At 41.0% G+C, this 72,089-nt stretch overlaps 1 protein-coding gene across 1 annotated transcript; it reads left to right on the top strand.

The window, feature by feature from the left end:
* The first annotated feature begins 31,405 nt into the window (after positions 1–31,405).
* On the top strand, positions 31,406–58,178 carry PCSK1 (proprotein convertase subtilisin/kexin type 1). The gene is made up of 13 exons (XM_083882816.1): positions 31,406–31,580; positions 34,965–35,075; positions 37,326–37,472; positions 37,935–38,011; positions 39,600–39,688; positions 43,867–44,039; positions 46,216–46,428; positions 47,601–47,701; positions 48,640–48,873; positions 50,047–50,204; positions 51,634–51,767; positions 53,604–53,765; positions 55,242–58,178. Exons 2-13 carry the CDS (start codon positions 35,052–35,054, stop codon positions 55,602–55,604), a joined length of 1,875 nt encoding a protein of 624 aa, XP_083738942.1. The 5' UTR covers positions 31,406–31,580; positions 34,965–35,051; the 3' UTR covers positions 55,605–58,178.
* The last annotated feature ends 13,911 nt before the right edge of the window (positions 58,179–72,089 follow it).

The raw sequence follows: 72,089 nt of genomic DNA, 5'->3' as shown, positions 1-72,089 counted from the left end.
AGGATCAGTCCATTCGTCAGAACAAGGAATGTGGGAGTGCATTAGTCATTCCATGCCCTTGACACGGGGTCAGGGATGATCTCAGGCACCAGCAACTTTCATTACTTTCAAAATCCTGACAGCCAGTCCAAGGCATGATTCCTTGTTTGCAGAGATAATGTCAATGGCTGGAATAATCCATCGACCTGATCCAAACGGAAAAGTAAACACTTCATTTCCATTCAGAGCTCTGTTTGCTAGGCTGTAGTGCTTGTGACACACTGGAGGATGAGCTCACACTCGTGAAATATTTCAGTTCCCACTTCTATTGTCCTATGCAATGGAAGTTCTCACCTCTGTTTTAACTACAAAACCCTTGTAGGAGACAGTTAATCTGCAGTTCTGACTCAGACCATTAAGGGCATGTTGAGAAATAACTTTCATTTCCCAGAAGACTAATTTACATCAGCAAGCAAGAAGATAATCAGAGTCATAAATCTTTTTCCATGTCCATATCTCCTGATTGCTTTAAAAATATTGGGACAATACTTTGTACACCTTAACCAAATGCAGAAATTTGGCTTGGTTTTCCTAAGATCTGCAGAGCATGGTAGTTAGGCTGGTTTATATCTCCCTCATTTCCAGCAGGCTGGAATTAAGCATGGCCTGTAAATTATGACTTTTTAACTTTCATGAATCACATAATTTTACTTCATTGATCAGTTCTTTACCATAATTGGTGACAACCCATGAGGAAATGGGTGTTCTACATCAGGCAAATGGGAATTTTATTGATGTAGTATTGGGAAAACAGTAGGCATGATTAGCAAGCTAAAATGTTCCTATCCCTGATGATTGTTTGAGAGCAGTGTTGGTGTCCTCCTGCCTGCATTTTACCTGGGGTCTTCATGGGAGTTAGAAAACCTGCTCTATTTAATATTTATAGGGAAGCTATTTTATCCATCTAGCCCTCTATTAATATTACTGAAGGTAATCATGTATATTCCCTCTATTAATGACAGTGAACACAAGTGTCAGTTCTGAAGATTTTCCTTAGGACTAGCAGCCAATTTTTCCTTTTTCCTCTCCCTCCGTCTTCATTCCACACACTAACTGAATAGGTACGCACGACCAGCTGCAACACCAGCCTATTCTACTGATCTCCAAGCTGGAGGAACAGCAGTTCTTTTCACTTTAGGAGAAACAAACCCACTGTGAATAATCTGGTTAATAAAGGCTGTGCACTGAAATACAGCCTTTGCCCTTGCTTCAGTTGTAAATCACAGAGGCACAGAATCATCCAAGTTGGAAAGAGCTTTAAGATCATTGAGCCCAGCCCCAGCACTACCAAGGCCACCACTAAACCAAGTCTTCAAGTGCCACTTCTACACATCTTTTAAATACTTCCCTGGGATGGTGACTGCACCACTTCCCTGTCCCAACACCTAGCAACCCTTTTCGTGCAGATTTTTTTTCTTAATATCCAATTTAAACCTCCTCTGGTACCATTTGAGGCCATTTTCTTATCCTGTTGCTCACCTACCTAATTTTTTCCCCCATTTTCCTCTTGCTATACCCTTTTTTCAGAGGGTAGTAAGATCCCCATTGAGCCTCATTTTCTCCAGGCTAAACAAGCTCATCTCCCTTGGCCACTCCTCACCAGACTAGTCCAAGCCTTCTACAGCCCTGTTGCCCTTCTTTACATATGCACAAGATTTAATACACACCAACAGCCGAAAAATCAATGTCCAGAAAGGAGTCACAGCCATATCTCTGCTGTCCTTATTTTCTGATCATAGGAAAGGAGAAATTAATCCCTTTATTCTAAGGGTAAACACAGCCTTTAATTAGATAAAATAGATTTCTTGTAAAAATGGTTCCTGGTTGAACAGGGTGACATCAACTCTTTTATTGCTTTTGAAAGTGAGCACAGAGTCTTCCTGGTGGGCCACGTAGCAGAGAATTTTAGATGATCCCCTAGAGCTCCCAGAGAGCAATCATGATAACAAAGCATTGATGGTGACCTTTCATGACTCCAACTGTACATCTGTGGAGGTAAAGATTCATAGTGTGAGGGCAGTTAAAGAAAATTTAATTCTCTATATGCGCCTCCTAAATAATTTTAATGTGCCATTTGCACTCCTGGCATTCTGCTTTGGGAAGACACCTGATTATGTTGATAAAAGTGATTAGGGCAAGAGAGTCAATCCTATGTCACTTATTGGGTGTCCATAATGAGATCAATTTTCTCATTTTATTTCCTGCTCATCAATCAACCTTATACTTGTTGGGTGTAACTGAATTTGTGTCCAACAGCAAAATGAAGATATTTAGATTTACTGTAATAAAATCTTGTACCAAGGTTATATTAAACTGCAGAGAAAAATGGAACTGCTCTAAAGCATCTTAAGTTGAAGTCTGTATAGAGCAAAAATGCTCCTTGTTTAAGAGTAACTTGCCTTTAACTCTTCATTTTTCTACAGAGAGCACAGTAACAGAAATAGAAAAATGGAATGACCTCAGGTGCTTTTTTTTTTTTTTTTTTTTTTTTTTTTTTCTTTAGGAGGAAGGAAGGGAGGGAGAGAGCTTCGAAATACTTGATACAACCTCCATAATTGTGCTCTCAGAAGATCTTGGATGGGTTCACAACTCATACAAAGTACAAGCTTCTGTAGTTTGTGCTAAAATTAAGAAAGTATTATGAGGAAGAGAGAAAGCTATTGCACACAAATAATCCTAAGAGTGAAGTACAGGGTGCATTTAGTATCCATTCTGCCAGGGAAAGCTGGTGTAATGTATCAGGCAGATAAAGGATTTCTGCAAAGATACTGGAACCCAAGAGCAGATTATAATAAAGAAAAATGGCAAAACAAAATATAGTCTTCACGTGGTCCATAAATTTTTCAACTCTTTAGCAAATAAAGACTACAAAGCAGAATTCTTCCTGCACAAAGAAACCCCAACCAAACCCAAAAAACAAAACAAAACAACCCAAAACAAACAAACAAACCAACCCCCAAAACAAATCCAAAAAACCCAGCACCAAAACAGAGAAGCGGGGGAAAAAGGAAACAAAACGCCCTAAAACAGAACATGAGCAGTCCTGGGCCAAGGGGATTTGTTGTGAAAGCATCCTTATGAAAGTATCATCAGCCTTCTTTGGAGAGCAGCATTCACAGACAGCTTTTTTGGGAATAAAATCAAACATAACTCCCTGATATTTAGCTATTGGCCATTAATAAATGGTTTATGAGAAAACTATTCTTTATTACACATCATGTGAGAAATATATATCTTGATTTTTGAGTTTTTGGGAAAGCGGGACTGCAGTGACCATCTGATTGGATTACTGATCATTTTCTTGGACATGAGGTATTAATACACTTTGCTTTTTTATAAATAACACTTTTACAATAGGACTGCCTGATATTACACAACCAAAGCATCAGAGTGCACTCACCACACTTTTTCCAATGTGTTTGATCTTCACAGTAACTTTGTGACTATGCAGAACTCTTCATAAATATTTAATTCATATTATTCTGCAGGCGTAAGTGCCAGGGAAGAGTTAGAAAGTGACTCATTGTTTCTTAGTAAGAGATGAGAGACAAAGGAGCTCTGGCGTCACAGTGGAATAGGGTTCTTGGTGCTAATAAAATCACCCATGGATTTTAGAAAATTCTGTGGAATGAAAACAGTATCTCTTATACCATCAACAAGGCTATTTGTGAGAAGACAAGCTCAACTGGTCTCCATTCTACAATAACAAAAAAAAAAATGTTAGCAGCAAAATAATGGTAAAAACAATAGGAGTAATTTCTTTCATCTTTCAAGAGCTTTAGCCATGATATAATGGACAGAAATAAGAAATAAATACATGTAAATAAATGGTTAATTTCAGGATGGCTCTGAGATAATACCAAGAATTAGCTCAATCTTTTGAGTTTAGCTGGTTAAATAAGAGCAGATGCACTGACAACTATGAAGATCCTGAATGAAAAATTGGTGAAAAGACATTTTCCTGAAGTAAACTGTGCATGAGGTTTCCAATCTCATCCCATCCTCTGGGTGAGAAGGTTACAACCCACGTTCACTTGAGCCACATACAGACATGGCTGAGCTGTCTATGATACTGAGTGGGAAAACTATTTACTATTCATTTTAAAGTCAGTAAGGACTCTTTTAGAAAACAAGCAAAACCAACTGACCAAAACCCAAAACAAAACAAAAGCAAAAACACCACAACAAAAAGACCAAACATGTCTCCAAATGGCAGCTGGTCAGTGGCTTCTGCAGGACATCAGCCACCAGAGCAGGAACAGCAAGCTCTGCCTCCTCAGCACTGCCTCTTGTGAATTCTTTAAACATCCTTGAAGATGACTTTGAGATGATTTTAGCGGTTTTTTTTTTTTCCCCAGGATTTGTGGAAGTTTCCACTCCATAAACCAATAGGAATTTTATTGAAAAATGGCTATGCAAAGGATATATGAAAAATGGCTAATCATCACTGCATCAGTCTCCTTGACTTATCCTCATTACCTGACGCTTACTCCCTGTGCATATGAAGGTTTTTTTCTACTTTACGTACCCTGATATTAAATTCTCCCTTCAAGCAGAAGTTTGAGCAACAGCTGAGGAGATAAATGATCAGGTGTACCTTGCTAGAGTAACCATATATTTCTGGTTTTGGCTGGGCTACATTTTGAGTTGCAGTACCACCCCGAAAGTGATGTCTGATGCATGACAGTTATTGTTATGAATTGCTTTTGCAGATCTTTCAACCCTGCAGGATGCTATCAATCCTCAGGGAAAGCACTGAAGAGTAAATTCCACATCAGTTCCCATTTTAATTTTAAATTAACAGTGTCTTGATTACGTGGAACTGCACACTAAATGAGCATTCACAATATCATGAAAAATACCCTGTTGTTTCCGGTTTTTGTTGGTCCTGCTATCATTTTTTCTGCACCAAGAGGTGTTGGAGAGTTTAACTTATCTCCTGGGGATCTGCCAAGCGCTGCTCAGCATGAGGGGAGGGTTGAACATGGGGATGTTCCTGCCTTCACGTGGAAGGAGCAGGCATTTTCTTTACAGCCCCACTGAGCCACTGAGAAGGTTATCAGTCAACCAAGAAAAATGTGATTGTCATCAGAAGCAGATTCTTCCCTATTGTCCCCTGCAAAACAGGTCAAAAACTGTGGTGCTACAGCTAATGCATGTAACTAGTATTTCATAAACCTGGCATATCACAAATAGCGGGTCTTCACGTCTATAAGAGGTGCTGCATAAAGAGAAGTGCAAATCCTTTAGGATGGATTAATCCTTCATGTTCAAATCAAACCTTCATTTGTTTTTATATCTGCTAAAATCCTGATTCAGTTTTATGCTGTAATATCACCAAGACTCACCGGGTACTGCTGCTGCATGACTTTGTTTTGGACTTCTGTGTAATCTTGGAATGGCCACAAAAATCAGAAGAAAGATGTCCTTTTTGGGTGCATTAAAAATACAAAAACATTTGTAATATTTCAGGGGCAGAGAGATCACAACCAAAACAAAAGCAACAACAGCAAGCTAAATTGCCTGAGCTGTTTTACCAGCTAAGAGGGTGGCAGCTTTGAGGGCAGATCAGTAAAACCTGAGAGGCTGTGCCAGCACAATGTATGAGTGCTGACAGCAGAGCCAGCCAGCCAGACAGCTTGCAGCCTATTAGTAATACTCCTCTTTGGCTCAGAGAAGCTAAAACTCCAAGGAGAAAGGTGGGTTTTGAGTGGTGGCTTTGGTCCTGCATGGCCTGAAGCTGGTAAGGGAAGCATCCCCAAAAGGATCCTGGTGATATCTCTGCCCTCTCTGCTGCCTGTGACTTTGCTGTTGTCTGAGAGATGGGAATTGCCTGTATTGCCTGTGGATAAAGGGCACTGCCTTTTTCTCTATCTCACAGGCATTCAGGCTTCCAAACTTCTGCAAGAAGAAGAAGAAGAAGTAAAATAAGATATAAAGTCAAGATATTGCTGTTTGTTCCCTGAGCAATCCCAAAAGGGCTAAAAAAGACATCGTAAATATCTGCCAGCAAATGAGAAGGCTGTTAATGTCAGTTTTATGATGGTGAGGTGAAGCTGCATTAAGTCACTCCTACAACAGGGGCATGGCACAGAGTTTTGATGTCCACTATTTTTTCACTCCACCAAAAGTCAGAACTCTGGAAGTGTGGATCCACTTTCTTTTCCTATCTTTTGTTGGAAAGAAGCATAATATGTAAGAGTTCTCAAAAATAGGGTGCAAGAAAAATCTGGGCTTATTTCACCTGTGAAATTTGCTAACTTTACTAAGCCAAGTTTTGTGTCTTAAGACTAGCACTGCCTAACATGTAAATAATGTTCCCATAAATATATATGAAAAAACATTTCCCCCATTTGAAATATGTGTTTACTTTGTAGGAGAGGTGTTTACTTAGTGCCAAAGAGATGAAGATTTGAGCTTTGTGAGTTCAGAATGAACTTCCCACTACTGCTGTGGTGGCAGAAGAGGGTCCTGACCCAGCTGGAGCACTCAGCTGCTACTTTCTTTCACAAGAAAATAGTAGAAAAGGGACAACTGAAGGGTATAGATTTATTTATTATATAAATAAATATAATAAGTCTGGAAATACAGAATATTTCACTTATCTTGACAGCTTTGAAGACTAATATTTCCAACATGAAATTATCACTGGTCATGAGGCAGTGTGATTACCAGCAAATTGCATTGAGGTAGCCCATGCTATAAAACAATAAAAGTTTCATTTTATGCATATATGTGTATATATATAGGCTCTTAGCACACAGAATAGCATCAGGTAGTGCTCTTTCAGTGAAGGCAAATACAACATTAATAAGTGATAAAGAAGCAAATTTCTGTCGTGGTGGACAGAACTTGCAAGGTGGACATCCTGTGGGATGGGCTTTGGAAAATCAGTTTAATTTTCCCAGCCCCTTTGAGTGATGGATTAAGAAATAAAGTTATTTCATAAAACGCCTTGCAATATTGATTACTAGTCCTCCTGTAAAATGCACCATGATAAAGATGGTGTGCTGTTTTCTATGGGATTATTTTGTGTTATTTTATTTGCTTGGTGTTTTTGTTTGTTTGTTTGTTTTTGTGTTTGGTTTTGGTTTTTGGTTTTTTGTATAGCACAACCATAGTAATTTTGATTCCAAATAATTCTGCCCATTTTAGAGGGTATTTAAAAGCTTCTTTCTCTCCTTCTCTATGAAACCATAATTTTAAAATTCCTCTCCCCTTACAACAGGCTATCAGAGTGCTTTGCACAATGAAGGATACTATTGACATATTCAGTGGGATATTTTTAGCATAGTGGGAAAAATAAAATCTTGGTAAAGGTCAGCTCTTTCAGTGCGCTAATTAAATTTCTGTGGAAGGAGATTATATCACGATGGTGACACGCAGGCTCGTGGGGACGTCATGCAGCAGCCTGCAGCAAGCAGCCTGGGTGAGAAGGGCTGGCAGGGGTGGACTTGCATGCCTGACAGATTGCCCCTGAGTCATGCAGCACCAGATTTTCTTCCCTGATGTTTTCATTGTGGCAGAGCAAGCAGAGGGATCTTGCAAAAAAGGTTTCCCATTAGTTAACGGCAGCCCTGTGCATCCTCTCTGGGAGCAGGGTGTGCTAAGGGAGGGATGGGTGCAAGGTAGGGCCATCAGTTGAACTCTTTTGTCCTAGCTGCTCTTCTAGCACAGCCTGGGATAAAAACCCCCGAGGATTCAGACTGGAGAAAAGCAATAAGTTTTCTACAATGAAAGTGGTGATGCACTGGCACAGGTTTCCAGAGGAGCTGTGCATATCCCATCTCTGGAAATGCTGCAGGGCAGGTTGAAAAGGGCTTTGACCAACCTGGTCTAAGGGAAGATGTCACTGCCAGTGGCAGGCAGAGTTGAACTGGATGATCTTTTAAAAGTCCCTTCCAGCCCAAACTATTCTATGATTTTATCTTTCTGTGAATCTACTTGTCTATGACTTGATGCTTCAATAGAATCACGATTCTGTGATTCTGTGTTTTGGAGGAGGAATTAAAACTTAAGGTCACTTTTAAATCAAAATAATACCAGCACGATCACAGGCAGAGGTGGGGCTTGACACACCTTGGTATCAGCAAAGTGCTCTGTAGAGCTTGGAATTTCAAAGCTCTGAACAGTGGTGATTATTGCTTGTCCGTAAACAGCCACCTTCTCCTCTCTTCAGGGGGCAAAAGCAACTTGCTCCCGTGGAAAAATCAAGAACATGCTAAGTAAGATATTTCAAATAATTAAGCTGCTTTGAAAACTGACTTCCAGTGGATATGAAGGACTGCTTTGTATGAAAATTGCCTTGTGTTTTCTGTGGTAACTCACTGTCTGGACAAGGCAAGGCACAGAATATCTGCATAAAGAGGTGATTTGTGTTATGCGGGAGAGTGAGAGGAGCAGCTGGGCAGCAAAGCCAGTGGCTTCACAGTCACCTGCAGCCTGACAGGTCCTCCCAGGACTTCTGCATCTCTGTCTGTACCTGCCAGGATATAAGGAATGCCATCAATTTTTCTCAAAGGAGGAGGAGGACATTCCCACGAGATGAGCTGCCACAACAGGCACAGATGGCAAGCAGGAAGGCATCATGTCAGCCCTATACAGAGGTGAAAGTCTTGGAATTAGCACATTGGACAAGATTCCACTAAGCAGCCTATGGGAAAAGCAGGAAGGGAACAAGAGGAAAATGCCAAGCCTGGTGAGGCAGATCTGGGTAACTCAGCCAGACAAAAATTCCCATCAAGGCAAACTGTGAGCAAGGAAGCAACTGTTTACACATATTCCATCCCAAGCTGGGAGAGCAGGTCATATGGCTTGTGGATACTTTGGACTTAGACCGTATAGAGGTCCAGAAGAACACTCAGGGACTCCCTCCACTGAGCAGAGGAAGAGGAAGAGGGAGCAGCAGAACACTACAGGAACCTGTGCAGTGGTGACAATCTGCTTAATCTCTCTCTCTCTTTTTCTCTCCCCCTCTATCCCTTTCTCTACCTCACATTTACTGTTAAATAAAATCCATACTATTGGCTTTAGCATATGGTCTTGTTTACACCTTAGTTCTGGCAGAGGCGTCTTTTGATAAGCAGATCCTAACACTGTTTCAGAAGTGAGATCCTAATATTATTCCAGGGGGTGATAATAGCATAACAACACTGTCATGTACTATCTTGTGGGAACTGACTGGTCAGAATGTGGATTCTTAGGCTCCAGGCAATGGCTTGAAGCCTGTGGGAAAGCCAAGTACAGAACTGTCTCAGTCTGTCCTGGGAAATCATAAGGAGGAACCCAAAACAATCCCTGTAGATACTGTCCTCCTGACACCTGGTGTTTTTCTAACTTCTTTACTTGTAAGAAGATGGTCGAGAGGTGTTGCTCTGAATGAACAATCATATTGATTGTACTGAAGCACCGTATAAAAGAGTCTGTCTCTCAATAAATTGGTGCTATCAGCCCTCCAAAAAACCAGAGTTCTACATATCGTTATCCGAGCTGTCCCAAATTGTAACAATACTCTCTCTTCCCCAGCCTCCACCCAGAGACCTTGCCACCCGTGCACCCACTACTGACTGCTGCCTCATTCATCCTCTGGTTCTGCTGTGCCAGCATAGCTCCCTCCATCATTCCTGGCCTGGGATGAGCAGACACTTATTTTTCCAAACACGTTCACTGATCTCCTGCAGAGTCCTGTGGTAATTTAGCAAAATCTTTGTGGCTGGAGACAATTGTAATTGGTTACTAGTTGATGGCACAAGGGCTGTTCACCCTCCCAGTTGAGTCACTGTCACTTCCTAACAAGTGTGAACCTGTCTTCACGCTTCCACAAGCAGACAGGGCAAGTTGCCTGCGTCGTGTCTGTTCAGTGGGGGATCCATCCTCCAGGGTGGAACTGTCACCCTCTTTCAAGACTCAGATTTTAATAAAATTTCTGCACAAAGCATCTTAACTCTGAGCTGAATGACTGCTTTGAATACAGCAATTAGGATGAAAGGGGGGAGGGTATCCCTGTGTATCATCTTGTCAAGTGCTTCAGGAGAGTTCCTGGGGCTGGTATGATGAATCTGTACAAGAGGATCAACAGAGTTAAACCTGGGTGCTGCTGTCCTGGACCCAGCAAAGGGAGGTTGTGGCTGAGGATCCTGGAGGAATTTTGCTGTGACTTCATTTGGGAAGATTAGATTTAGGATCATTAATTACCCATGAAATCCTTGAACACATTGTATTTAAATTTGGATTAATTTCTCCAATCTGCAGTTAATTTCAGAGCTGCTGTCAGTTTGCTCTCACTAACACAGACGTGAAGGAGGTTTCTGAATAAAATGTCTATGGCTGAGCTTTTGCCCCACAAATGAGTGAGCAATGCTCCCAGCATCACGTCATTGGCCTCTGCCCCCTTTTCCGCAGTCTTTTTGTGTTAGATGTGCAGAGGAATAGCAGCCCAGCATTTCTGAGAATGCTTCATGGAAGAGATAATTACATGGTGAAATGAAAACTAACAAGCTGCATCTACTTAGTATTAAGGATTAATGATCTCAGCTTTAGTCTTTGCTTTCCCGAAGGGTGGCACATCTCATGAAAATCATGCTCTAATAAATACAAAACTTGTGGTGTGCAGTATATGCAGAGTGCATGCATAGAAATAAGATTCTTACACTTCTCACCCGTCATCTGGGCCTAATGTCCTCAATTGCCTGAGGCAAAACAAAGATGTAGAATAAAGAATCATGGCATCACAATATGGTTTGGGTTGGAAAGGACTTTAAAGACCATCTAGTCTGCCGTAGGCAAGGGGCACCTTCCACTAGACCAGGTTGCTCCAAGCCTCATCCAGCCTGGCTTTGAACATTTCCAGGAATGAGGCAGCCACAGCTTTTCTCTGGGAAATCTGTTCCAGTGTTTCATCACTTCCACAGTTAAGATTTTCTAGCTCTGTCTTCTGTCACTTTAAAGCCATTCTTCCTTGTCCTTTCTCTCCAGTACCTTGTCCAAAGTCCCACTCCAGCTCTCTTGGAGCTCTTTTAGGTGCTGGAAGGGGCTCTAAGATCTCCTCAAAATCTTTTCTTCTCCAGGCTGAACAACCCTAGCTTTCTCAGCCATCACCAGTCTTGCCATCTGCTGTGACACAAACCCCGCTCTGCTCTCCACTCTCCAGGATTATTTATCCCCATTTCCAAGCTGCCTTCACCTCTCCTTTCTCACTATTCTTTCTGCATATTTCATATGGTGAGATGATGAGCACTGTGGGCCACACCACACCCAATACTTTCCTCTTAAGTCCTCCTCACATTGCATAACCAAGATGTGGTGTTTCACCCACCCTTGGCTGTGACCTTCCTTCTGACCCAGAAAGTACTGAATAGCCTGTCTGCTTGCTCTTTTGATCTCATTGGGATTGATTTCCCAGCCCTCTGCTGATGGTGGGCTGCTCTGGAGCACCCTGGAACATGCTGGATAGGTGGCAGGAGACAGCAAACTTGAATGGCAGAGGCTGGTCAACCTGCTTCAGTCTATCTCAGTTTGTCTTCACATCCAGCTTTTCAGTTTTCTCCAAAGCTACACTACAGGGGTAATGTTACAGAAGGGAAAATGTGGTTTAATAGAGCATGTGCAACACGGGTTATGAAAACATCTGCCATCCCTGTGGAGTTTCTGTTGTATCTACCTCTCCTATATTTCCTCTGACAGGCAATGTGTGTGTAAAGGCTGCTTCAGGTTATCATCTTCCACGATCAGAGAATGGAGATCCTGTCCCTCATTCAGTTTGATTTCAGTTTAAAGAGGTTTGACACTTCAAAGTGAGCCTCAGTCTCTGTTTGGGGTGGCTCATGTTGGGCACTTACCAGAGACAGCACATCCATCAGTGTTCCCACATGGCAGTGAGCTGGAAAAAACCCTTCAGAGAGTGAGCAAGAATCAGTAATAAAACCAAACCCTCCAGGTAGGGTTTTTCCATCTGATTTTTGTAGAAGCTACTTGAAAACTGTGTTCTTTCTTACCTCCCTTTAGTAGCTACTGCATGGTGTATTTTATTTCCCTGAATGTGGCCCTGAAGTGCCTTCATGGAAGGTTGTGCATGCATCCCAACTGGCAGAGCTTCCTTCCTCCACCTCTGTGGAAAATGCTCTCAGATCTACTGACACATCCAGCTTAATCATCTTGAGCCTGTTCAAGCAGGAAAGAACCCCAGATGGGATAAAGGAAAAAGTGATATTTTTGTATGCAGAGAGAGAACATATATGCCTGAGAGAGACTCCTATAGGCCTGGGTTATATAGGAATGAAACACCAGATCTGCCTGGGATGCCAGATTTTGGATTCCCTAAATGAGTACCTACAGCAGAAGTGGATCCCTCCTCTCCTGGGGCACAAACCACCTTGTCAGGCTGGCTCTTCAGCCAGGATATCTGTATTCTGGAAATATGCTGAAGGTTTCTTATTATGTCGTTTCTGTGGCTGGTTGTGTGAATAAATCTTGTAGTCAGGCGAAGCGTGAATAGTTTGGCACATATAATTTACTCAATGTATTCAGATGCAGTGTTCTGAATACTAAGCACTGCTCTCCCATCAGTGAAAAAGAGGGATTTTAAATGTTGGGGGCTTTCTTTCTCTTTCTTGGCAGTCAGTGGGGGTTATATGTAAATCCTGCACTTGTGTGTATGTTTCAAATTGATAGATCTCAGTTGTTTGGGGTTTTTTTTAGGAAAAGAAATTATCCAGACTTGCAGTGAGGCAACTGGCCTGTTGAGTCAGACCCCCAGGGGATTATGGGAGGAAAAAAACCCCAAAAACACAGATCTGGACTGAAATGGAAGGGTAGTCTCTTGAAGAAGGCTCAAGGAAGTATGCCCTGTCCTTCCAGCCCTTGGAGGCAGGACATCCAAGCTTTTTCCAGCCCCTGAAAAGTAGTCTCTAGAGATATCTTTATCTCACTCAATCTCTATCACCCCTGCCCAACACTGTTAGCCATCATCAGTGATTTCAGAAAGCTTCTGCTCCCATGGCCACATCTGGCAACACTTTTGCTCCCTGTCTCTGATGAACAACTGGAAACATGTCTGTGCATCCGTGCTGAGGAGTAGAGGGTGTTTAGTATGCAGAAAGCTTCCCTCCTATTTTCTTTTTTTCCTTTTTTATTCTTGCCTTTTCCTTTTTTTTCTTAATTAGAGAGCACTGTAACAGTGAGTAGCTATTATGGCACAGCCTGTCAGCTGTAGTGCTGGCAGGTGGGTATCTGCGGGTTGTGTCTTGGGTTTGCTGATAGGAATCTTACACAAATAATATCTCCTGCCTTTCTCAGTCCCTCTGAACCAGCCTGTCAGCTCTGGAGACAGGGAACAAGGCTCAAGCTTGATTGCAAGCCTCCAGCTCCCTGCTGGGGAGCTGAGAGGACAGGAATCAAACCCCGGGGCTTATTTCTAATTGGTAAGATAAGGAGACGTTTTAAATGAGATAGCTGCAATTAGGATGAGAGGCACTACAGAGATCAAGAGAAATGCTTCTTCATAAGAACAGGCTGTTGCTTCTTTCAAGGGGAGCAAGCAGGAGAAAGGTAGCCTGCCTGAAAGGGGTTAGCTGCAGCAATTAGGCAGGAAACTCAGTGTACAAAAAGAAATCTCTTCCTTCAAGCTTGTGACTGATTTCAAAGGAATCAGAGCTCATTGAAAAATAAATTAATGTTATTAATCTGACAGCTTGCTTAGCTTGACTATTTTGCTCTTACCTTCACGTTTGGAACATTATTTTAAATTACTTCTATAATTTTCAAGCACGCATGGAGGAGCACGGGGCTGCTGAAATGTTTGAGAAGAATGGGACAATATTTATGAATCCAGCAGGGAAAGTTAATGGTCTGCCAAACCCACGGGGCAGTGTTGGTGTTGGCAGTGACCCCATGTCCCATGGATGGTGGCCACCACTGGCTGATTCCTTCATCCACACCTTTCCTCTCAAAAAGTCATCAACCAGCTCAGAAACCAGAAGGGTTCAGACCTTTACCCCTAGAAACAGGGATAGGAGGACAATTGCAAACTGTTTAGCAGTGGCAGATGACAACTGAGATCAGAGCTAACACCAAAACTGATAAACACACCTCCCAAAAGCAGTGACAGAAGGTATCCTCCACTATCACAATGCTCTGACAACAAATCTCACTTCACCTTCTCTATTTTTTTCAATGCTAATTTTAGTCCATATTTAACACAGTCTGCAGGTTTCTGATATCTATAATTTTCTGGTGCCACTTCAGTTATGACACAGTTTAGATGTGACCTGTTCATCCACAGGAAGCTGGAGATGAAATTTCAAGAATTTGAAGAACACTGCTTAAGCATACGCTGAATGCAGAGCAGCTGACTTTTCCCTAAAAGTTACTTACAAGCAGCACTAATTATCTTATTTTTCTGAAATTTTTGCAAGTGGCATCAGTGATTAAAAAAAAAAAAAAAAATAAAAAATCAAGACAGTCTGGAGAATAAGGGTTTGCTGGAAATGTTGAGCAGAGCTCAGAGCTGTAGATGATAAGGTCACAGCAAAAGGGAGCACAGAAACTGAATTTCTTCTGACAGCCCTCCCAGTGCAGCAATGCTGAGTATCAGAAGCAGAGGTTTCCATAACTAAAAATAAATTGAAACAAGAGCATCTTGTGGTCTGCTCAGTAGCACAGAGCAGCAGCAGCTGTGGCACTTCCCTTGGTCTCCCCAAGGCTCCAACTGGGAGGATTCAGGCCACTGCTTTTCGTATATTGTTTAAATCAAAGCACTCCTAACAAGCAGCCAACAAGTGTTTTGACAAGAAAACCTTGCCTTTAGGGCTCTGCTTTTTCTCATGCCATTTTTTTCTATTTTTCATCCTTCCTGCTTGTGCTTTGTTCTGCAGCCCCCTTATTAGCATAGCAGACAAGGAGCTAGAGAGCAGTCTTGATTCTCATCTATTTCAGATCAAAGGGAAGAGAAAACAGGGCAGAACCAGCATTGCCCTAACAGAGCACAACAGATTCTTAAAAATAAATTTTAAAAAAGGCCAGGATCAAGCATTTCTGTATGTCACAGGAGTGTGGCAGGTAAAAATGGGTTTACAATGACCCAAATGCCTTGAGCAGAGACCTTTGTCCTAGTAGTGCCCTGGCCCTTTGCTGCAGACCTGGGGCCTTCATGGGATTACCACGGGCAGGTGAGGGGCCACACATTCCCAAAAACCTGCTGGCACCCTTGCTGCTGTATTCTGAAGGTCTCTGTGTTCTTCTCACGGCATGAAACCACACACGTGGGCAGCCCCTGGAGCCACACAAGGAATAAATTAGGCAGGGTTGCTGTCAAAGCAACACAGAAAGGGATTTTCCTGGTTTTAGATAAAAACTTGTTTAAGAGAGATACACATTTGAAGAAATTCTTCCCTGTGAGTGTGGTGAGGCACTGGCACAGGTTTCCAGAAGAGCTGTGGAAAAAACTCCCATCTCTAGAAATGCTGAAGGTCTGGTTTTACAGGACTCTGGCCAACCTGGTCTAGTGGAAGATGTCCCTGCCAGCGGCAGGCAGACTGGAACTATATGGTCTTTAAAGTCCATTGCAACCCAAACCATCCTATGATTCTATGATTTTATGGCTCTATGATTCAGTGTTTCAATGCTTTTTTAATTCTATGGTTTTATGATTTTGGAGGGAGAATTCAAATCTAAGGCCACATTTTAACCAAAATGATGTCAACATGATCAGAGATGGGACTTGACATATCTTCATTATTTTATCTCTGCCCTCAGTATAGTTTGAAGAAGATTTTGAAGGGAATCCTAGGAATTAGGTTTCAGTAGATACAAATGTTTGCTGTTTGCTGGGGTGTTTCCCTCAAAATTGAAGGTATTACTGCTGTTTGGTGGACATCTCTTGACTTTTGCTTGGTATCAGCAAAGTGCTGAGTGGAGTAGAGCCTGGGATTTTAAAGCTCAGCACAATGGTGACTATTCCTTGTCAGCAAATAGCTACCTTCTCCTCCCTTCATGGGGGCAAAACCACCTAGCTCCAGTGGAAAAATTACAGACTAACTAAGCTATTTCAATGCTTTAAAACTGGCTTCCAATGGATATGAGGAATAAAACTGATTTTTGAAGTTAACTCATTGTCTGGATAAAGCACTGGCTTGTCCCCAGAGTTCTGAGATTCATCTGCCCAGCTGCTTGGTCCTTGCAAAGTCATGGCACCTTCCTGTTCTTAGAGTTTCCCTTTGAATAAAAGAGAAATAATAATTCTGCTCCTTGTAAAGAGTAAGTTGATGAATCATGCTGTCTTAGTGTTTTATGTCTTAACTTGTCATTCTCCCAAAAGGAATTATGGGACACTGTCAGAGTACATATATTAAAAAAGGGATTTCTCCTTAAGATATTCTTAGCATTTGTAAAACCAGAACAGATGTCATTGTTTATTCAGTTGAAGCAGATCCATGATTTTTGGCTTTCTTTCCAAACTAAGAGCTGGCATACCGGTCCTAGAAATGTGCTGGTGGAACTTCATGCTTGAATAGATTTGGGAATTTTGTTACCTTGCACACCAGTGAGAAAATTCTGCTTTGCAGCTCTGTTTGGTTGAGTTTAGTCCTCTTCCATTGTTTGCACAAGCCAAAAGAAGAGGTAGAAAGGAGTAATGACAGCCTCTACCATCTTTCCAAGGACCATCACCTGCCCTGGATCTGCAGCCAGTGAGGCATCCAGAGAGATGGACACCATATTGTGGGTACACGAGCACATGATGAACATGGAACAGGTAAATGAGATACCAGGCTGCCTGTCTGGAAACATCCATTGCTCTGGGAACCTGGATGAGTTTTTGCTCAAGGAAGCAACCTGAAAAACCACCAAGATGCTGGCACAACATCTCTTAAATTTCATCAGTTTAAGGAGGCAAGGCAAAGCAAGGCAAGGCAAAGCAAGGCAAGGTGTAGCACATGGACAGAGGAGCAGATACAAAAGTGCCCCAAAATCCGAAAGGGGAGCTGGATGCCAGGATGCCAGTGAGGCCAGAGAATTGCATCAGGGATCATTTCCATCCTACTAAAGCCCACAGAAGTAATTAGAAAACTATCAGGTGAATGACACCATGTTCAACATTTTTTTTCTCCGTCTTCCCCTACACTCCCCTCCAACTTTTTTTTATATCTCCAAGAAAGTCGTCAGCAAAGAAATCTCTGCTCAGGAAACAGGGTGAGAATTTTCTTCTTTCTTTCTCTCTCTCTCTCTCTCTCTCACATTGGCATTTTGTTCTGAAATTTTCTTCAAGAACTGTTTATTTCGAGAAGTACAATGGTAAAGTGAATGCTGAGGTCACTTTGAATACTACGGAGCTATTTAACCACCCCTCTGATCTCTGAAATCAGATGTGTAGGTGATAGATGACACTGTGATAGTGCAAACAAACATCTGCTTCTGTGGGCATGGGCTTGCTCACTCCAACATGCTCTTGAATCTAATTGGGAATTTCCAGGCATATATTGCTCATGCTCTTTCCAAAATAACTTGTAAGTATAAAGTGTATGAATTAATCATCCTTTTAATCTCTGCTATATCTGCTGTGCTATATCTGCTCAATCACGAAACATTTATTTCTGTTCTGGGTATTCAGGATGGAATATTTTTGGTTTGGTTGTTGGGTTTGTTTTGGTTTTTTTTCACAAGTGCTGAGAGGAATTTTCAGCTTAAAGAAGTAAAGTGGTTGTTTTTTTGCAACAGAACAGAGATTTAGTAGCATGGTTGTCAATCCTACTATCTGAAGGGAGGTCAGCTGAGGCTACTTGTTTGGTTGGGTTTGTCCAGAGCTTCACACCATACTGAAATGCATGTACACTGGGGTATCATGAGTGTCCTCATAGCTCAGAGTCTGGATGCACACACAAGAGTCAGAAACATTTCTCTGTCCTGACTCCTTCTTGTTGTGGCTGAGGATGAGTGCTGTGGCCACTCAGGCACCTGCCCAGGTGTTGGGATGTCACTGACCATTCCAGTCGTGCTGTTGCTCATGTTGGACCGTGCAGTTGGCTGTGCTGGTATCAATTTTGGCAGGTCATTTCAGACACGTCCACAAACTCACAGGTCAGTGCAGAGAGCATTGGATAGAGATGAGCCATGCAGGTCCATGTGGCACAGACAGTGCTGTCAAAGTGCCCTGGTTCTTGGCCATGAAGAGATGGTGCACACCCTCCCAACAGTGTTTCTGAGCACTGGTGAAGTTATCCTAGAGCAGAAAATGAAGTCTGGACAGCAATTTTGGGAAGAGAATCTGCACATCACAGAGACTGATGACGCAGTTCAAGAGGAGCTCAGCACAACCAGAGCTCAGAATACCTTTCCCTCTTAGTTGGCAGGAGTAGTCTCCAGAGTCTGAGGTCTCATGTCATTTTTCCAATGGCTTTGCCAATGCCTGTTTCCTCAGGCAAGGATCAAGAAAATATCTCTACTACATGACTCATGAAGTATGAAGGTGATTGCAGTACTGAACACATAGACAAAGTGAGTTTCACAACCAGCAACACTGCCATATTGTAAGGCAATACTACATAGTGCACCAAAACAATAATCTTAGTCCAGACCCCATGGAGGATAAACATCTGGAAGCAATAGGACAAGAGGAAATGGCCTCAGATTGTGCCAGGGAGGGTTTAATTTGGAACTGGCAGACATTTCCTTACCAAAGGAGTTGGCAAATGTTGGAACAGACTTCCCAGGGCAGTGGTTGGATCACCATTCCTGGAGGGATTTAAAGATTAGTAGATGTGTGACTAAGGGAAATGGTTCTGTTGTAGGCTTGGCAGTGCTGGGTGGAGGTTGAACTTGATGGTCTTAGAGGGCTTTTCCAATCCAAATGATTCTATGTTTCTAAAGGAAACATGGCTAAAATTACTGGGACTGTAACATACATCAGATGTGCTGGCCTGAACAGGACACTCTTGCCAGATTCTTGAGAAGAAGAAAGGGTGCGTTAAAAAGGAAGAGCTTTACTCACCTCCATGACCCTTCCTGGCAGCTATGACACATGAGATTGATTGTTCAATAATTATATTGTGTTAGAAAAATAAAATAAACTTTTTATTTACTTGACACAAGAGGAAGCTTTTAAGTTGTTTTTGTGATTGAAAAAGAGGGATTTTCTGCAATATAAAATGTTAGCAAAGATTGCTGTTATTTTGCTGGAGGAGAAAGAAACATACAAATATTGGCAGAGAAGCTGAAGGAGTCTAATTAAAATTTATCCCATTTCACTCATTAGTTAGAGAAGGTCATTTAATAAGGTAGACTGTCTTAGCAGTTTCATCAAAGTGGTACATTTAAGCCAAATAGAACAATGTCTTATGTAATATATTCTAGAATATGCTGAAATATAAAATACTAGTCACAAAGTCAAGTCAGATTTTTATGGGAGAAAACCATTAAAAGAGAAGCAGTTACAAGAAAGTGAAATGTCTACAGCAATTCAAAGATGAGCTGGTATGGCTTGCCTTCTATATTGATTTTGCTCTCTGCTTAGCAACAGGATCTCATGTGGGTTATATAAAAACACAAAAACACCCAACAATATGATTCAGGATAACCTTTTCTGGAAATATTGTGGGTATTAATCTTGGATGGAACTGTTTTACCTTGGAAGATTTGAACAATAAAATACAAACCTGAAGTATTTGATCTGTGGGGAAGTAACTGGGAGTGCTTGCTTGCATCTGAAAAAAGGCTTTGATTTTTATGTGATTAAATACATCTTTATGTGACATCTGTTCAAACATATCAGGGGCAACTGAAGACAAAGGAAATGAGTTGATGGAAAGCAGCTTAGAAAAGCAGGCTGTCCATAATGTCTTATTTCAGAGAATAGGGTTTGTTAAATATTCTGTAAAATTCCAAGAAACTCCAAGCATTTCTATTTATGTAGTTCCATTCAGCTCCCCAGAAGTGTTATCACAGGATACTTTGTGTTCTGAACCCAATATTGTGGCTTTTGCAAGACTACTGAAATATTTGTGTGAGATAACTGAAGTTTCAAATGCATGTGCTTTGATTTCACTAACCTTTTACATCTCTTCTCTGATGATACTCAAGTGACTCTATTCCCCAGAAGGGACATTTTTGCCTGTGGCTAGACACCATCATCTTGGAAGATGCTTAATGTTTTCAGCAGTCACTGGAATTAATTTTAGCTTGTTGGGAGCTGAATTTTCTTTGCTTACGTGGTTGGCTTGCTTTGTCCTGCAAGGTCCTCACCAATCTGTGGCTCTGTTGCTCTGCCTGAATTATCTTTTCCTAGAGGAAAAGATGGCATATTGCTCTTCCCTGGACCCAACAGTTGCAGCTGTGGAAATCCCAGCATGTCTTTTTCTGTTCAGGAAGAATACACTTCTGTGATTGTTTGGCATAAGAAATATGATTTGGGAATGCTTTTTAAGATCTACATGCTTCTTCTTCTTCTTCTTCTTTTGTGGCTTCTCTCAGATACAGGGTGAGATTAAAACATCCCGTGTCATGTGAAGCTGCTACTTTTGTAGATGACAAAGGAAATATTTCTTCAGATAACTGGCAGACACTGAGACACTGTGTGGAATGTAACATTAAAAACAAAACAAAACAAAACAAACAAACCCCCCCCCTCCCCAAAAAAAAAAAAAAAAAAAAAAAAAAAAAAAACAACAAAAAACCAAAACCAAAACCAAAAAAAAAAAAACCACCCACAACCTGCAAACCTGAAGAGATGGGTTCAGGTTACGCAGTAAATTCAGAAATGTCAACACACCTGCCTAGGGGTAGTTTTCCTGCTTGGTTAAAGCATGCAGCACCTCCTTTTGTACCCCACCAGCACTGTTCACTGCTTCAGCACTGTTCACTGCTTCTTGGATAGCTCCTGCTGCATTGCATCCCTGTGGGGGCTTTCAGCCCTCTGGTATGTCAGCACAGGATGCTGAGACAGTACAGGTGGGGAAAGGGTCTCATGTCTCCTCTTGGCTTCCCTGCCTTTCATTGCAAATGTTATAAATCTTAAATTTCAACAGGTACATTTACCTTCATGATAATTTATAGATGTTGATGACACACTGTAGTGGGCTGACCCCAGCCAGCATCCAAGCAGACACACTGCCTTTCACTCATTCCCTTTTGCCAGGGCATGGGGAGGAAAAAATTCAAAGGGAGGCAAAAAGACTCGTGGGTTGAGATAATGGAGTTTATTAGGCAACACAAAAGCTGCCCATGTAGGCAAACAAAATAAAGGATTCACTCAGTACATCCCACTGGCAGACAGATGGCCAGCTGCTTCCTGAAAAGCAGAGCCTCAGCTTGGTTAATGGCCACTTGCAAAGACAAATGCCATAATCACTAACATCCCATCTTCCTCCTCCTTTCCCTGAGTTTTATTGCTGAGCCTGACATCATACAGCATGGGATAGCAGCTAGGTCAGCTTGAATATCTCCATGTCCCTTCCTAACTTCCATTCCACTCCTTGCTTTGGGACGGGGCAGAGAAAAGAGAGAGAAAATCTCAAAGTGGTGTGAGCAGCACAGCTCACAGCAATGCAACACACAGGGTGCTATGAGGAAAGTGACCTCCATCCCAGATAGACTGGCATCAAAATGGACTGGGGTGGATTGACCATGGTTGGCAGACAGACAGACAGACACACACCCAGCTGCTCTCTCATTCCCCTTCCTCAGTGCAGCAGGGAAAAAAATGAGACAGAAAAGCTCATGGATCAGTATAAAGATAAGAGTATCACAAACTGATTACCATCATGGGCAAAATGGACATGGTTTGCTGAAAATGAATTTATTAGTGACAAGTAGAAATTAAGAATGGTTAGAAACAAAGTAGAAGCTATAAAAGCCTTCCCTTTTACCCCTTCAACCCTTCATTTCTGGCTCTACCTCCTCCCACTGAAACAGTGTGAAGTAATGAGGAAGACAGACAGTCATCAGCTCATAACATTCCCTTTGACACTTATTTCTCCTCACACTTCTTCCTGCTCCAGCACAGGCCTTTTCTCTGGGCTGCAGTCCCTCAGATAAGCCCATGCCAGTGTGGGTCCTCTCCATGAGCCACAGCTCCTGACTGAGAATGAGCTCCTGCACCGACACCTCTCCCCACACCAAAATATTCCTCATACCAAAATATTCCCCACACCAAAGCGAAAGTAATGCCATCACAACACCAACCAAAGTGGCCAATTTACAAACATAATAAAACACCAGTGCTTGGCCCCTCACAACATTGCAACAATAAAATATTCCTCACAATTGTTCCACTCTTCTGAGTGTTTCCAGTCCCTGTTTTGTCCATCACCTTTCCCAACTGCTATCTTTATCTTAAATCTCTGGCCAGATCCTTCCTATTCCTAACTGGAGGAAAAAAGCTGATCCAGGTGGCATCCTCTTGTTCTTCCTACCGCACAGGAGGAGGACACGAGAAAATGAGATGGTGAAACGACATCTAAGCTGAAAGGCCTCATGCAAAAATTGAAGGAGAAGACAGCTGCTCAGAAGGGGTCCCTTCTTCTGTGCTTATTGATGGCATGGATCCCTGTCTCAACCATGCCCCTCTGATGGTGCTGAATGCTGGGACAGACCAGCCAAGCCCCAGTAGAGTGGTGATGAGACCTCTCAGAAAACCTACTAGTTTTAGAAGTCTCCCTGAGATCAGCAGGGCTGCAGCAGCTTCATTTGCTGTGGCACAAGACACTTAATCACAGGACCATGTATTTCAGCCCATGAAGTGGGAAGCACAGGTTTTCCTTCTTATCTTTGTTTCTCACTATCCTACCCTTATTTTCAAGCAGTAATAAATTATTGTCAATTATATTGGTTAAATGAAATTAATTTTCCCTAAGTCATATCTGTTTAGCCTGCAACAGTAATTGGCAAGTAGTAATTTCCCTGTCCTTATCTCAACCCATGAGCTGCTGTAGCTGCTTATTTCTTTCCCACCACCCTTTGGAGAAGGATGAGGGAGAGAGCAGCAGGGTGGAGGCCTGGCAGGCAGTCCTGGTCATCCCGCCACACATAGGAAGGTATTAAAAAAACTTTGTACCCTTAGCACTCTTTTTATTTAGGGTGACACCTTGGAGGTTTTTGTTATTTTGGACTTATATTTCCTGTGGTGCGGAAAGTTTTTGAAAACCCCTCTAGGAAATCCCCTGGGGAAAGAACTGAGCAGTAGAACAGATGGAGAGCCCAGCACAGCAAGATCCAGATATTTTTAATGGGATGAGTGTGTACATGATATAAGAGAAATATACTTGGCATTCCTTTCCAGGTTCAGGAAAAGTCCCTGATGAGGAGACAGTGGAGACCCAGGGAACCTAGAGGTCCTGGATGGACCTTCTATGGGATAGTGTGAGATGGAGAGGTACATGACCGTGCACTGAGGAAAAGCTCTGAAGGTGCTGCTGAATTTTTAAAGCATTTTCTAAAATGCATACCCTACCCTTAAAATTGTGTTGGTATGGCTGCGACAGCACTGGTAAAAAGGCTTCCAACCACATGCATGACACACAAACAGAAGGACTGGTTTTGTGTGTTTATCAGCTTTGGACAGGACTGAGTGATTTACTTGGAATTACCATTGCTCTATCACAGCTGGACCACCTGGACTCAAAGAATATTTAAAGACATCTTTTCCAGCTGTCACTGGTACTTCAGTAGCCCAAACTCTTGCACTTTTGAAGCTAGATTGTAATATAGTTTGATATAAAGCAGCACTTGAGTTATTAGATAAAAGTAGTCGGGCAGCTCTTGGAAGCATCCAAAAGCATCAAAAAGCACCCAAAAATATGATGTGCACCCAAGTTCACCCAGCAGGGCAGGCTGTGTGCTGCAGACATTTGACATAGTGCCCCAAGGAGCAGCAAAACCCAAGCACAGGCCTGGCTCATCTGCAGCCTGATGCTGTATTGGTCAAACCAATATGGGAGTGTTTTAATTTCAGTTTAAGGATGGTGAGACTTATTCCTCAGTGGCATAATACAAGCAGAAGTGTTTTAAGCAGTGAAATGATGAGGAGAAGAATCTTATGCTCTGGGAGGAAATTGGACCAATTTTAAGCAAGTTTAGGGATGTGACTGAGTGGTGGGCTTCGCAGTGCTGGGCTGGACTTAAAGGTCTTTTCTAACCTTGGTCATCCTGGTCCGTTCTGTGATTCTTTTCTCTTATCTGTGAATATTATAGACCCAGTATTGGCTTTGGTAAGGAGCACTGACAGTTTAGATTCTCCCAATTATCTTCAGCAAGGCTACCCTTTCCTCAACAAGAAAGCTTTCCTGATATTTTAACCTAAAATCATCATTTGTTGTCATGTTTTGTTACCCACTCATTACTTTAAAAAGAAATAAAAAAGCGAGAGAAAGACATGATATTTTTTAAATACAGCTTTTTATATAGCTCTGAATGGGGTTTAATCTATTTTTTCGTGTATGTTTTCTCTTCTCTCATGCATACATGCTCTTTGTTCTTTCCGGTCTTTTCTCTGTTTCATCCTACTTGAAATGGAACATGAAGAGGAAGAACACAGCATAAGAGCCATTTAAAATAATTAATCAATGTACTTAGTCTTCTAAAAATACTCATACAAAACCACCCCCCTTTAAAATAAATGTGTAACTAAAACAGTAATTTTGAATTCTCAGAAATGTTTTCGTCTAGGCTAAATGTTAATTATGGTATTATTAAAATAAATAAACAACAGATTTATGAATTCATTCATCCTCCTATAGGAATTTACTAGAGAACTTGCACACAAGGACAATAAAATCATTACCATAAATATATTATTATTTAAAATGTAACACAAGTATGAAGAAATTTAAAATGTCAGGTTTGTAGATAAAGGTGATAAAATGTTTCCCTACAATATTTCCTTTTTTTGATCACTTCTTCTATCAGAATCACAAAAAAAATCCCCTGGAATATGAACCCAAATAACACCTCTTTCTATTGCCATCAGTAAAATACTTCAGTTGAACTTTGCCCTTACCAAACAGAGAGATCATTGCCATTTCTCTGCAGGTATCTACCTCTCCTACAGTCCCACCCTATGCATTTTCCCAGGGCTTTTTTTCTTGGATTGGCTTCAGCTGTAGAGCAAACAGAATCATCCAGGTGGCTACAAACGGGTGGTTGTTCTCCAACTGCTTTCTGCTGGCCCCAGGCAGCTCCTGATGTCATTAGGGCCCGTTTAACCACGTGTATGGCCGGGAGGGCATGTTTGTGTTTCATTTGTACAGACATGATTAGCTCCTTCTCAGGGTTTGTCTGCTGTAAAACTGGAAATGTGTCATGCACTATTACCCAAGCAAATGTAATGCCCCCAGAATAAATATGCCTTGCAAGCTCACAGGCTGTAATTGATGGAAAAACAGGTGTTCCCCCTTATCCACTGTGATTGCCTGCACATATGGCCTCTTTTATGCCATCCTCCAATTGCTTTGTAATGCTGGCTCCTGCAGAAAAAGAAATAGTGTTACTATAAAAGAGTGGGTTTCAAGAGTGTTCTTCGGTCCACAGCCAAATTAAATACAAGCAGTACAGCCCTTTTTAGTATTTAACTAATTAAACTGCAGCAGCCACCACAAGCACTTCAAGCATCAAACTGCATTCCCAGCTACTCTCATTTTAAAACGTGGTGCTCTGACTTAGCACATTAAAGCTACATATAACACAAATTCCCATTTGAATGGTGTTAACATCCTCAAATTGGGCCCTCCAAATGGAATTAGTAAAATAGTGTCAACTCCTGGTTGGTTTTATACTTAACAACCTGAAGTTTTATGTTGAAAGAAACACTTAGCTCCCAACAGCTGTGTAAGACTTACTGGTCTTGTGGTGCTAAAACCAGGAAGATTTTGGAATGAGATGCAGGCAGAAATGTCAATGGTCCCTTTATACAACAGATTTTCTACAACATTTTGTTCTCCTGGGTGAATGCATATGAGGGAGAAGTAAAAGAAGATAAGTGTCTGAACAGCTGGACGGCCACACTTAAGAGGTGAAGGCTGGTGATACTCAGCAGCCAAAATACTTAGTCTAGGACTGGGCTGAATGTTGGTCTCTGTGCATTAAACTGTTCCCCTCAACACATGTCTCTGTCTCTGCATCACTATTCCTGTCAAAGCAAGGCTTGCTCTGTTGACAGGACAACTCTGCTTCGGTTGTCTGCAGTGGTGGAAGATTCCCAGAATCAAAACTGGTCTTCTCTCTCTCTGTCAACCCAGCAGTGTGTGGGGGGACTCAGTAACATGTCTAGGATATACTTCACCTGCTCCCTAAACACACTTCTTTTGGTTTCTCACAGAAAGAGATTATTGTTTACCCATCAAGAACAACCAGTATTTAACCTAAATTCAGCTTACCTATTGAAAGCAAGCTCTGTGGGTAGATAAAATATGCTTGGCTTGATCTTACAAAATCAAATGGGCTGATCAAGATAAGACATCAGAGATGAATCTTCTGTCTGGCTTTTACACTGTCACTGATCTAAAAGAAAATGTCATTACATAATACCTTTCTTCATCCAAAATAGACTCACAACAAAACAAGATGATAAAACAGTGGCATCCTCCTGAATTCTTTTGAATTTTCTGCATATAAACATGGTACTTTTGCCTGCCTTTGGTTTTCCTTATGACATGCTCCTGTTTATCTCTGCTCTTTCTTTAATTGCCTCAGCAAGAAGACAGTTGCTCCTCTTTTACAAGGTGCACAAAGAAGAAGAAATGCATCTTTCTCACTTTATCCCTTCCTGGGGTGCTTACATTTCTGTGACAGATTTCTCAATTCATGGCCTGCAGAGTTTTGTGCCTGTGCTTCTCACCCTGTAACAGATAAATTTCACAGGGCTCTGGCCACTATTCAGAGGTGCTGAAGCTCCTGAACTCCTCCAGCTTTCCCCACTGCACAGTTCTGACTTAAGGGATGGGTTTGTTGGATGTCAGTGTGAATGTGGTAAAGGGTACCTGTTGCAGAGAGTGATGCCCACACCAGGAAAAGATGTTTGGAGAGATGCTATGGCAGCCGACAGAGAGCTGGGCTGAAGATTATGGACTTAAACTTGGAAAAAGGATTTTTAGGTTTAAATAAGTTATGTCTACTAACAAGCAAGAAAATAGGATGTTGTGTGTAAGTGCCTGGCTTTTCAAAACCAGCCTGTATCCCTTTTTTGTGGACAAGTCTTTGAAGGATCAGAAATGTGGGTACAAAAACATGGCTACAGCCTCAAACATTTGGGTGCCTTTTGACAATAAGGGAGAAAAATCCACTCAGTTGAACTCCTGACCCTTGTAACAGGATTTCATCCTCAGTGTTACATGCTCTATTGAAAGGTGTCTTACCTATGTGCAGAGGAATATTTTGCACTAGGTCTACAAGAGTATATTTCTGCTTGGGAAATGTAGCAATTCCCACTGAGCTACCATACACTGAAAAAAACTTTTGCACCAGGTTGTTACTGGGATGTAGATCCCCTGGAAGCAGGTCTACCTTGAATATCTTGTTAAATTGAAGCTATAAAGAAGAAATAATATTTTCATAAACAGTCTTGTGCTTGTTTCTGATCTTACACTCAGGCAGAATACCACTGGGTGTAGTAGGGACTAAATAAATATTTCACTGATAAACAACAAGCCTAAATTGTTTATGAAGCATAAAACAATTATCTTTGACTCCATCTGATGCTGCTGAGCAAGCTGTTCCTATTTATTGTGCTATTATTAGATGGGAATGTAGTGCATTGGACAGCATCTTTCTTGAATGGATGACATAACCAAGTCCACATAGCACAGACTCATTCTCCAACACAATTCAGAACCCTCTACACAGCCCATCATCCTGCATGGGAGGATTTCTTAAAAACCAAACACATGTGAATGAATTAATAATTTAAAAAAGAGTGCCTAGACTTTCAAAACACTTTTGTGGATGTAGATGTTCTGACCACTACTTAAAGACTTGAGGATATAAATTGTCATTATATGTACATACGACCCTGATTTCATTTCTGTATGGAGACAATATTTCTGCAGAATTCCTTAATACAAAATGGAGTAAAAAAGTCATGCCAACTTGCAGTTTCAGTGATGAGAAATGAGAGGTAAAAAACTCCTCTGTGTTTTGAGTAGAACACTGCTGATAACACTCATACAGGAAAAACCCACATGGAATCAGAAATTGCTTGGTGAGATGGCCACATTTAAATAAAGCCTCAGAAACAATTCTAAAAATGGAACAGAGAGATCTTTAAGGCATCTGTCCAGGAAAGTGAAGAAAGACATTTTTGGCAGTGAACACTGAGAAAATCATGCAAAGAATAAAATAAATTAAAATTATCAGGAAGCACATGTCCTAGTTGCTGCCTTGGCTTTGGTGAACCTTGACCTGTCATCACACCATCTTGCAGAAAGCAAAGGTGGGTAAACAACAGGATGGTGCTCTAGTGCCATTTTATCAGTGTTCTATTCTATATCAATATTTATTGATATTCTCTTGGCGTTTCTAGTATACTTACTACACACTCATCCTTTCCCCCTGTCACAGATCCATTCATATTCCTGTTATTTGAGGCTCCCACTCTTATGGCTGGCAGACCAGTGGCAGTGATTACAGTTTCCCAATCCCTGTGGGTCCGTGGAGATGCCCAGAACCACATCCACTCTGGCATGGTGATGTCTGGGGCTGAGATGTCAGACAATGAAACACTGATCTTTTAAAACATTTTCCCCTCCTGATGTTTTCATATTTATGTTTTGGCTATTTTCCCATTTTAGAAGCCAATGAAAAGCAAGGCAGGCATATCTGTCACCCCACAATAAATGGAAAGAAGCACAGTATTGAAGTACAGATCTAAAACCAGCTTGCTAAAATTTACAGTTAAAAAGTTGGAAGAATCAAGAAATGAAATACAGTGCACTGTAAAGTGAAAATGCTAAAAGGTTCCGTTTCAGAGGCAAAGGGCATTTAGAAAACATTAGGAAACTTTTGGAAGCATTTTCTGGCAGGTGAAAAGGCAGATAAATGGTAGAGGTAACGTTAAATAAAACTGAAAGAGCTGGGGAAGTGAGGATGCAAAATGAAAATGTGTAAATAAGTGTTTAACCAACTGAAGCAATCGCTGAAAAAGTACAGCGTGCAGACCACTGGATGCGACTGAAAGAATAAAAATTAAAATGATACAAAATTAATAACTGTATATGAGGATAAACACATTTGCCCACCATCCCCAGGGTGGGCAGGGTGCCCATTAATGCAGCACATCCGTGGTGTGTCAGGAGTGCCGGGGAACAAGGCGCGGTAACCGTGTTGTGCCTCCCGGCGGGTCCCGGGTTACAAGCCCTATTGAACAGAAGATGCAGAACTCACCTCGCCCTGCCCTCGCAAAGAGGAGAGAGGGGACGGGATGGGCGCAAGGGGAGGGCGCGGTCCGCGCTCCTGCCTCCCCTCGGCTGGGGCTCGGTTTACCCATCACCTACAGCGATGGAAACCATCGCACACCGGCCCCGACCCCGCTCCCCGCCATCGGGGAGCCGCCCCCCGACCCTCGGGGACAGGACAGCGCATCCCCCGTCCCGCCGAGCCGCCGCCAATCCCCATCCCCGCCCCTGTCCCCCGCCCCAGTCCCCCGGGACCCGCCGGGCTGCGCCCCCGCGCTCCCGCCTCCACCCCGCTCGCTTCCGCGGCCCCCCAGGAATCGCCCCCCCCGGCTCGGGGGCCAGGTACACTTGACGTCAGGATGGCTGTCGTCGTTTTGACGTGTAAACACTCATTTCCATTCCGGCTCCGGAGGGTCTGCGAGCCTCGGGCAGCCGCGCCGGCAGGCAGGCAGGCAGGGCTCCGCTCCGCGCTCTTATCGCGTAGCAACGCGGCGCCGCATCCCGCCCGCATCCCGCCCGTCCGCATCCCTCCCGCGTCCCGCGGCCATGGCCGGGCTGCGCTGGGCCGGTGCCCTGGCCGTGCTGCTGGCAGCCTGCTCCCTGCCCCGAGGCGGCAGCGCCGGGCGCCTCTTCCTCAACGAGTGGGCGGCGGAGATCCCGGCCGGCCCCGACGCTGCCAGAGCCATCGCGGACGAGCTGGACTACGACCTGGTGGGGCAGGTACGGCCGGGAGAGGGGGGATGCGGCGCATCCCGCAGGATGGTCCGCCACGGGGCTCCTTTCCCATCCCGCGGGACTCCTTCCCTCCCCTCTCCCTCAAACTTGCGCCCGGCTGCCGCCCGCGGGGCTCCGGGCAGGATAAAGCTCCTGATCCCCCGCCGCAGCCTCCCAGGGCACGGGTCCGCCTCTGGCGCTGGGCCGGGGACGCTCTTTCCGAGGGGACGGGGCAGGGCACTGGGCTCTTCCTCAGGGGACCCGGCGGGGACCTCCGGCTCTCCTTGGCGGGGGCGGGCAGGGCTCTCCCGTCCCCCCGGGCGGGACTGGGCAGGGTCGGGCGGGATCCGGCTCTCCCTGCAGGGCTCCGGTCAGGGCTGGGTCCCCCGCCGTGCCACAGGGGACTGGGCAGGGCGCTCGGGCAGCGGGAGCAGAGCGCGGACGGTCCCGGCACCGCCTCCGCCCCGCCGGCTCCATCGCCATCGCGGGGCTTCTCTCCAGCCATCCCTCGGGCGCTTTTTTGGGATGCCGTGACGTCAGCGTTGTCAGGGATGAGTAACCGCCGTGAGGGAACAGCTTCGTCTCACCTCCCGGCGAGGGTCCTGTGCCAGGCACAGCGTCCCCCAACGCTGGGACCCCGCTGCCCCCGGCCCGGCCAGCTCCCCTCCGTGCCCCCGGTGCTGTCCGTGGGTACCCCGCTCTGGCACCTGCCCATCCCCGCCTTAGGGCACGGGCGTGTTTTCCGCGCTCCCAAACCCGTAGGTGTGACCAGCCTCTGCGGGCTCTGTCCTTCTGCCTTTGTAGCCGATAATTTGCCTCCACAGCTATCAAAGAGCCTGTCCTTAGAGGAGTAGGGTGCTCAAAGTCAGAAGGGTGCAGTGGCTTGCCTGGTGGCTGAGCAGGTGAAAATGCTGGTACAGTGGGTGCCTGCGCAGCCCAGTCTCGCAGTGAGGTGTCTGAAGCCGCGCAAAGCTTTTCACACCTGTCCAGCTGACACCCAAGAAAAGCAGATAAAACTAGTGTGCAATCTGCCCACTGAAATGGGGCCGTGCCAAGGTGTGTCCACGAGTGTGGTGGTCACTAGTACAGGTGCTGTGTAACTTGAGTACTGTAGTAGTAATGACTGCACTTGAGTAGCCCAAATGAAATTACTCCCCCAGCTTCTTCTAGCAGCACACAGGCTGAGAGAAGCACTTGTTACTTGGAGAGCTCCTTGTTTGGATTAAAATATCTAACGGCTAGTTTCTTGCTCTTTTGTCTTGGAGGCAGAGTGAATTCTTTCAGGTTTTGATTGTTGGTACTTGCTTGCAGTGGGCAAACACCTCCTGATAATTAAAGCATGCCGGTGTCTTACAGATTGGATCACTGAAAAACCATTACTTATTCAGACATAAAAGCCACCCAAGACGATCCCGAAGAAGTGCTATTCATATCACTAAGAGACTTTCTGATGATGAGCGGGTAAGTGTTAAATTTATTCTTTTAATTTTTTGGTTTTTTTTTATTCTGTCTCCTTACTGCTAGCTTCGTAAAGAGGTCACAGGCAGGCCTTCCTCATTTTGCAAGTCTAATATATTCAGCCATCCGTACTCGTGCTGATTAATACTTAACTATTCCGTCATTCACAGGCAGAATCTGACCCTCCCTTACCACATATTTTACAAGAGCTTTCCAAATTAAGATTTAAGATGTACAGCACCAGAATTTCAGATGTTCATGTGCCACTAATGAAAATGTGAGCAGCGAACCAAGGGGCTGGATTTAAAGTAAAAATCCATAGATGCACTAAGTTTAATTAGGCCACGTCTGTGCAATTACCATGTGAATTAGATTTGATTTAAAGTGACTGAATATTAAGTAAAAAAAAAAAGAAGTAGGGAAAAAAGGCTGAGATCCTGCTGGATTGGCTTCTAGGACAAGCTAAAATCCCTTCTCAAAGGATCCATCACACATTCCTGACTTGCAGTCTTTTGTTACAATGATATGCCACTGCAATCAGAGAACAGGCAAACTGGAGAGCCAGAGGTCTAAGGTACAACCCACGGGTGAAGCAGACTCCTCTTTTGACTGGCTTTATTTCAGAGAGAAGCGTTTCTGTTTGTAAGCATAATGAAAAACTGGGATGCATGACAAATTGAAAGAGCAAACCAGAAAGCTGTCAGCCTCTCTTACAAACTATTTTCTGGGAAATGTCACAACAAAAACATTTGATTTTAAGATCAGCATTGTTGCAGCAATCATTGTGACAATATGAGCTGTCCAAACCATGAAGTAACCTAGTTGTCAAAACCAGCAAATTATCATATAAGGACAAATCACTTCAGAATGAGTAATCTTCCGTCTGGAGGTTTTGGATGCAAATGTCAGCTAGGAGGAAGTATTCTGGGTGGCAAGACAGGGTATTTGTTTTGCCTGTTTTGTTTCAAAACTGTACACTCTCATCTATTTTCTTGTGAACAGGAACTGGTTTAAAAAAGTTAAAGCTGAAGTAATCCCAGCTTGAGGATGTTGAAACCTGCAGATTCAGTCTAAACTAGTTCCAATTTATGTCTACGTGAATGACCAGATGTCCCATTTATTGGAATATGATGTTCAGGATCAGAGTTTTGGGTGCAGTCTCTCTCTTTTTTGGGCTTACTGCATCAAATGAACCCATTACACTGGGAAGAATGACACTGTTCATACATCACATTCTAAAATTGTAGCAGAATGAAGGTGTATTATATTGCTACCAGACATTATTGCATCCTTGCGTTCTTAGATTCAAAGTGCTGCAGGTGATTTGCTAAATTTACTCCAATTTCCATTTTATTTACCATCCAGTATGCAAATTAGCTCTGTGAATAAATGAGATGTAATTATGCATTATGTAAGTGTATAAACACAAAGCAATCATGTAAGGCTGTGCAGTTACACGGGGACCTTTGCTCTAAAGAGCTGCTTTTGTTCAGCAGCAGCCTACTTAAAAAGATTTAAATTCAACCTTTTAAAAGAGAGAAAAGGGAATCCTGTTTTTGTTTGTATAACGCCTTCATGAATTTTACGGTATGTTAAGTGTGAAAGCTGTGGTAAAACTTGGCTCTAATCTGAATATTTATCTGCTTCCTATAGTGTTTGTTGTAAAGCAGATAAAGGCTGTGAATACACTGAAGGGATAAAAATTATCTGGTTACCTAACTTCTTCTAGTATGTGCATTAGTTTCCAAATCTACTTTCTTTCGTGTAGACTTGAATAGAGATTTTTTTACTGCTTTATATATCAGTGATTGGAGATTTGGTGTGGGGCTTTCAGCTTTTGCTGGAGATGGATGGTTGGAACGTCACCCAGCTGCTGAGCAACAAACATTTGGCTTGTTTTCCTGACATATGTGCTTGGGAGTTTCAGCTCATTTCCTTTCAGTGCACTTGCTCACCATGGAAAAAGGATAACCAATGTGGAAGTTGTCAATTGCTAATTACTGTTAGGTGGTGAAGAGGTCAAGCTTTACTGTGGGCAGGAAAGAAAGATAGAGGTAATTGCTCCAACATGTGCACAAGAATGTAGAATGTATGGCCTGAGATATCAACTGGGCAGTTTAAAATACCTGCACTTGGGTATATTCATCTCCTATGACCAAGGTTTGTAGGGGGATTAGGACTAAATGTATAGCAAAGAGAATAGTAAACATGCCTAATGCAGCTACCATTTTAAAGGATTTATGTTCTTGTAGTGAATTTTCATTAGGCTTTCATTAGAAAATTGCATTTTAATCAAATCATACTTTTAAATCACATCTTCTGAGTCATTATTATTATTTCATATATGGTGATAGATGTCAGGATCATAAAGCCGTTCAATCAAGGTAGATAAAAGGAACAGAATCTATTCAGAGCTTGAAAGTAAAAGATTAGATCCAAGGCACCTCCATGTGAGACTTGTCACAGGATTTTGGCAATCTTACTGAACCTGTTTGCTTTGCCTGCTTGGAATTTGGATGAAAAGGACCAAGAGTATCTGCATCAGAGTGACCATACAAGGACTGACTATGAATAATGTTTTAGTCCCTTTCCAAAAGGAGCACACAGCACAGAGAGAGGCATCATCGTCAGGAGTTCATTTGAACTGGGTTCAGTAATACATTCAAGGGCAATACACATTTAAAATACAACCTCGTGCCCTAGAGACTGCTGTGTCTGTGCACAAAGGCTGTGCAACCCCTTAGATGCTTTATCAAAGCATGCTGGAGCATTTTGGCTTTCAGTTGCTTCAAGTGGAATTATGCTGGTGATGAAGTTAGTCTAATATTCATAACTTGCTAATTAATCACTCTTAACAGCAGTAGGAAGGAGACTTGGAGGTCCAGCTGGTCTGTGAGCATCTTTATGATTGCTAGACAAAAGCCAGAGATAATATTTTTTCTTTCCTTCTCATTCCCAATAGAAAGTGAATAAAAGATAAGTGAGAAAAAGAAGCAGGCCATGGTTTTCTCTTTCAGTAAGCACCATTGCTTAGATGACCTTCTAGCCATACTACATGGTTTTATTTGATGTAAAAACATGCCTTGTAAAAAGGCTTTTTGATGTAAAAACTCATTTTTTACTTTGATGTAAAACCCACAGGAGTTCTTTGTTAACTTGTACTTTATGACTTTCTGTTAATTGATTTAGAGTATTGTGATTTCACCAACTTCTCTTCTCTAAGTTTCACTGTACTACAGTTTAAATAATCCTCTTCTCTGTACCCAATGTTGCTCATTTTGCTTTAGGCACCAAAATTTCTCTGTGTGACAAAAGCCTTTATAATCTACGTTAAGAAAGTCCCAAATTAAAGACGTTTACTTGTCATATTTTTACAAATAATTGCAGGTGTCTTGGGCAGAGCAGCAGTATGAAAAAAAGCGAACCAAGCGTGCCTCTGTGAGAGATTCGGCAGAAAGTCTTTTCAACGACCCTATGTGGAATCAGCAGTGGTATCTGGTAAGAATTTGTTGCCTTGAGGAACTGGGGAAGGTGGTTGTGCCATCAGCTGCATTATTTTACCAGTATTGAGGTGATTGCACTGAAGGGAATAAATGAAGAGTCCCTTTTGTTAGTGTGTGCTGTAAAAATGAGTGATCTCTGTGCATAACAGTTTCAGGTAACCTTCTCTCTGCTGTGGAGTGTCACTTATACAAACCTTCTAGATGCAATTCAGCTGCTGTTTAGTATTGCAGGGGGGGGGTGGTGGAGAGGGGTGATATCACAAATTGTTAACAGTTAAAAACCACTTTAATGATAATTTAAAAATATTTGCTGTTTTCATGTAAGAAGTCCATTAACATATCTGAAGCTGGCCCTGTATTTCTTTATTAAAATTGGTAGTGCAGAATACACACACCAGATGGAAACAAAAACATCTGCAAGAATGTGACAAGCACCTTCAGCCACATGGATTAGGATTTATATATTAGAGGGTCTCTAAACCTTCCTCACATGCTCAAAACCTCAGGGAAAATTTTTCCTGAGCTCCATAGTTTCTGTTTGTGTGTGTCATTTGAGAAATACAGTTGATTATTTAGATCTTACGTGGTTTGTTCCAAGAGCCTGTGTTTCCACTGTGCATCTAGCTGTACCTTCAGTCTAGGATTCATTACTTTCATTCATAGGATGAAATAGGGACAGGCTTAAAGGCAGGTATAACAAATCAAAAAAAAAAAAGCACAAATGGGGCCTGAGTAGCTGGAAATACTTTTCCTCAGCTCATCTTAGAAAAATCATACCAAATTCTAGGATGCTTTCATTTGAGCTAGGGAAGATAAGCTATAAGCCACATAGCATAAAATATTTCCATGAAGATTCCTGCAGACTTCTTTTGAACAGAAAATACTTTTTATCTCTAAGAATTTAGCTTTTCTTTGAAGCAGAATGTCAGTTTGCTTCCTTGCCTGTATCTAAAAAAAGCAGGACATTTCCAAGATGTCTATACCAGACAAATACACAAACACACGTAGGCTTCATAAAAGCAGTCTGGGGGAAAAAAAAACCTGGCAATGTTCTGGTCTCCAGGAGATCTAGTTCCTTTCTCCTCCTATTTATGGTTTTCACTACTTTTCCCTCTAGTTTTCACACATAAGAAACAAAAACATGCTACTTACCCTTGTTCGCAATGCACATTGAATTTTTCTAAATAAATGCATAAATGAGTTAGATATTTTCTTCCAAAATATGTTTTTTTGCCTTGTAGTGAATAGTTGACTATTATCTCATTTTTATGATTTGACGGCAACAATTTTAGCTCTATCCAGTGTACCTTCACACATTACCAGGAAAAAATATTGTTTGGTAGATTCAAGAGAACAAAGCTTGAAATCTCAAATAATTTCCTGAATGGGAGCAGCCAGATACAGATAGCAAAAAAATGGAAGAAATTTCATCCCCATAACAAATTTCTTTTCCTAAGCCTTGTATTTTATGCAGTATTTCTTTGGAAACAAAGACATAAACAAACCTGCCATCAGCTAACGTAATTGTGCACAGAGAAACAGAAAGAGAGCTCTTCTTTTTACATTTATGCTTTTATGGGGGCTGTTAGCATGTTTTCTAAATTAGATGTACATACTGCTCATTTAATATTAGAGGGAGAAAATGACCCATTTAGGAGATACTCTTCAAAAAACTTGCTGCAGAAGAGACGGCTATACATGATTCATACTTCCAGCTGATTTACTACAGGAACAGCAATGATAGTAAAGAGAAAATTGTGATTCAACAGAGTTATTCCCAACCAAATGACTAGCTTAATTGTTTACCCATTAATTATTTTGCTCTGGCTAACTTTCATGTCCAAGGAGAAGATACCCTTGGAGGAAATCCAGTTCACTGCTCTGTGGGCACTGTCTTGGCTGCTCATCAAATGGCAAGAACAAACTTTAGCAGGTCTGATTATCAACCCAGTGTTCCAAGCTCCATCGGTGCATTCCCATCACTCCTTTCAGTTTCTGCTGCCTACATAACAAATATATAAGATGTTTTTTGTTCAGAAGTGGTCTTCCAGAATATTCAAGCAGTTGGATATTTAACTGCCACAAGTATTTAATGAAACTAATTTTTGTTTAGTATTTGCAAATTTTCAGCAAAATACACAAGTTCAGGATAAAATTGTTTACAGCATCTTTAAAATATGAGTTTGGATCTGCTTGGTATAAATGGATGAAATATTGATATATTTTAATCCCTTCTGTCTCACAGCAAGATACAAGAATTACTCCATCCCTGCCCAAACTGGATCTCCATGTTATTCCTGTGTGGCAGAAAGGATTTACAGGCAAGGGAGTTGTCATCACAGTCCTAGATGATGGATTGGAGTGGAATCACACTGATATCTATGCTAACTATGTAAGTTTGAGCACTAGAATGCTATGGAATAGATTGACCAGTTGTAAATTTGATAAAGAGACACTCCTCCCCAGCTCATTGTCTGTTCTGTAAGTCAGCTCTCTCAGTACAGAGACTGAAATATTTGCCTTAGGCATGATTTGGAACCTCCTGTTCTGTGTCACAGGAAGCTGAATGCCATTTAGCAATGGTAGCGGGGTAGGTATTTTGTTGTTTTGTTTTTCCTTCGGTAGATTTAGTTCCCAGACACATTTGTATGTAGTGGTTTAATGCTAAATTATTAAAGCTCCATGAAAAGGTTATGGAATTGTTAATGGCCATCAAATTATACAAGTTTGATTGCTGCCAATATGAGGCACATCAAGTGAATAAATACAGACTCCAGAACCCATTTTGTAAGCAATTTAGAAATGCCTTTTCTAGTTGTCTGAACTGATTCTACTTTTCTTTTTATACGTGTAGGACCCAAAGGCAAGCTATGATTTCAATGACAATGATCATGATCCCTTTCCTAGATATGACCCAACAAATGAAAACAAGTGAGTAGCTTCACAGCTGTCTGAAGAGAACAAAACATTACAATGTTAGTTTGTGTGTTAGAAGATACAAGGGGAGAAATTTCTGTGTATGTCTCCTGTGGCAATTATTCTTTAAGAGGAAGAATTTGTGCAACTAAATGGTTGAGCTTGGAAGGGACTTTGGAAGGTCATCTCCTCAATCAGAGAGCTCTAAAGCCTGCTGCCCAGGATGGTCAGGATGGCTTCCAAGGAGGTAGAGGCCACAACTTCCCTGGGCAACCTGTGGCAGTGCTCAGTGGCCCTCAATGTAAAGAATCACTACTTGGTGTTCAGAAGGAACCTTCTGCATTCCAATTTGCGGGAACATTCTCACATAACACTGGTATAAACACTGGGATAAAATTCCCAGATGAAAAACTTCATAATTGTAATCTCCCTACGATGTCCTGAATTTCTTCGTGTCTTTGCACGTGTAAGCTGCTGATGTATTTCTGCAAGATGAAGGAAGTAATCTATTCATGTGTCTCTGTGTGTTTCTGGAATGATACCTCCCAAAGTATATTTTTACTTCAATTGTCTACTTTGCGTAGGAATTTAAAAAAAAAAAGTCTCTTGATGGTCTGTCAGACCTAGGCACACCCACTGTAGTCCAGTTATGGATTTTGTCCATAAGAAAGAGAACAGTAGAAGCTGGTACACAAAATAGTCAAATTCTTAAACAAATTAGGATGCCACTGCTCAGTACAGATAGCAAGAAACTGATGCATTACTTCCCTGTTTCCTATCAGACAGTATCAGACAATGTGTAGTATTCACAACATAAATCATTGTATGAAGGAAAAAAAATCAGTCTAAGGATAAAAATCCCATGAATAAGACATTTGAAAAATGACATTTCTACTTTGTTACAGTGTTATTTTAGAGAAAGAAGCCATTATCCTCCTGTTATGATGTCATTATCTCTTAAATCTAACTTCATTGCCTCTAATCTTTATTAATAAGTAAATGGAATTTAGCCCAGAAGCATTGAAGCATGTCATTGAGTAACAATCTGTAATATTACATAATACAATACTTTTACCTTGAGACTTATAGAAAGGCTTTCTGCATTGAAGAATTATAATCACCATAGGAAAAAAAAAGAATTGCATAGAAAAGATTTTGTTACAAGAAAAAATTAGCAATAGGGATACTTTAAAGGCTCACTTTCTGGAATCCTAAATAAATGCAGTCATTTAGGAAAAAAGTATCTAAACACGTGATTAAAAAACACTTGTATCATATTTCTGAAGATAGCTTCTTAGCCCCATAATTTTATGCCACTTTTTCACTCTACTAAAATATTGGTATCTACAGTGAGATTAAGGAAAGCATTTATCATCTCATGAAAATGTTCCTTTGAGCTTTAAGTAGGTAAAATTATATTTAATGAAGCTTAGGAGAAATGAGTATTTTTGTATCATGTAGGTACAACCCAAAAGCTCTTCAATAACTGCATTGCATTCATTGAAAGGAATAATTTGAACAGATCAAGGTCCTTGACAAGTCTTTCTGTACAATGCAACAAAGATGTAATGATGTGTTCTTTGTTCTTGCTGTATTTATTCAGGCATGGAACAAGGTGTGCAGGAGAAATTGCCATGCAAGCCAACAACAGAAAATGTGGAGTTGGAGTAGCCTACAACTCCAGGGTTGGAGGTAAGGAAACAAAAATAATTAGATGTTTAATATGAATGGAAACAAGACAGATACTGAGTGTTGCTAGATACCATTAATCTGAAATATGAATGATTGGTCTTTCTCGGAAAACATTTATCTTGCAGTATTATGAGCTTCAAAATCCTGTCTGGCAACAGTGTTAAGCAATGCTTGTAATCACAGGATTTCTGTAATAAAGTCTGGAATTTGATTATGAATAGATAGGTAGAATATATAACAACAGCAGCAACAGTATAGGCAAGGATGATGATGATTAGGATAATAGTAATGAAACTAGTAATCATAATGTTAATAATATTAACAACAATTATTAATATTAACAGCAACAACAACAATAATAGCAACAGCTTATAATTTACCTAGAGTTAAGACAGTACCTTTTAAGGAATGAAGGACTAATTACTTATTTGTGTTTATCCAGAGGAGGAGAGGGGTTGAGTAGAGTGAAAGAAGAAGTACACAAAATTATACTCATCCATATTTGTAGCATATTGTTTCCATTTACACTATCACATTCAAAAGGTCATGTCAGTCAAGTTATGCAAGCTGCTGTCCTTTTTTATTTCAACACCTTCCTTCCCTACTGTCACCATAAGTTAAATTTGAAAACAAATAGAATCTTTCTTGCCCATTGATCAATATTGTTTTGTTTTTTTCATCAGTGACTCAATCTGTTAGTTGTTCATGAAATAAGCATGATGCAAGTATCAGTTGCAAATGGTTATTTAGCTCAGAGGAAGTTATTTGTACGGTCCTACTTTTTCCATTATTCCCTCTTTTTCTTTTTAAATGATGGGATGATGAGTGGCAATTGACACCCATAACTGTCGTTCCCACCATTTCAGTGTGGTGTTTTCTCAGCTCCCAGTTACTCCACTGAGCTGTCATGGATGTCAGCTTTGCAGTTTGCCTTTGCCATAATGCATTTTGCTGTCATGATCTGTTTAAATAAAATATCTCACTCATAATATGAAGATGTCAGATTTTCAAAGGAAGGCAAAATGGATGAAGCTGCAAAGATGTCTGAACTCCCACTGTGTCCATATTTTAAGGCACTTGCATCTACAGGGGAGGTTCTTCCACAGCTATTTGCATATGGTCTGTGCTCATTTACAAATGCAAACTACAGATCTGTGTGGGATGATTTATCTAGGAAAGGGAAATAACAGCAGGAAAAGCAGTCCAGCAATTCACATTACCCAGCAAGCAACATACACTTTGTTGAGGGAGGACGAAGAATGGAAAAAAATACGGTGGTTTAGGAAAGTGTGATGAAAACCATCACAAAAAGTTGAAAGAAATTGTAAGCTGTTAGATGTGACCAGACTGATTAAGACATGTGTGAAAGAAAAGTATGTTCAAAGTGCAGTGGAAGATAAGAGAAGTCTTCAAAAGATTCAGATAAATTTGGGGTGTCTAAACACTGGAAAGTTTTTTGATGAGCCAAGTTCTACAGGATTAATTTCTCCAGAGGCTGTTTTTACTCATTTTTTATTTTTTTTTTCAAATCCATCAAATGACACATTGCACACTTTTACTTGACATTAGTTCAGGATGACTTCCTTAAGTGGCTGTTTGCTTGTAGCAGTTGCCATACTGGACAAATCCAGTGGTCTAGCCACAATGGACAATGAAATGCTGACAATGTGGAATACTTTGTTTTCCAACCTTCAGCATCATAGGTTGGTTCAACTTTGCCTTGAGGGGTAAACCAAAACATTCCTTTAAGTTTTTTGTTTGTTTTCTGTGAAAGTGTTGAGTTTAGCAATCCTGAATATTCTCTCCAGCCACATCAATGCCTGGACCAATTCTGAGATGTTGACTAGCCTCCCCAGTACTTTGTGTCTGTGAGTACTGTGGGCTTCTCTGTGCACTGTGTGAAGAAAAAATACTTTTAATGCCAGTTTTCAAAATGACACCTTTCTGTGCCCTTTAACATTCACCTCTTGGTCTGTGTGAAGCTAAGTGTGTATCGATCATCTCTGGTGTAATGCAGGGTATGTGTATTTTCATGCATACCTGACCATACCATTGTGTTATGATATTTCCATGGTGCTGCCATGGAAATTAAATTAATAAGAAGCTCCATGTTACAAAGGACTGGGCTGAGAGTTCGTGCACAGTGACATGTTGCTAAAAATTGCTTTCTGCCAGGCAGATACGTGTCTGAAATTACCTTGGGCTTTTCCTGCTTTTGATTTTGTGGGACTGATGATGGGGGCAAGAATAAAAAAGAGTTTATGCAAGAGGGCACAATTGGAATCTGCTTAGGGGAATATCACTGCAGTCATCAAATCCCTGAGCTGACTTGAACCATCAGGGTTTCTTATGATCAGGAAGGCAAGGCAGTGATTTTTTCCTTGAACTGTTTTCATCAGTGTGGAGACATTGTTCTTGGGGTGTTGGGGTTTTTTTGTTTTGCTTTAGGTTTTTTTTTGTTTGTGTTTTTTTGTTTTGGTTTTTTGTAGGTTTTGTTAGGTTGATTTGTTGGTGGTTTTTTTTTTTTTTGTGGTTTTTTGTGTTTGTTTTTTTTTTTTTTTTTTTGTTTTGTTTTGTTTTGTTTTGTTTTGTTTTGTTTTGTTCCTTATTACATTATTTATTTGCAGACATGTCTGTCTTTTTCTCTGAGAAGTACCTGCACATTACTCCTCACATTTCCAGTATCTCATTATGTGTTGCAAGCTCTCACCTGGGGCTTGCAGTCACTTTCACACAGGCAGATCTTTACTGGCATGAGAGAATCTGGCAATTCTGAGCCAACAGAAAAAAGGGTAATCAAGCCATTCTCAGTTTAAGACAATCCTGGGTAAGTGGTGTTTTTAGTACCTGAGGCACAGGATATACCTCGGTGCTTTTCCCAGCTTTGTAAGTGATAGTGGAGCAGCTGTGGTAGAGCGGATTAACTCCTTTGTCTGATTCTAGCACTAATGAATATGAAATAATAAAGCTCAGCTTTATCTCAGAGGTATTAGGAGTATTAAGAGGTCAACCATTTGGGAAAAGAACTATACTGGCAGTCTTTTTTCCCCTGCTTGATAGCATAAAAAAAAAAAAAAAAAACAGGACACCGAGCTGCAAGGGTAAAGTTGGAGGTTTGTTGTTGTTATTGTTGTTGTTGTTTTTTGTTGGTTTTTTTTTTTTTTTTTTTTTTTTTTTTTTTTTTTTTTTTAATAGAATGACTACATTTTGCCTGCTGTTCTTTGGCAAAATCCCTGTTTTGTGGAAAATACTAGAAAATGAGTACTCATAATTCACCAAGTGCCAGCAACGGTGCAGCTGCTGTAGTACTAACCTGCCAAATCCAGGGGAACCCAGACATTTTTATTGCCTGTAAACACAGGCTGAATCCTGACTGCTGTTATATTGCTGCTGTTGCTGTAAGAGCCACACCAGAGTGGGAATTTTGCCAGATTTCTGCTTTTTCTGCTGTCTTCCAGCATTGGACAGTGATAGCAGCCCCACTGCAGAGCTGTGGCTTTGCACAGAAAAGGATCCAGTGCAGATGAAACACTACCTGCACCTGAATTTTAAGTACCACTGAGTCCAGGCTTGCTCTGAAGGAGATTAGATCATGCAGCTCCTAATAAATTGTTAATGACTAGATATCTCTGGATTGCTCACAGTAGAAAAACAGTGAGATTTTTTTTTTTGTGGTGGAGATGGAAGAGCTGGTGAAATTGCAGCGTCACACAGACAGCAAAACCTTTAATGACTGTGAGAGCCAAATGCTTTGTTCAGAACATTCAGAACTACATCTTTGAACTGAAGCTCTTAGAACTCTTAAAGATAAAAGTAATGTTGGTAAAACTTATTTTATTTCAGTGGCATTTTAACAGTTTGAGAAGTCTTTTTTGCAGATATAAGAGAGAAGAAGGAGGAAGAAAGAGAATGCAATAAGAAAAACCAGGAACAGTTAGCAAGGCATCATCTTCTTGAGTCTCCACAAAATGAGAGAAAGAAAAAAAAAATAAGAGTCTAACAAGATTTTAAGTTGTTTGTTTTTACATTTATAAACACTGAGCTTCGCAAATAGAGTCTAACTGTACTGTACAGTGACAGGAGCTGTCCTGAATATTGCTTACATGAACAGCAGTTAGCTGTGGTTGCAGTACTTATGCCTTAATTTTAATTTTTTTTTTCTTTTTTTCTCTGTGAAGGTATACGAATGCTGGATGGAATAGTCACTGATGCTATTGAGGCCAGTTCCATTGGTTTCAATCCAGAACACGTGGATATTTACAGTGCAAGCTGGGGCCCTAATGATGATGGTAAAACTGTGGAGGGACCTGGGAGACTGGCACAGAAGGCTTTTGAGTATGGGATAAACCAGGTATAATAACAGGCTTCTCTTTTACTTTAGAGAAAAAGAAAGCAAAAATTTGGCAGAAAATTTTAAAATGGTTGCTACCAGTGAAAAAAAGAAAATTGTTTGTGCTGTCTTTTCTCAAATATATTTGAATGGACATGATATATTTATTAGTACAGGTGAGAGAAATTTCCAGCTGGAAAGGACTTTTCAGATAACACCATTAGGGCACACTAAACTGGTTTTTAGCTACTAATCTCCATGGATAAGCTTTTTTTTTTACATCCTTAATTTTGCTGCCTTTGTCTCACCCTACACCCACCCTTTCCTGCTGCTTTTTTTACACTGAACAGTAATTGGATTTCTGCACTGAAAGGCCATAAAATTTAATACAAAATTCCTACTTCATGAACACTTTGCTGTGTGAAATAGTGATGCATTTCAGCACCCTGTGGATGAGCTTGCATTGTGCTAATTGCATTAATTTATAAATTGGTGCATGTCATGATCCAATTAAAACGCAAATAGTACAAATACATGATGAAGACTACTGGGAGCAATATTTTTATGGGATTCTTTTTTTCATGTTACATTTTTTGGATCTGTTTGGATGATAAATAGGGTGCAAACTGAGAGCTGCTACGAATTTATTAGTAAACTACTCCAGTTCTTGCCAGCAAAGTGAAAAGATGTCTAAAGATGGACAGGAACTAATAAAGAGAGGAAGACTGAATCATAGAGGAGAGAAGAGAGAAATAACTTGAAGGACAAGCAAACAGAAAATTTTGCATAAAGGGCAATTAACATCAGTAGGCAGAAGGAGAAAAGGAGAGAACAATTCAAATGCTAACAGATGACAAAGATACTCTGAGGGAATTACACAGACTGAGAGGAGGCAATGGGTTATATGCCCATACGGGTTATATGCCCATACATAGGTAGCAAGAGTAGAGGAAGAGTTAAAGGTGAAAATAATGCAACAAATATTCATTGGTCTTACTCTGAAAAAGCAGGTTCTTTGGTGGGGAATGTATCTTTTTTACAGTTTGTGTTACTTCTAATGAGGAACAAATGCACCTATTTGTCTGTAAGAATTCAAAGATTCCTTTTGCAAAGGTCTGTCTAGTCTCCATTCTGCCTAAAGTCAGCCAGTGTTGGGGTTGACAACAGCTCTAATCATTGGATTCTTCACTGCTGCTCCAGTGGAGCATCTGAGCACAGGCTCAAAAGTGTTACCATCACTCTAAGTGAAATCAGAGCAGGTGTTAGGATACATCAGTGATTTCTGGAATGCAGCCTTTGTTTCCAAAGACATTATATAATTTTCTGCAGTTGATGTGGCTTGTCTTTCCAAATTTAAAACTCATATCACAGAGTACATCTGATTTCTCTTTGCTTTAAATATTTTAAGTGCTGAAAATATCTTAGCATATACATAAATAACTTCATATCTCACCTGAGTGGAATGATATTAAAAAAAATTGTATTCAAACTGCTGTGGAATATTAAAATGTGCATATATTAATAATGAACATATATATGCATATATATTAAAATTACAACATGTGAAATTTTGCTTGTCACACGAAATGTATTTTTTTCCTCTTAAGAACTAGTAGAGCTTAAGACTGGATAGTGATGCATGTTTCCTCTGTGATAGCTGTGATGTGTTATATGATTATGCCTGGAGGCTGGTGATGCTGACCCACAGATCTGTTAGAGAAGGGAGAGTATTCAGTGTGCCCCTCATTCATACTCCTAACCCATACCTCTGTGAGTACAGGAAAGGAAAATTAAATAACCCTTGATAAACTAGTCTTTTTTTTTTTTTTTAAAGCAGTTTTTCTAGAAATGGTGAGGATCAAACAGCAGCATGTGTTAAAATTTACTCATTGAGCACAGACTCTGTTTTTAACTTGAAAACCTGAGGAAAGCTGCTGCATCCGGAACACTAAAGCTAGGCCAGTGAGATTAAGAGTTGTGCTGTAGGGTGAGCAGTGGGATATCTCAAACAGCTGGTTTATTCTGTCTCTGTCTTCTACAGTGCTTTTGGAAATTTCTCCTCTTCTATGTTTGCTATATTAGGCTTTTTGAGGGAAGAAGCTGGTAAGGATACATTGTGAGACCTGAAATCTCTTTGATAACCATTCCTATATATATATATATATATATATTTAATTATTACTATTTTTTTCCTTAGGGCCGAAATGGGAAAGGCTCCATTTTCGTGTGGGCTTCAGGGAATGGAGGTCGCCAGGGTGACAACTGTGACTGTGATGGTTACACTGATAGCATCTACACCATCTCCATTAGCAGTGCTTCTCAGCAAGGGCTTTCTCCCTGGTATGCAGAGAAGTGCTCTTCAACTCTGGCCACAGCATACAGCAGTGGGGATTATACTGACCAAAGAATTGTAAGTTGCTTTTATCATTTTCAGAACAAATGGAAAGGTATGATATATGCAAATAATAAATGAAACCCCTTGAATGCTTGGCTTCGAGTGCCTGCTTTATGTTACGTGTTATTTGGTTAGTGTTTTGTCTGGAACATTTAAGAGATTTGTTATCCAAAAAGCGATTTTATTCCTGTATTCTTCTGCCTTAAAGAAATGGTTAAACAAAATCATTTTTTTGATGCAGTAAAATCAACATGCTGAATTTGTCTGCGGTTTGTGAGCACTGTTTGTGTATGAAAGTGGTCTCTGCGTGGTTTGATATGGCACTATTCTTCACAAAGGGCAAATGGAAAGAGATTCAGAGTGAAAAGAAAACCTGTGATGTTAGGGCCTCTGTTATACCTTTGCCATTACCTCTTTTAAGAAAGAGACAGCAACAACAGTGCCTCCAAACCTTCCAAACTCAGCAAGCAGGCATACCAGTCTGTGTGCCTTCTGTAATTGTCCTGAAGAAAATTTCTATGGCACAATAATGCTGAAATACCTGTAATTTCTGTCCAGCTCTGGTAGATGCTAATTTTACAATACACAGCACTGATGAGGATTAAAACAGTGTCATTCCGAGTTAGCCTGGACATCAGTCCTTACTAAGTGCCTTATCTTTATAGTTGAGATTTAGATACATGGGCTGATGAGTTTGGTGTTTATTCATTGCAAATTATAGTTCTTCTGCTGAAGAGGGAGCAGAACACCAATACTAATCCTATGAGTAATTTCCTGGTAAGCAGTAATTTTGAATGTTCTAGGCCCAACACAATGATCTGTTTTCATGATTCACCAGTAAGCCTGAAACACTTATTGTGAAACCTTAGACTAAAATAAGATATTCAGTGTGGGAGTATTTTGTTCCAACACAAAACGTTTTGATACCAAAATTATAGTTGAAGTAAAAAGAGTGGATTGAAATATGAACAGATTTAAACACTCATCATTTTTTCTGCTGGTGAGGAGTGTATTAATACACACCAACTAAGGGACACACAATTATGTTTGTGAATATGAATATGACTGTATTTACAACAGTTTATTTATGCTTTTTGTTTTGTTTTGTTTTGGATTTTTTCATTTTGGTTTTTGTGGGTTTTGTTTGGTTTTGTTTTTGCTTTTGCTTTTGTTTCGTTTTCTGTCAGACAAGTGTTGATCTTCACAATGAATGTACAGAAACTCACACGGGGACCTCTGCATCTGCACCTCTTGCAGCAGGAATTTTTGCTCTGGCTCTGGAAGCAAAGTAAGATGTCACACCATTACCTTTGAATTACCCTCTCTCAACCACCCCACCACCTTCCTCAAAATGCCTGTTTTGAGAGGCACTACTTTGTACTGCAGCTCCACTTTTTGTCAGCCAGACTTGCTCAGGCTGATGACTAAAAATAAACAGCTACTTGCCCCAACACTTTCCTAGAAAAGCAGAACTTACGTGAGTAAATCATGATGACTGAGGAATATTTTGTTTATTGGCACAGCATTTACTGATTTCTGATCACCTAAATGTGAGGGTGCACATGGATTCAGTAGAATGCGATTTGAAGACAATAGGCTGCAGGAGTTTAAACTAAGCCTCAGCCAATTTACAGAAAAATTTCTGCCAGTGATGAGGCATAAAAGGGAAGGTACCCAAGCTTATCTGTCAGAGCGGGCCGGGAGCAGCCATGTTTCGATCCTGTAGGGCAGGTAGCAGGAATTTAGGCCTTGGGGAAGCTAAGAAAGGACAGGACAATGACGTATTTTTCACAGAAAACACTTTAGGCAGTGGTGCATAGGTTTAATACTTGTGTGGTGTAGATTCAGCTCGGGTTTCTACTGCACACCCCTTTAGTGACATGAGCCAAGACATTTAGATATTTTAAATGGTAGGGTGAGTCACAGATGGAATGAAATGTTTTCAAAGTCCAGGTCCCAAAAAGATGGGTGGGAATTTCTAGTATTGCTAGCTATCTTTAAATGCCTGAATTGTTTTGGAGGATTGAACTCAGCTCTTGCTAGATACCTGTTTTTTATGGACACAGAAATATTGTCTGCCTGGAGAAGTATTGTGAGGATAAATGAAACATACTGTGTGTTATAAAACAGTAGGATGCCATATACGTTCAAAGCACTTTGTCTAATAATTGATAGAAAAATGATAGATAACCCTGAAACAACTAACCAGGAACATTTTCCAAACAGCCCAGGTCTAACATGGAGGGATATGCAGCACTTGGTAGTGTGGACCTCGGAATATGATCCACTGGCTGGAAATCCAGGATGGAAAAAAAATGGAGCAGGACTGATGGTCAACAGCCGATTTGGGTTTGGGCTACTCAATGCCAATGCCTTGGTGGATTTAGCTGATCCCAAAAGATGGAAACATGTACCAGAAAAGAGAGAGTGTATTGTCAAAGACAAGAGCTTTGAACCCAGGTAAGGATTTGCATTACCAGTTACCAAGCTGGTGTCTGTTGTAATAGAGCCTGAAGGATCATATTCTTCACAGATTGTTCTGGACAAAGATAAGGGACTTCTTTCGATTCATTTTGTTTTGTCAGATTGTATTCCCCAGAGACAGGCAAGCAGCATTTGCTTCTTGGTTTGGTTTTTTTTTATTTTTAGTGTAAGACTGATAGAAATTACTAGCATGAAGCCTTAACAAAGACAAAGATTATTATGTCTGTTTGTGCAGACAGTGTATGAAAGGATGATACTGTGAGACTGAGCCCAATCAGCAAGGCTGTGAATTTTTAGACAACCATCAGAAGACACATAAAAAGATACTGATGTCTCACAAAGATTGTTAAAAAATAAAAGTGTCTGTAATGGGTCTTAGCAATTCTTCTCCTGTAACAGGCTTGTATATGTTGAAATCAAGGTAATATATTGAGCTTTAGTCTTCTCTGTAGCATTTCTTTTATGAAACACAAGTGTCCCAAAGGCTCGCTGAAAAGTCTTATCAGCCACGTGCCAATAGCACAGTGAGCCTGAACAGACAGATTAATTATCATTAGTCACTGAGCTGGTTAATCAATAAGGATATATAGACTCCTTTAATCTCCACATGTTCTCATACGGATTTATATCCAGAAAATTATCTATTTCAAAGGCTGAAATTATACCATGTCAATGCAACAAAGGTCTGTCTGCAGAAATATTTTGCAGTGTTTTGGAGAGCCAGTGCTTGGTGATAAGCCAGTGCTTATTATTTATGCTATCGTACTATCAAGTTGTTTCTATGGACTCTGTTTCTCACAGAAGGTTAACTCACTACTGATGTATGTCACACTTGCTCTTTATGTGTTTTTATTACAGTACTGGAAATTACATGATGAAAACAAAGATCCTATGATCCTGAGTGTAGAATTACTTAGAGATTTAGAGTCCCATTCTATTTGGAAGTAATGGGAGCTGTGCAGAGAAAGCTATGCAGAGTCTCTCTCTGTGCAGAGCATGAACAGCAGACATTATCTTTTTTTTGTTGAGCTGTCATTGACTCTTCCTTCCTCATCATTCTGAAATGGCTGTTAAACATGTTATTTACACTTCATGACTGAGAATCAAAAGTTTCTGTGGGCAATCAAAGAACTGCTTCAATTTTGACAGATTATTAAGAGCAAATGAGGAAGTCATCATTGAAATTCCCACAAAAGCCTGTGAGGGTCAAGAGAACTCCATTGCATCTCTGGAGCACGTGCAGCTCGAGGCAACAATTGAGTATTCCCGTAGAGGTGATCTTCACGTCACTCTGGTTTCTCCATCAGGTACGGGAGGCAAAGACACATTTTGTTGGTGTTGCTGTAGTGTATAGAGTTTACTTAATGTAAAAAAGTGGTTTTCAGTGGTTAAAGAGAGCTAAATATATCATTTAACAAATTCAGTGAGGATAAAGTATCCAGAGAGCTATAGAGACCCCTCTTCAATCTTCACCTGGTCTGGGTTATTTTTGTGAAAAGAGATTTGAAAATCATACTTCAGAAAATGAAGGCACAGAACGTTTTCACAGAGGCAACTGGACCTGTGAAACCCCAGGTTCCTGGAAGACAATGAGTTACAGATCAATAATTCTTATCAGACTTCCTGTGATTTAGCAGTCTAATGGAAAACTGAGGATATCTGATTCTTTAGGTTTCATTTCATGCATCTCCCCACTGGTGTGTTTAAAAAACCAAAGTGTTAGTACGACTGTACTAAATGAGCTAGAATATGGCGAGCTGTCTTGATAATGCCCTGAAACAGCACAATAAGACAAAAAAAAAATAATTATAAAAACCTAAAAGTAAAATCTGTTAGATCAACTGGTATTAACAGGAAAAAAATGATAAGCTTTCACATATGAATTTAAATATCAGGCTGATCTAATTTCTCTGTTTTTAGGTAGCAATTGTCAAGTACTGCTGCTTCCACTACACTATTATTTTGTTTTCATGGTTAAATTGTTTTTCCCTCATTTCTTGTTGCCTTTCTGCTTTCCTGCCAAACATTAGTAGCAAATATATGACATTCCTTTTCTATATTTATGGTGTTACCTTTAAATATATCTATAAATTGTGACAAGACTCCTTGGGGCTTCATTGCTCCTTATTATGTAAATATTTCTCTCTTGCTTTTTTCCTTATATGTAAACAAGCCAAACAAATTTCCTCCTGTGCAGTAAAACCTCTTTTACTACAGAAATGCTTTGTGAGCTGCAGCATTTTTGTAATAATAACAATGCAAATACTTTTTTCCCTCTATTGGAGGACCAGGCTCTAACAGTATACATCCACTCACCAAAAAAAAACCCCAAACCAGTGATGAAATCATGATGAGACTGTGGTTTCATAATACTGCATGAGCTGGTCTGCCTTCAAAACTTCCATTTCAGAAGTTTCTTGAATGGCTCATTAGTAGGAAAGACTGGTTGTACCTGACATCTTATCCTTATGCTTCTTTTTTGTGCATTCACTACCTTTTCGTGCCAGAGATAGAAGACTGAACAAGATGTACCTTCTTGGTGTGACCTACCAGCTTGTTCACTCCTAAGCACTGCTGTAAAAATAATTACAGGAGCTGCTGATGCTAAAGGAGCCACTGCTGAAAAGTGTATTTTCCAGGTCACTTCTGCTCTAGACAGTGTGCAAGCTGACAAATATGAAAAGTAGGACCAAGCAGTGCATGGACAATGAGAGTGTTCATCTTGCACCCACACAGGGACCAGCACTGTCTTACTGGCTGAGAGAGAGAGAGACAAATCTCCAAATGGCTTCAAGAACTGGGACTTCATGTCTGTCCACACATGGGGGGAAAATCCAGCAGGCACCTGGATTTTAAGAATTACTGATATGGTAAGTATGCCTGTATGCTAAGTAGCTGTGTTTGGGAGCTAACATAGATGAAATGATCACTCATCACTACAAAGATATCCAGCTGGTTTGAAGATTAAAGAAAAAAGGAAGGGTCAGATTGTCTTGTTCTTTATGTAAATGCAAAGCACCATTCTCATTTCACTGACAGGTGCCTGTCAAAAAAATTTCATGGCTGTGTTTCAGAGACACTCGTCACCAAAATGAATCACTTAATAAAGTTTTCTGCGATTCTTGGATTGAAATATGAAATCAAATTAACATATGGTTAACTGGAAATTCTTTTCTGCAGAAAAGAACACAGCATGGATCTAATCTTCTCTTGGTCCATGTGCACAGTTTTCATTAACTGAAAACCTTTTGAATTAATGATTTTTTGGGGGATCTCAACAATCGATTCTGATGTATACATTTCCCTAATTTTCTTTCTGAGAGTGTCTAGTGCTGAACAATGTTTAAGGATTAAAGCCAAGTAGTCTACAGATACAAAGTAAATCAGTTTACTAAAGCCACATGTGTATATGGATTACAACAGCAAGACACCAGAATTAAGCTGATTGGTAGCAACTGAAAAATAGTTCCCTTCAAAGAGAGAGTGATTAAGCTCACTCATCTCATGTAAGTTGACTGTTAATAAGTTTGTCCTTAGGGGTCAGATCTTGCCAAAAACTGAAAGCTTCCTGTTAGACACTGAGCCTTCAGCCTCTACTGGCCTCAAATTGTAAACAGGAGGGAGGGTATTGCCAAGAACTGAGCAGATGGACAAGGCACCAGGAGTAAATATTACTATCAGCAGTGTAGTGTTAATGCTGCAGGCTTATAGATAACCCCATCGTTACAGATATCGTGCTCTTTGAATGCATTTTTGTGGAACAAAGTTAAGAAGAGCATTTTTTTTTGTAAATTAGCTCTCATTTCAAGATAGAGCTTCCTGAAACTTAAAATAAAGCAAGACCTTTGTTGCCCTGATTCTTTAGCCTTCTGATGATTGTTTACATACTTTCTAGTGGGGTCTCTCACAAATGTAACATAAACAAAAGTAGATTGTTTTCATTTTTCTCTGTGATGGACTGCTGGTTTGACCACTGGGGTCAGAGGGATGTTCCTTTCATCTCCCAATCCTTGTTGACATTCCAAATCCTTTTTAAACCCCAAATCATAATAAACCGTCCCTTCTTTTCCTCACTTCAACCTGACAGGTATGTGTTGTTCTTTTGTGTCATAAATTGCGACAGACCTTTGTCCTCATAGCATAATACACTTTTTCTTTTTCTTGTTGGTTTTTGTGTTCTTTGTATTTGTCTCTTCCACTTTCTGCTTCTGAAGTACTGTGACCAAAATTTATAAATAAACATTTGCTGCTTGCTTCCACACACACTGTATTTCAGATTGCTGTATGTGTGTTGTACACCACATAGTAGCAAAGAATAGTATTTCACGTTTCTAATGGTAACTTTTATAAGGAAATTGCCAAGGAATTGCCTAGTGAACAAGTTCAAATGATGCAAAATACTACTTTGGTAACTTCTAGGATCCTGCGTTACAACAAAATTCCATTGATTCTTACATGATGAATTAATAATTGTTACATCAAAATGTGCATCTTTTGGGAGGTTAAGCTATTGTATTAAATCCCACATTCTAATATACTCTGTCTCTACTGTATCTGTGGGTTTTGTGCTTATGAATCATACTCTATAGGTAGGTATTGAAAGCCTGATAGTTTGTTTTGGTCACGTCTGTGTACTTTGCATTCAAGTGTCTATTTTGATCTTTTGTGTCCTGAGAACCTATTCTGATGCCACACTTGTTTTTCAGTCCAGACGAATACAAAACGAGGGGAGGATTGTTAACTGGAAATTGATTTTGCATGGCACTGCTACCCAGCCTGAACACATGAAGCAGCCACGTGTGTATACATCCTACAATGCTGTGCAGAATGACAGAAGAGGAGTTGAGAAGATGTCGGATCTTGTAGAGGTAGAGTTATATTACATTTATTCCTTACATGTTTTTCAGTTTTTAAGATTTCTTTTTTTTTTTTTTTTTTTTGCCTAGTAAGAAGACATATACTCATTTTATATCACTTCCTCTAATCTCTGACTGTTTTTGAGTGTATATCGTAATTTTGCACGTCAACAACTGATATTTTTATTAGTCTCTCTTTTCAAATTGCAAAATTTAAAGGATTTAGGATGATAACAGGAAATCGCTCCTAAAGCAAGGAACTGTATGTCTAATGCAGTTGAGTGGCAGAAGGAGGGAGGAAGACAGCTCTGACAGACACGTTAAATTTATGTAATTCTACTAAGAACAAGTGTCACATTCTAAAGGAACTTTGCTTGCTGGAGTGCTTCTAGTGAGTTTGGAAGGAATTTCAGGAACAAAGGGCTTGAAAAAAGTCAGGGACTCATTGATTCAAAAGGGTTGGCTCAGTGGATCTGTTGCTGTCAGATCCTTTAGCACCCCATTTACCTACACATAACAGTGCTCTAAAAATATGACAAGGCAGGGTGACCCTGGGTTTCAGGATGCACAGGGTGGTAGTAATGCACATTTTCAATGTGCTTGATTACGTCAACAGATTCAGAAAATAATCCCATCACATCAAATTGTCTCCCCATTAAGTAATTAGGACATCCATAAAGCACAGATAGTTTAACCTTCCTCAGACAGGTTATGAAAGGTGGGCGTGATAATGGAATTTAAATCCATTACATAAATATCCCCAGGTCTGGCAGCCACGGGCAAGAAGATAAATTGGAAGAAAGTAAAAGTGGATTCAGGAGGTGCTGTAGGAGAAAATGGATGGACATGGTAAAAATTACATGAATATAAAATGAGTGTTCAGTTAGAAATACAGTTCTAGGTTGAATGAAGAAGCTCTGCAGGCATATACTAATGTTGAAATAAGATCTTCCCAACTGCTCTGTGAACCTATATTTGGGATTGCTCTTCCAAGATCTCCTAGATATGTGTTATGATCACCCATTAGCAATACTTCACTGTCTTTTTCTCAGGTGAGGTCATCTACAGATAATGTTGAATGAAAACATTGGTTCTGTCCTTTTCTTAAGAGTACAAGGCACAATCAGAACTGCCATCACCATTGCATAATGTTTCCTTCAGTAGGAGTGCTGTGTTCTGTGCCACAAACAATAATATATCTTAAGACTGGGACAAATACTGGTATATATGATGTATTGTGTCTTGCCAATGTGGAATCTGGATTTATAAATGCCTATATTGTGGGGGGACTATTTTATACAGTATAGTCCTTTTGATAGTTTGTTTTGGTTGATAATGGCCTGCTTCTTTTCTAGATGCTTAAGTGGCTCCTGAATGGAAACATAACATTTGCGCACACCTAGATGGAGATCACCAAGCAGAGTAAACCTTAATCCAGTCAGTCTTTCATTAATACCTGACCTTTTTTCATGCTAATCTATATTCTAGGATCATACCACACTGGAGAGCCTGAGTGAAAAACCCAAAGCCAGCGAAGACACCAGCAGCAGCAATGAAAAAGCAGAAGGTAAAACCCCATCAGAGGCCATGCTGCATTTACTGAAAAGTGCTTTTAGCAGACAGATGGATCAGAAGCAACTGCCAAAGAAGACCACAAGTGAGAAGTTAAACATTCCATATGAACACTTCTATCAAGCCCTCAAAAAATTAAACAAGCCTTCCCAGTTGAGAGGCTCAGAAGAAAGTCTGTACAGTGACTACGTTGATCTTTTTTACAATGCCAAACCTTACAAACATAGAGATGATAGACTGCTGCAAGCATTGGTTGATATCATAAATGAAGGAAATTAACCATAGGGTATGGCACTGAGTTGGAAATATTCATTCTCCCTACCTGTAGTTTTTCCTTCCAAAATGCTGTGTATGCTCTAGTTGTGTGATTGCTGCTTTGATTGCTTCATATTTAATACAAATATCAAGAAAGGGAAAAAACGGGTGTGAGGGGATAAGGCAGGAAAATTACACTTTTTAGTACTATCTTTTTTCAAAACCTTTCTTCAGAGTAGATTTGGCCCCTCAGGCATGAAATGCAATAGTACTCCCCTGAAAACCCTAATACTCTATTTTAAACAATTTTCACATTACTTATTCTTCCGCCTTCTTCACTTCAGCATGCAGTAGGATTCAAAACCTGAATTACCAAGCAGTTTTGAACCAAACTGCCAAAGCTATGGGGATATATTCTCATCCACAGATTTGTCGTGAATATTTTAGTCTTTGTTATATTTGTCATTTATTCCGATTTAATACTTGCAGCCAGTATTGTTTCCATCATTGGTGTTTTGTTCCTTCTCCAAACAATGCCCCCTTACCCTTCTGTTCTCCTGTAAAGGAACATCTGGGAGGCTGGGGTTGGACTGGGGCATCAGTGAACACTGATGAAGTTATTCACAATTTAGACTACAGACAGGAACAAACATAAAAAAGAGCCCCCAGCGAGGCATCCCAGACCATGGGATGGCATCTTCTCCAGCTGACTTGGAACTTACCTGAGTGAAGTGCCTGAATTATGACCCCGGTCTTTCTAGGCCCCATGTGTTTAATGAGGACAGAGTCTCACTTCAGAGCACTTGGCTTTCTTTTCACCAGTTACGAATCACGTGATGAAGTACTGATCTATTTGTGTCAATTATGAGCTTTGGGCTCCAACCTACTACCTGTGGAGCCTCAGTTAGGTCTCCAAAGTAGTACAGCTGCCTTCTGAAATGCCTACATCTGCAAGTAGTCAGGCCAAGTGGAATAGAAAGCGTAGATGTCGCAGAAAAGTCTACTCAAAGACTGTAAAATTCCAAAAACATCTAGGAAGACAAGGCAAAATTGTCTGAGATATATATATAAAAAAAAGAAAAAAAATTACCCTGAGAAGGGTGAGCATGGAATGTGGAGTGGGAGGAAAAGGTTGAGGAAGAGGTGGCTGTCAGAAAGCAACAAGTGTGAGCAACTCCCTAACATTAGCAGTTTCCCACACATCTCTCTTTAAATAGAGTCAAAATGATATATTATTTTGCTTAAAATAATAATTAAAAAAAAAAAAAAAAAAAAAAAAAAAGAGAGAGACAGAAAGAAAGCCACACTGGATGCTCAGAAAAGGCAGGGGATCTAGAACAAGGAAATTAAGACTCCCAGGGGATAGTTATCTCATCATTGAAGTGCTAGAGAAAACCCAAAAAAGTGCTGACTGCTTTTTACTTTTCTTCCTCTTCTCTACTATTGAAATGTCTTGCAGTCTCTCTAGAAATATTTGATTGGATTTTTCTTCACTATCTATTCCTTAAAATTATGCAAATATCTCTAAGACAGAAATTTTACATTTTGCTCATAATCCTTCAGTTCAAATAAAAGTTTTTCAAACTTCACACTAAATTCTGTAATTTAAAGGTAAACCTATTTACTGTAACTCAGTCTTCTGTGGAAAAAAGGACTTCTCTGACTTCTCTAAAGACAACCTTTAAGATTGTCTTACCAAATGTAAGATTTAAAAAACATTCTTTGTGGTGGCTTTATGCCTATCTTGGGCTTAGCCTGCCTTTTCCCCAGTTTTAAGGATGCTTTAATATTCTTCTAGTCAACAGTTGAAGGATAATATCTCCACTATTGAATGTCTCTCGTACTGAATTGCTCCCTCTCTACTAAGAAATCTGCTTAGGAAGAGAAGTCATTAAAAAAATAAAAAATCCCTGCAAGTGGTCCAGAGCAGAAAGCTTTCCCTTTGCTGTCCTTTCCATGCAAAAGCTTTCTGGCAGTGCATAACTAATGAACAAGCAAACTATGGAAATTTCTAATTGCTGCTATTATAGAATGAGAGCACTTATTTTCACTAATGTTTAATTTTCAGAATAGACTCATCTAGCGAGGTAAGGGCCACTTTTAGTCCTGTGCAATGAAGCTTAGAGGCTGGTTCCCTCAGATAACAACAAATTTAGCCAGTCCTCATTTGGGTATATTACAGTGAGGAAAGTACTGACAATATTCCATCAGGCCTTTAAAGAAATTTTCAGGTTAGAAGGGTGGGAAACAAAAGACCCTCCCTTCTTTTAAGATCAGTTCCTATGCTGTAGCCAAAGTTTCAACAGAGGACAAGTTTAAAATCTCTCTTTTGAATGTTTCCAACCCAGATCAGCATGTACAGGAGTAAATTATTTTTATTGTTAGTCTTTCCTTGGTGCCTGTGTGGATTTTGTGAAAAATGTAAAAGTAGAAAAAAAAAAAAAAAAAAAAAGTTTTCTCTCAGAATTTTAAATTATATTTTCGTTACAGGTATTTATAATATAACAAAGATTTTATTGAACAGACAGAATTTTAAAAGGCATAATAAATTATATTGAAGAACCAGATTTTTTCTTGAGAAAGAGACAATTTCATCCAATAAACGTATTTTTTAAAAGGCATGTTACAACAGCAACTGCAACATGTATGTGATGTGATGTTAAAATTTGTCTACTAGTAGCATAATACAATGTGTTAGCAGAGCTCAGTGTGTGGTCTTAACATTTGTAAAACAATAAGATAAAGTCAAGCTATTGACTTAAAAGGAATGGAAAATGGAGTTTAGAATGAAAAATAATGACTTGGGAAAAACCCAGGGGTTGGGTTGGAAAAAAAATGTGAAATGTCACGAAAATGAGGACTTTCTAGGGATCTCTTCACTACTAACACTCACTTGTTTCCTTCTCATAAATGCAGCCAAGTAAGGTTTGCTGTGGACATTACTGACAGGATCACTCCTGTAATTTAGACAGTAACAAAAAATTCTGCCTGTTTAATACACAGATGTGCACATCAGAAGCACTAAAATGAAATAACACAACAAAAAGAGTCAGAGGCTCAAGGTAAATACATGGGTCTTCATTTCCTTGCATGAAAACAGTTGAAATATTTGCTGCTCCCTCCACTGCTACTCATGCTTCAAGCCAGCAGGGAAACAAATTTTTAACCTGTATATACTGCAAATAGTGTAACCAACTACCTCTCAATTATAAAATCTGCTTTGTCAAGTGCCCTAAAAGATAATTAAAACACTTTTAATGTAATTTCAATTGATACTTTTCCTTAGGAGAAATACTTACAGTAAATGCACACAGAAAATGGATTTCTGAGGTAGCATTAAGAAAAGAGAGAAATCTAAGCCTAAATTAGAGCAAACTACCTAGCTTCCACACTAAACAATATTTTTTCTCTCAAGTTGACTGGGTTTTGAAATGCTGCATTTGAACTTTCTGATTTCACCCACTTGGAGTTATCCAAGCAGAGTTTCTGGTCAGTGACATCTTGTAATTCCAAATTTGTTAATTTAGTTTTCAAATGAAGTGTCCTCTTTCTTACCTCTCCCTCTCCTCTTCAGTCTGAAAACAAACATAAGCATTATCAGTAAATAGAAGGCTATTTTAAGAGAAAAAAGGGGAGGGCTTACAAATAAAATGCTAGCTCCAGTATTTATTATTGCATTACCTTAGTGTCATAGATTAAATGAAGATGTGGTCTGTTTGTTAAAAGAACATATTCATGGGAAGGGGAAACACCTGATTGTTGGGGGTTTTTGTGCACAGATAACGCTGTGGAGGTGACAATTAACCCCTTATGCATCAGAGAAACAGGAGGGACTAGACTGTCCCTGAGAGTCTTCTTGTGCAACATTAACCCAGCCTTTGCAACCACAGTTTTCCAAACATTAAAAATCTAAGGAAAATTGGCATCTGAGTGAGTTCAGCTCTGAAAGTAATTATAGGTGAAAAATTGCAGGGGAAAAAAAAATAGAAAATAGTTATTATACAACACAGAGTACCTGCACAGCCTGAACCCTTTCTGTTTGATCAAGTATTTCCTTTCAGGAAGTCCATTTTCAAAGCTCTGAGGAGCCATTCCATTCACAACAGCGTTTTAGAAAATGAAAACTCTGGAAATGTGTATTTTGCTAGGAGTCAGTTGGCTGTCTAATATTTCTAACTGCAGACTGAAAAGGTTCAAAGTCCAACCCCACTAGGCACTAATAAAGCTAATTTCTGTGAACATTCTCCTATTTAATTACACAAGTACCCTTTAAAAATACCACTTCTCCTACTGCAATCTGTGAGAATAATGTAACCAGAAAGAATGAGAAATTTTGCTTCCAGCAATGCATTAAATGCCTACTGGAAAAACACGTAGATCTAATGTGTTCCAAGTTCCACTAAGATACCAGAGAAAAATAAATAGATAATATATGAAAGTGGGTGGTTATCAGGAAAACATATCTTAATGGTTATATAATTTCAGCTATTTGACTGCCTCCAATCAAATGTAGCTAAGCATATATCTCTTTCTTTCGGATATCATATTCTTTCCCTAAAAGGAATGAATTGGTTGCTGTTGCATGTAGCATTTTGTTTGACTATGGACACATTATTAGCTAGTGTTCCAAGCAATAAAGATGCAGCATAATGCAGTGCCATATATTCTGATAAGGAAATGCACTTAGGACCAGGGACATGCAGCTCTGCATGTTCTGCTGTTTTGCATAAAACAGATCCATAAAGGCTGGACACAGAGGAGGGCCATATGCCAGCCCCATTAGACCCAGAGTATTAATTCCCCCTCAGAATGACACTGGTGGGATGCAGAGCTCCACAAACATGCCAAGATGAAGTTCAATCCCACAGTTCAACAGGGAGCTCAGCTGCTTCCATCCTAATTCACTGCTCATGAAAGACATACTAAAAACTGAGGATTTAGAAAGAACTCTCAGCTGTGAGTTTCTCTTCTTTTACACTGTATTTCCATTATCTCAGCTCAGAGAGGTGCACCATCCATGAAGGAAACTTTTCTGAAAATACATGTAGTTATTAAAAACATTTGTATTTTTACCAAAACTGAGTTTCAGGCAGCAGGCTGTTTGAATGCACTTCATTGCTTACATTTTTAGGTAGAAAAATAGATACAGGTGCACATGTAACAGCTCCATGTAAAGTTCTTTGATGCTAGCATGTAGCACCTCTTAGCAGGAACAGCAAGAAGGAAGGAGCTGCAGCATTAATTTGCTAAAACAGAGTTTAAAGCTAAATTTCAGCTTGGATTTTCCATCATAGTAGTATTGTTAGGGCATGCTGTTTTGGAGTGGGACTGAAGAGAAAGGGAAATTTGCTTGTTTGGTAATCCCTTTAGCAACTGAGGGTGAAGAATTTCCCTAAAAATTCTGTATTTCTGCAATTGCATTAATGGAAAAAAACCTCTACTCCTTTAATGCAAAAGATAGCCATAACCCTGTATGAGGCTTTGAATAGTTTAGACAGTTAAATCTTGCTGGCTTTGTAACACATCTGACAGTTGTGTATTGGGCTCTGCGAACTCTGGATCTTGAGTCTCTAGCAGAAACATCACAGTCAAAATTCCTTCCAGACTTTGAGCATCAAATTCGAATAAGTATTTGAATTATTCCTAATGTTCGAATAGGAAAAAGTATTCATAATACCCTGAATATTTATTTTTATTTATTTTAATAGACATAGTCTGCTTTGGAGCATCTATAGGTTCCAGAGGTTATTCTGAGTCACACTGTGGAGGAGGCTATCTGTTTCTAGATGTATACAGCAATTGTGAATCACACTCTTCATTCAGGCACTGTATTTTTGCATTTACAGCTAGGCAGTGTTAACGTTGCCCTCATCTCTTCCTCCTTCTCGCTCCCAGGATGATGTTGAGCCATGCTGAGACCACCTTTTGTAAAGCTAGGCTGAACTCTTTGCCTGTGTGTTCAGAAAATGGGGCACTCCAGTCCACTGATGGCTACAGAAAATTTGCAGAGATCTCCCATTTTTGTCCAAGGTTGTCCTCTGCAATTGGATTGTTCTCTTTCCTCAATCCCCCAGGCTCGAGAAAAATTAATTCAGAAAAGAAAAGACATTCTTTGCTTTAGGAAGCCATTTAAGCACGGGCTGCGTGCTATGTAAAATCATTAAACCTACACTTCATCTTATTTAATTGCTTAAATCACTCCTCTTTCCTGTGTAAGTGCCTATATGGGATCAAGTACCTCCCTGTGCACTTGGCTGAATCAGAAAGGATTGGCCCTGCTTGGTATTTCTGCACAGAACCAGAGGGATATGATGTTAAAGTTCTGCTCAGTTATTGCAAATACCTCCTTGCAATCTTATATTGAGTGAGTGAATCATGCCTGGCTTTCCATACACTCTGTCACCAAGTCTCATGAGCTGCTTACATTGCAGTGTACTGGGTTTCAACCTGGCATGATGAATCACCTTTCCTCTGGGAAATGTGTACAAAACCTTCTTTATTAGGGAAACAACACTTGCAGAGCCCCTAAAAAGCATCACACATTTGGAGACCTTACTTCCACACAGGATAACTTCATATCCTTAATAAACATATCAGATGTTCAGATATTTCACACCCATGTGACCCTACTCTTCTTTGGAAGCTCAGGGAATGGTCTCCATTTATAAAAAGCTAGACCATGTGTAGTGTATTAAAACAATTATTTTATTTTAATATTATGGGGCTGCACAGATGCATCAAGATTGAAGAACAGTCAGAAGATAGATGCTATGTTATGAATTTTGAGTAATTCTGCAATGCTCACTCTGAATGTACTCAGGTATCTGAGAAATAAAAAACAGATGAAAATTATTTGACTTGAGTGTTATTCCACAGCAGTTGAAAAGAAAGAGATGATAGTTTGGAAACAGAGTCAGGCAAGAAGGAGTGCATTTTGTACACTTTGTGCTTTTCTATTCTCTTTATTCAAACAGCTCTGTTAGAGTACCCTGGCTTCAAAGGACAAATTTTAGAGATCCTTCTGCTGCTCATGCTGATGAGTCAGATATGGTTTGTTTTGTGACAATTAATTGCTTTCTTGATCTGTCATGTCTCTCTTTCCTATCAGAAGTCTAATTATAAAATCCAAAGCCCAGCATTTCCAGCTATTCAAGGTTCATCAGCTCTGCAGTTTGTGTTAATGAGCTCGGTTCTTTGAATTCACCCCTGTAATTTTATACTTGCTGATAGTCTAAGCCATTATCCATTTTTGGGAACAGTCATCAACATGTACTTACCTTTAGAGGTATCAGAGTTTACTCTTCTCAGAAAAGCTAATGGCAATTTCCTCAGCTCAGCTTGTTGCATTGTTCAAAAACCCTACAGACACCTATCAGATGCATGACCACCACACACCATTCTTGATGATGGAAGGGTCTGCCTTTACAGAATCTTTTAAAGGAAGCAGAGGGAAGGAGGGCCCAACTTTCCTCACCTTTCAGTGGCATCTGAGAAGCTAAACCCCTTCAGATATATTTTAAAACCCAGCCTATATTGTACCCCCTGGAACAAAATATCCATGCATGGATTTCCAGCTGTAATTATGCACTGAACTGATTGAATGTTGTTGTCTTCTGTTAGCTCAAAGTCAAGGCTCAGGTTCCAAATATCTTGTGTTTGCATCTGCAGTGTGTGGAGTCATACAATTAGTTTTTCTGTGTGTGGGAGTAAGAGTGGAAGAGGAAGAGGTTTGATTTACTGCATTGCACGTACTAATGCACCTGATGTCTAGATCACCCTGCCCCATTATCCCCTCCTTTCCTGAGTCACAAGTGGAACTCATTAGCTGCTGTTCCTCAGTAGTAACCAAATTTTGAAAAAAGATGAACAGCCTCCTAGGATTTAGACATTTAAAAACAACAAGGATTTTGCTCATGGAAGCTACCCTCGACCCTCTTTGCCTTCACCCTCAGTAAAGGACATTTTTGGTGGAGTGAAATTAATAACAAAATAGTGTCTCGTGCATTTAAGTCTCATTGCCACTACTTGGATCTACATGTTGTTTGCAAGATTTGCATCCCATAACATGTGGGAATATGATGATTTTCCTGTAGGTTCCAAAGCAGACTCCAGACAGTAGCTAACCTGAAAAAAATATATCCTCAGGACCAGAAAGATGTAAAGCAGCCAAAAGCTGTCAGATTTGAAACAGAACTACCCAAACTGAAGGTAGTGGTCACTGTCCTCTAGTATTACCAATAATATATGCAAACAAGATGGATATATCTCTACCTAAATCAGTGGAAAATATACAAAGGCAAGCATAACTAACTGCTCTCTCAAGTAGCATCAATTTTCCTCTGGTGACTCTTTTGCAGCCAGCAAATAGAGACCAGAGTGGCAGAGCCCTCCTGTTCCAGCAGTTGTCATAGTTTTTAACTTTTTCGAGCCCACGGGAGGCCAGGAGAAAGATCATAGAATCATTCTGAGTTGGAAGGAGCCCATCAGGATCATTGAGTCCAAGCCGTGGTCCCACATAGGACACTCCAAGAGTCATATCATGAGTGTGACAATTCTCCTGAGAGTGTTGTCTAAATGCTTCCTGAACTCTGTCAGTCTTGGTGCCATGGCCACTTCCCTGGGGAATCTGTTCCAGTGGCCAAATATCCTCTAGAGGAAAAACCTTTCCTGATATCCAACCTCCCCCAGCTCAAATTCAGGCCATTTCCTGGGGTCCTGTCACTGGTCTCAGAGAGTGAATAGATTGTACCCGCCCCTGCACTGCCCCTTGTGAAGATGTTGAAGCCCCAGTGAGGTCTCTCCCCTCAGTCTCCTCTTCTCCAGCTGAACAGACCAAGTGCCCTCCACCGCTCCTCACAGGGCTTTGCCCCCAGGCTCTTCCCCATCCTCATGGCATCCTTTGAATGGTCTCTGACAGTTTAATGTCATTTTTCTAAGTCATGCCCAGAACTGCACACAATATTCCAGGTGAGGCCACCCCAGAGCAGAGCAGGACAATCCCTCCCTGGCCCGGCCATGCTGGGCCTGGAGCCCCCAGGACAGGGATGTCCCTCCTGGCTCATGTCCAGCTGGCCATTGACCAGGAGCCCCTGGACCATCCCAGGGGCAGAATCCAGCACCTTCCCTCATTAAAATCCATGAAGTTGGTGATTGTCCAGCCCTTTAATTTGTCAAGGTCTCTCTGCAGGGCCTCTCATCTTCTGAGGCAGTCAACAGCTCCTCCTGGCTTAATGCTGTTTTCGGACATACTTAGACTCCTTCCAGGTCTGCATTCAAGTCATTCGTGAAGATGCTGAAGAGAACCTGCCCTAAGATGGAGCCCTGAAAACCCTAATGACAGGTCACCAGCCTGATGTTACCTGATTCTCTACAACTCCTTCTTCCCCACCCCTGAGCCGTTGTTCCCTCATCCCAGGATGTGTTTATCTGGCTGTGGGATGCCTTTTGTCCAGAAGGATCCTGGGAAAGACAGTATGGAAAGCTTTCCTGAAATCCAAAAAGATTACATCTTCTGTCTTCCCTTGATCCACAAGGGGGATTATCTTGTAGCTGGCTGTGACTGATGACTGCGCTGTTCTTCAGGTGTTTTTCAATATCTCCCAAATAATCTTTTCCATGATTTTACCAGTCAATGAAATGAGACTGACAGGCCTGTTGTTTCTGGGCTCCTCCTTGCCATTCTTGAAAATCAGAATGTTTGAATGAATCTGGAAGTTCACCCACTTGCAGACAGCTGGGACCTCTGCAGTTCCTAACTGCTCAAAAAATCATTGCGGGAGGCTTTGGGATGACATCAGCAACTGAGGATTCTCAGAAAAAATCCCATCAGGCTTGACAGACCTGTAGGGATCCTATTGGAGCAGTAGATCCCACATAAGGGTCAGCTGGAAGTTAATTACTCTCAGGGCACTGGGACTCCTGTGGTCCATCACCCATGTTGAAGGCAGAAGTAAGGAATGTATTAAACACCTCTGCCTTGTCTATGTCCCTGTTTGTGAGGTGACCATCCCCATCCTGGGATTGCACAATGTTATTTCTACATTTCCTTTTGTCATTAATATGTTGGAAAAAGCTCTTGTTAGATGAGCACTAGCACTTCAGCTAACCAGAAAAATAATGTACGTGGGGAAGAATCACCTTTTGTTTGCCCTGAAGAGGGGAAGGCTGAGTCATCTTCCGATACATCTCGTGTTTAATAGCTTGTTGTGCCATCTGTGTGACTGCTGTTCAAAAACCTTCTGATCTGGGGTAATGCTTGGCATACCCTCAGTACTGCTGCTGACAAATAGGGTTGCCCAGAAGCCCCTCAGCCAGATTGAAATGTTATTTATGATTTTTTTTTTTTTTTTGGCTTCAGGTAATACACGAATTCCCAGCACTGCTTTTCTCTGCTAGATAAAATTCTGGCTTTAATCTGATAAATACTCCTGGAACAAGATGAAGCTGGCTGCAGGAGACAGCTGGCAGGCAGGGTTTGTATGACAGTCCCTGCACCAAGCAGACCAGAGCTGGAGCAGAATGAAGCAAGAAGAGTAAAAAAGAGTGTAAGATACCTTTATGGATGAACAAGGAACTCCTGTCGTTATGCAAGAGTAAGCAAGAAATACACAGGAGATGGAAGTAGGGTCAGGCCACTTGGAATGAACATAAAGAATTGTCAGAATAGGTAGAAACCAGACAAGGAAAGCCAAGGCCCATCTGGAATTCAATCTAGCCAAGGATGTCAGGAACATGCCAAAATTCAACAGAGGAAATGCAGGGTCTTGTACCTGGACAGGAAGAACCCAACAACTTAACAGGAATCACCAGCACAGGCCAGGGTGATCTGCTGGCAAAGAGCTCTGCAGAGAAGGACCTGGAGGTCCTGGGGGACAAACAGCTGTCCCTGAGCCAGGAGAGTGTCCAGGGAACAAGGAGGCCAGTGGGATCCTGGAGTGCACTTGGAAGGGCAGTGCCAGTGGGTCAGGGAGTGATCCTGCCCCTCTGCCCAGCCCTGGGTGGCACCTCTGGAATGCTGTGTCAGCTCTGGGCTCCTCAGGGCAGGAGGGACACAGAGCTCCTGGAGAGGGCCCAGCAAAGGCTGTGAGGCTGGTGAGGAAGGGCCTGGAGCCTCTTCCTCATGAGGAAAGGCTGAGGGAGCTGGGGCTGTCCAGCCTCAAGAGGAGCCCCAGCTGAGAGGGGCCCTTAGCCCTGGATGTCCCTGTCTGCAGGGAGGGCTCCCAGCAGGGCCCAGCAATGGCACCAGAGGAATGGGCAGGAACTGTTCCCAGGAAGTTCCACCCAAACATGAGGAAGAACTTCTTCCCTGTGCAGTGACTGAGCACTGAACAGATTGCCCAGAGAGGCTGTGGAATCTCCCTCACTGGAGATATTCCAGAGCCTGGAAACAATCCTGTCCCACGTGCTCTGGGATGACCCTGCTGGAGCAGGGAGATGGGACCAGATGACCCACTGTGGTCCCTTCCAACTTAAACCATCCTGAGATTCTGTGAATGACTTGCTTTTTTCTGCTGTAAACAGAAAGGCTGCAAGATATGCTGGGAGCTGCCAGCTTCCAGAGCTCCTTCTCCCCAGATGCTACTCAGCAACTTCCTTGACACAAGTCTGCTTTCTGCTCAGGACAGGCAGAGAAACCCACATCCCATTGCTTCCCAGACATAGAATAATCCTCACTTGTCTCTGCTGCTCCTATGTACACTATGGCCCAAATACTTTGGAAAGTATTTGGAAAGTATTTAACCTTGCTCAACAGGCAAAGCTGTGGTTCTAGTGTTCTCAACTGCCTTTTGCTTTCCTATGCCTCCTTTCTATGCTATTGATGGATGTGCCTCCCCACTATTTTTTCCAAGTCATGCCTCTCTCAATCAGTGCTACTGCAGTGAAGCTGCAGCACTTCCAGGTGTTCCTGGAGATCAAGCTACCCATCTCCTTTCCCACTACTCTTATTGCTCTCATCTGAATTCAGTGAAAGGCTGCAGCAGGGATGTGGAAGGCAGAGCAGCTGAGCACAATGGTGGGAATTAATTCCCAGTATGGTGCCAGGACCCAGAGGTGTTGGAGCTCCTCACTAGGCAATGCAGCCGTACATGTCCCCAGATGTCACTGAAGCATCTTCACAGCACAGCCTGGCCTGTGATAACTTGTCAGCTCTCATGCTGAGATCACTTTCCATGTTACCCTTTCCTAGGTTTCCTCTTGCTGGATTGATGTTTACTCTGTGTGCAATTCCCACAGGTTTTCTTTATTAAATTTTGCTTTCTACTCATGTGCTTTGTGCCTTTTGGTTTTCTCTGCCTGTGATTCTGGTGTCAGTTGCTTTGCATTAATTTGCAGCTCTCACCAATTCTAACTAATCCTCCCAAGTATCAAATCTCATTAATTTCTGCTTGTTTCTTCTTCTGAATCATTAATGAGGTTGTTAAATAGAACAATTCCTGACACCTTTCCCTGTGCCATTGTATTATACAAACACTCCCCAGTTTGCTATATTGTCACCTATCATTTTGTTCCACTCCTTCAGCCAACTTTGAAATGAGAATGTTCCTTCCAAGCCTGATTTACATTAATTTATCGGAGAGGAATTTCATCAATGTGTCAAATGTTTCACTGCAGTCCAGACCTGACTGGTTTTGCTCTCCTGCAACTGTGCCCTCTAGTGCTTTCTTTGGCTTGGATTCTTTCAGAATAAAAATATCAGTATAAGACTGCCAGGCAACACTTGTTGCTCACAGCTCAGGGCCTTTTGGCTTTCTGCATTCCTGGTGGTACAAAACACTATGTGTAATCTGTTTTTCATTATTAGTTCTCTGCTAAGACCCGAGAATCTTTTCTGTGACAAAGTTCATCGGGTATGACTATCAGGTATAGGGTATTTTTTCATAAGCATAACCTACTACAGGAGTAATATTTTCAAGGAAGCAGATTTCAGACATGGATTTCAGACAGCTCTTTGGCTTCCATCTGGTTCAGCTGCAAACCCTTAGATATGTTCCTTGCTGTTTCAGGTAGCAATGCAAGAAAAGCTGGGGTGGAAATGGAGAAAGGCAGGCTGGAAAGCAGCTCTAAGTATAGGAAGCTGGTAAATAGAGGTAATTAAGAATGGTTTCCTCTTTTCAGCTCACAACTCAGGTTTGGTTGAAGGGCTTCCTGGTCCTGCTGGTGTTACTTGTCACCTTGTTCATTGCAGCTGGCTGTAGCAAGCCAGATTCTTTCTCAACCTGTTGCTGCTGAACTTGCCAGCAGCTCACCTGATGGGAGTGCCCATGCTGTCAGCAAATTTTTCTTCCTGCCCTGGAGGGAGCACCAGCCTCCACAGGGTTTGCAATCTTAATCAGCAGAGTCTTTAATTTCTGGATAGTCACGTACACAGTGCATCAGTGGTACTAGATTTAACACTGCACCCAGAAACATCGTATTTTTGGATTTTTGGTGGCAGCTCTCTCCATTGAGTGACACAAAACTCTTTTAACTGGGCACCATTTTGTGCCCTAGTAGGCACTAACAAATAACATAGGTTTTGAAGTGGAAAGGGAATTGGGTAATATTTGTTTTGCATTCTGGTGTGAGAAAATATGATGTGTTTTTCACAGACAGCAATAAAAAACACCCTCAGGTCTCGTTTTCCTAGTTAGGAAGAAGACTGTGTATAATAAAAACACTGACAGGTGCCTTTCTTTTCAGCATGCTGACACACCATGCAGAGCACTCCAGCTGCCTAGAAAGTCACGGAACATGTTAAAACATAAAAAATTATACCAAATAATTGTACAATTACGAATTACTGAGAACATCCTTCATTTTAACAGCACAAAATTACACCCTTAACTGCGAAGGTAATTTTGATAAAATCAACACTCTGGGCTAGGAATTTATCAAGCAAGTAAAGGTTGATTACCGTTACTTGATAAAAGCATCAAATTGTCAATAATAATGTATTATCAGCATGAAAACCTCTTGCTCTTTGTATTTACCAAATCATCTTATCTATTCTTGCAACAATTGCAGCATACAAGTTAAATGGTAGTCTTGATTTTGCGATCAGTTAAATGGGGGAAAAAATTATATTACTGTGCAGAGTTGAAAAGCTGTTTTGTAATTTTCATATTGCCTTGGGACCTTTGGAAGGAACTGCTCTCTTGAAGGAAAAGCACTGCACGTTTTTCTTCAGCTGGTCTAGGCCATATGTTTAATTTCTAATTAAAGCATGACCCATTCACCGTGTCATCAGCATGACATCAGCACCACTGTCCTCTACCTGAGCAGAAGAATTATGAAAAAACTTTCCTGAACAAGTGATCCCATGCAAAGGTGGGCAAGATCATTCTGATTACTAATTCGGTCTCTCCAGGCCTCTAAATATACTGGGAGCTGTCTGTGCTGGGGCTGCAGGGAGGACACTGGACATCCTGCCACAATTACAGAAACTGGAGAACAGCAGAATTACCCCAACATCTTCAACAAACCCCTAGAAATTCTTGACCATGATTCTGCCTGAGTCAATCCCCATGCACTGTCATTACCAACCATCTGAGTCACCAATAATACCTGCCTTCCACAGGTTTCAGCAGGGCAGTAGAGTGAAGCTGACCTGATATTTGTTCACAACTGGGCTCCACTCTTTGGTCAGACTCAAGGGTTGGTATTTCTCATGCAGCAGGGCCCATGGCTGGACAAAAGAGCAAATCAGAAAAATCTGTGATACAGATGGGAAAGAAAAATCTCAAACTGACATTTGAAATAAGCACTCATTCACAAAGAAAACTGATCACATGCCCACAGCTCCACATTTCTGCGGGAGGGAAGAAGGGAACAATGAATGCAAAGAGCAAGAGGGATTGTGCTCACCCAGCTCATCATCAGGCTTGGAGCTCCTTCTCATGGGTGCTGACCACCAGCAGTGGCCACTGCTCAAGGGGCTGGAGGACATCAAGCCTCTTGGGGATCTGGAGCTCAGTGGGTCTCTCAGAGCCATGGACATGCTTTCTGGAGGCCTTTTTACTATTGCTTTGTAACACTGGGGAGTGCAGTGTGGGTGCCACTGACTCTCTCTTAAATGTCCGGGTTGGAGTCACTGATGGACATTCCTGCATGTCTGGCAGGGCTGTCCATGGGTTCCTCCTGCTCTTTTGTGGCTCAGGGCTGCTTTGTCTCCACACAGCAGTGCATGGGAAAACACTTGTCATCTCTGAGCTGAGATGTTGCTCTGATCCTTGCAGAGGCAAGATATCTGTGCTCCCAGAACACTGATCTTTGGAATCAGTAGAGCTGGTCCTAAGGGGCCTGATTTGGGCTCTGCTGGAGATTGGCTTTTGGTGCACCAAGCTTCTGATTGACCTGGATTGTCTTGGTGGGAGCAGTTCTGGCATCACCCCAAAGCAGGCTCACCTGTAGATAGATGTGTAGGACCAGGTGGAACATTTTGGGGAACAAAGGGGAGCCTCTTATTCCCCAGAGATGCTCAGAGAATAACTTGCAGGGCTAGGGAAAGAGATGAAAAAGCATCTCGTTAAACCCAAAATAAAATCAACTGTGTGGGACCCTGGACAAGGAAGGGAAGAAAGCAGAAGATCATATAGCTCTAAGAAACCTGAGTGTTTCTAATACTACAGGAGATACTTATCTCAAGTCAGAGAGAGATAAATTATTTTCTAACAAAAAAAAAAAAACACCTTTATACCATTTGCTTGCACCTTAAAAAAAATGCATCTTGAATTTCAGCAGTGGTCAGTGATGTTTAAACTGCCTTTGTGCAGCTGAAAATCTGGCTAATGAGATCAAACCCAAAGGCATCTTCTCCCATACCAGCACCTGTGATAGTGATGATAGCAGGCTAGCAAGGAGGGCATGTATTTTAGCAAGGAAAACAGCTCCTTTCCCCATATGCACCAGGGAAATTGAAGTCAGGGTTAAATATCTCTAAAATACTTGACTGCGAGAGAGATTTAATTCCCAAAAGCCACAGATACTAATGGGGTTATTTAAGGAAAGGGTTTTGCTCTCAGCAGCAGGATTTAAGGCTAAAACCTCTCCAGCATTTTCTGGACATTTGGGGTATAACAACCCCAAAATCTCCAGCCTCTCTGTCCTGACTCTCCTCCTGTCTCTAATTTTGTACTGTCCATGCCTCAGGAGCTGATGAATGGAGAGTAAACTGCCTCAAAATCCCATTACCTAGAATCAGTCCTAATTTGTCCAACTTATAACTACCATGCTTTCCTGAGGATTTCTCTTCCTACTAGCTAACTGGCTCAGAACAAAACAAATCATTATTATTCCTGCAGAATTCAGAGTGGCCTCTGGAAGAAGATGATTTTTTCTGGCATGTTTTCTTTCTGAAGGATATACTCAGTGTGATAGTCAGGGCTCCAGAGTAATGGTGAGCTGCCACAAACAGATCTGTTGACTTCCAAATCCTCAGTAGCTGGGCCTTGCTGTGGAAACAAAATCTCACATAGTTTATATGCAATATCGGCTGTGCAGTTGCTCTTTATTTTATTCTTCCTCCTTTGC

Source organism: Zosterops lateralis, assembly GCF_965231275.1.
Source record: "Zosterops lateralis genome assembly, chromosome: Z".
NCBI classification, from domain to species: Eukaryota; Metazoa; Chordata; class Aves; order Passeriformes; family Zosteropidae; genus Zosterops; species Zosterops lateralis.
The sequence above is the reverse complement of the archived record's forward strand: the minus strand, read 5'-3'. Positions and strand labels throughout refer to the sequence as shown.

Bases quoted from the DNA above. Each gene is read 5' to 3' on its own strand.
- PCSK1 (XM_083882816.1), top strand. From the start codon at position 35,052: ATGTGGAATCAGCAGTGGTATCTG. The intron at 38,012-39,599 runs GTGAGTAGCTTC...GTATTTATTCAG, and splicing joins GACCCAACAAATGAAAACAA to GCATGGAACAAGGTGTGCAG. The intron at 39,689-43,866 runs GTAAGGAAACAA...TTCTCTGTGAAG, and splicing joins CTACAACTCCAGGGTTGGAG to GTATACGAATGCTGGATGGA.